Genomic DNA, 72,089 nt, shown 5'->3' with positions numbered 1-72,089 from the left:
GATTGCTATTAATCCTTCAGTACTACACAGCTGCCACACGCCTCTGGGGCTATTCCGTGCATTGTGATTGCTATTAATCCTTCAGTACTACACAGCTGCCACTCGCCTGTGGGGCTATTCCGTGCAGATGTGGGACTATTCTGTGCACATGTGGGACTATTCCGTGCATTGTGATTGCTATTAATCCGTCAGTAATACACAGCTGCCACTGGCCTGTGGGGCTATTCCGTGCACATGTGGGACTATTCTGTGCACATGTGGGACTATTCCGTGCATTGTGATTGCTATTAATCCGTCAGTACTACACAGCTGCCACTGGCCTGTGGGGCTATTCCGTGCACATGTGGGACTACTCCGTGCACATGTGGGGTTATTCCGTGCATTGTGATTGCTATTAATCCTTCAGTACTACACAGCTGCCACTCGCCTGTGGGGCCATTCCGTGCACATGTGGGGCTATTCCGTGCACATGTGGGGCTATTCCGTGCATTGTGATTGCTATTAATCCTTCAGTACTACACAGCTGCCACTCGCCTGTGGGGCCATTCCGTGCACATGTGGGGCTATTCCGTGCACATGTGGGGCTATTCCGTGCATTGTGATTGATATTAATCCTTCAGTACTACACAGCTGCCACTCGCCTGTGGGGCTATTCCGTGCACATGTGGGACTATTCCGTGCATTGTGATTGCTATTAATCCGTCAGTACTACACAGCTGTCCCTCACCTTTGGTGCTATTCCGTGCATTGTGATTACTATTAATCCTTCAGTACCACAGAACTCTCCCCCCCCTGACCTCACCCCAACGCCCATCCACCTCCACACCCACTGACCTCACCCCAACGCCCTTTACTCTCTGCAGCATCCACCTCCACACCCACTGACCTCACCAACACACCCTTCTCTCTCTGTAGCATCCACCTCCACACCCACTGACCTCACCCACACGCCCTTCTCACTCTGAAGCATCCACCTCCACACCCACTGACCTCACCCACACGCCCTTCACTCTCTGTAGCATCCACCTCCACACCCACTGACCTCACCCACACGCCCTTCACTCTCTGTAGCATCCACCTCCACACCAACTGACCTCACCCCAACACCCTTCACTCTCTGTAGCATCCACCTCCACACCCACTGACCTCACCCACACGCCCTTCACTCTCTGTAGCATCCACCTCCACACCCACTGACCTCACCCACACGCCCTTCACTCTCTGTAGCATCCACCTCCACGCCCACTGACCTCACCCACACGCCCTTCACTATGTAGCATCCACCTCCATACCCACTGACCTCACCCCAACACCCTTCACTCTCTGTAGCATCCACCTCCACACCCACTGACCTCACCCCTACGCCCTTCACTCTCTGTAGCATCCACCTCCACACCCACTGACCTCACCCACACGCCCTTCACTCTCTGCAGCAACCACCTCCACAACCACTGACTTCACCCACACGCCCTTCACTCTCTGTAGCATCCACCACCACACCCACTGACCTCACCCCAACACCCTTCACTCTCTGTAGCATCCACCTCCACACCCACTGACCTCACCCCTACGCCCTTCACTCTCTGTAGCATCCACCTCCACACCCACTGACCTCACCCACACGCCCTTCACTCTCTGTAGCATCCACCTCCACACCCACTGACCTCACCCACACGCCCTTCACTCTCTGTAGCATCCACCTCCACACCCACTGACCTCACCCCAGCACCCTTCACTCTCTGTAGCACCCACCTCCACACCCACTGACCTCACCCACATGCCCTTCTCTCTCTGTAGCATCCACCTCCACACCCACTGACCTCACCCACACGCCCTTCACTCTCTGTAGCATCCACCTCCACACCCACTGACCTCACCCACACGCCCTTCACTCTCTGTAGCATCCACCTCCACACCCAATGACCTCACCCACACACCCTTCACTCTCTGTAGCATCCACCTCCACACCCACTGAGCTCACCCACACGCCCTTCACTCTCTGTAGCATCCACCTCCACACCCACTGACTTCACCCACACGCCCTTCACTCTCTGTAGCCTCCACACCCACTGACCTCACCCACACGCCCTTCACTCTCTGTAGCATCCACCTACACACCCACTGACCTCACCCAAACACCCTTCACTCTGTAGCATCCACACACACTGACCTCACCCACACACCCTTTTATCTCTGTAGCATCCACCTCCACACCCACTGACCTCACCCCAACGCCCTTTACTCTCTGCAGCATCCACCTCCACACCCACTGACCTCACCCACACGCCCTTTACTCTCTGTAGCATCCACCTCCACACCCACTGACCTCACCCACACGCCCTTCACTCTGTAGCATCCACCTCCACACCCACTGACCTCACCCCAACACCCTTCACTCTCTGTAGCATCCACCTCCACACCCACTGACCTCACCCACACGCCCTTCACTCTCTGCAGCATCCACCTCCACACCCACTGACCTCACCCCAACGCCCTTCACTCTCTGACGCATCCACCTCCACACCCACTGACCTCACCCACACACCCTTCACTCTCTGTAGCATCCACCTCCACACCCACTGACCTCACCCCAAGCCCTTCACTCTCTGTAGCATCCACCTCGACACCCACTGACCTCACCCCAATGCCCTTCACACTCGGTAGCAACCACCTCCACACCCACAGACCTCACCCCAACACCCTCCACTCTCTGCAGCATCCACCTCCCCACCCACTGACCTCACCCAATGCCCTTCACTCTCTGTAGCATCCACCTCCACACCCACTGTCCTCCCCCACACACCCTTCACTCTCTGTAGCATCCACCTCCACACCCACTGACCTCACCCCAATGCCCTTCACTCTCTGACGCATCCACCTCCACACCCACTGACCTCACCCACACACCCTTCACTCTCTGTAGCATCCACCTCCACACCCACTGACCTCACCCCAAGCCCTTCACTCTCTGTAGCATCCACCTCGACACCCACTGACCTCACCCCAATGCCCTTCACACTCTGTAGCAACCACCTCCACACCCACAGACCTCACCCCAACACCCTCCACTCTCTGCAGCATCCACCTCCCCACCCACTGACCTCACCCACACACCCTTCACTGTCTGTAGCATCCACCTCCACACCCACTGACCTCACCCACACACCCTTCACTGTCTGTAGCATCCACCGCCACACCTACTGACCTCACCCCAACGCCCTTCACTCTCTGTAGCATCCACCTCCAGCCCCACTGACCTCACCCCAACGCCCTTCACTCTCTGCAGCAACCACCTCCACACCCACTGACCTCGCCCACACGCCCTTCTCTCTCTGTAGCATCCACCTCCACACCCACTGACCTCATCCACACACCCTTCTCTCTCTGTAGCATCCACCTCCACACCCACTGACCTCACCCCAACGCCCATCCACCTCCACACCCACTGACCTCACCCCAACGCCCTTTACTCTCTGTAGCATCCACCTCCACACCCACTGACCTCACCGAACACCCTTCACTCTCTGTAGCATCCACCTGCACACCCACTGACCTCACCCGAACACCCTTCACTCTCTGTAGCATCCACCTCCACACCCACTGACCTCACCCAAACACCCTTCACTCTCTGTAGCATCCACATCCAGCCCCACTGACCTCACCTCAATGCCCTTCACTCTCTATAGCATCCACCTCTCCGCACCCACTGACCTCACCCCAACACCCTTCACTCTCTGACGCATCCACCTCCACACCCACTGACCTCACCCAAACACCCTTCACTCTCTGTAGCATCCACCTCCACACCCACTGACCTCACCCCAACACCCTTCACTCTCTGTAGCATCCACCTCCACACCCACTGACCTCACCCACACGCCCTTCACTCTCTGCAGCATCCACCTCCACACCCACTGACCTCACCCCAACACCCTTCACTCTCTGTAGCATCCACCTCCACACCCACTGACCTCATCCGAATACCTTTCACTCTCTGTAGCATCCACCTCCACACCCACTGAGCTCACTCGAATGTCCTTCACTCTCTGTAGCATCCACCTCCACACCCACTGACCTCACCCGAATGTCCTTCACTCTCTGTAGCATCCACCTCCACACCCACTGACCTCACCCGAATGTCCTTCACTCTCTGTAGCATCCACCTCCACACCCACTGACCTCACCCGAATGTCCTTCACTCTCTGTAGCATCCACCTCCACACCCACTGACCTCACCCGAATGTCCTTCACTCTCTGTAGCATCCACCTCCACACCCACTGACCTCACCCGAATGTCCTTCACTCTTGGGAGCATCTACCTCCACACCCACTGACCTCACCCCAACGCCCTTCACTCTCTGTAGCATCCGCCTCCACACCCACTGACCTCACCCCAACGCCCTTCACTCTCTGTAGCATCAGCCTCCACACCCACTGACCTCACCCCAACGCCCTTCACTCTCTGTAGCATCCACCTCCACACCCACTGACCTCACCCGAACACCCTTCATTCTCTGTAGCATCCACCTCCATACCCACTGACCTCATCCCAACGACCTCCACTCTCTGCAGCATCCACCTCCCCACCCACTGACCTCACCCCAACTCCCTTCACTGTCTGTAGCATCCATCTCCACATGCATTGAACTCACCCCAACGCGCTCCACTCTCTGTAGTATCCACCTCCACTGACCTCACCCCAACGCGCTCCACTCTCTGTAGCATCCACCTCCACCGACCTCACCCCAACGCCCTCCACTCTCTGTAGCATCCACCTCCACACCCACTGACCTCACCCCAACGCCCTTCACTCACTGTAGCATCCACCGCCACACCTACTGCCCTCACCCCAACGCCCTTCACTTTCTGTAGCATCCACCTCCAGCCCCACTGACCTCACCCCAACGCCCTTCACTCTCTATAGCATCCACCTCTCCACACCCACTGACCTCACCCCAACGCTCCCTTCACTCTCTGTAGCATCCACCTCCACACCCACTGACCTCACCGAACACCCTTCACTCTCTGTAGCATCCACCTCTCCACACCCACTGACCTCACCCGAACACCCTTCACTCTCTGTAGCATCCACCTGCACAGGCACTGACCTCACCGAACACCCTTCACTCTCTGTAGCATCCACCTCTCCACACCCACTGACCTCACCGAACACCCTTCACTCTCTGTAGCATCCACCTCTCCACACCCACTGACCTCACCCGAACACCCTTCACTCTCTGTAGCATCCACCTCTCCACACCCACTGACCTCACCCGAACACCCTTCACTCTCTGTAGCATCCACCTCCACACCCACTGACCTCACCCCAACGCTCCCTTCACTCTCTGTAGCATCCACCTCCACACCCACTGACCTCACCGAACACCCTTCACTCTCTGTAGCATCCACCTCTCCACACCCACTGACCTCACCCAAACACCCTTCACTCTCTGTAGCATCCACCTCCACACCCACTGACCTCACCCCAACCCTCCCTTCACTCTCTGTAGCATCCACCTCCACACCCACTGACCTCACCGAACACCCTTCACTCTCTGTAGCATCCACCTCTCCACACCCACTGACCTCACCCGAACACCCTTCACTCTCTGTAGCATCCACCTCCACATCCAATGACCTCACCCACACGCCCTTCTCTCTCTGTATCATCATCATGCGAACAGAGTCAGGCTGCAGATGAGAACAGTGGCTGGACTCAGGCAGGGCAGAGCAGTGACTGGGTGGAGGGTGCTGGGCTCGAGGAGGTGGAGTGGACTCTCAAGGCTGGGGCTGAATGTGCTCAAAGGAGGAGGTAAGGATGGGTAAGGAGAAAGGAAAGAAAAAGGAGGTGGAGGAGGGGGCGAAGAGGGGGAGGACGATGATTATAAAATCTACATCTGTGGAAGGAGGGAAGTAGGAGAGTGTGGGACAGGATCGCAGCAGATCCCCGAGGGATGATGAAGGGGGGCTGGCCCGGAACAACACTGGGTCGGTAATCCAGGAAAAGTGCGTTTTGGAAGGGCTGGGGGCTTTAGGGAACGGTGGATCTGGGGAAGAGCAGATGCAGTGTGACAGTGTGTGGAAGGTGGTGTTGAAGCCTGAGAGTCGAGAGAAGACGTTTCTGGGGGTGAATCCGTTGGAAATTGCTAGATGGGTGGAGGCGGCTGTGGGGGATGTTACTCGGGTGTTAGTGGTGGCTGGGGGACCATTGTTGGTGGAGGGGACGGATGCTGGTAGCAAGGCTAAGATTCTGGAGGTGCGTTGTCTGGGTAGGCATGCAGTGCGAGTGATTGATCAAAGTGGTGTGTCATGTAAGGGGGAGCTGTATGGAGTGCCAGTGTCTGTGAATATGTCTGAGGTGGAAAAGGAATTTGCGGATGTGGGGGTGGTGGAAGCATGGAGGTTGGGGAGGAGAGATGCACATGGGGATGTGGTGTCTACGACTGTGGCAGTGAGGTTTGCGAAGACGGTGTGTCCGGAAGTGGTGGAGTTGGGATATCAGAGTTTCCGTGTGAAAGTTTATGTAGCGTTGCCTTTGAGATGTTATAAATGTCAACAGTTTGGACATGTGGCGAGAGTATGCAGGAATGAGAGACACTGTGGGAGGTGTGGTGGAGATCATGATATTAAGGAATGCAAGGTGGAGACCCCGGCGAAGTGTGTGAATTGTGGGGGGGGCATTCTACCGCGTATAGGGGGTGTGAGAGTCACAGGGTGGCGAGAGAGGTAGTGCAGGTGAGGGCGGCGGAAGGTTTGTCTTATGCGGAGGCTGTGGCAAAGGTGAAACCGGCACGGGTAGTGAGTGAGGTGAGTGCGAAAGAGCCGGTGGTGGATGAGGCTGTGGGAAGGAAGAAAGTGGTGGGTGAGGTGAAAGGCGTAGAAATGGTGATTGTCCCGAAAACTGAGTTTATGTGCTTCATAGTGAGGGTGTTGGAGCTGGTCCAGGGGAATGTGTCTATCAGTGTGTCGGATCTTACGAAAGGAGTGGTGGAAGCGGGGAGGAGGTTTTTGAGTGTTGTGGATGTGGTGGAACAGGAAGTGTTTAGGATGGTTGTTAAAGTGCGGAAGCAGAGTGGGGTGCCGGTATGAGGATTTTGCAGTGGAACGCGAGGCGTTTGTTGAGGAATGGACAGGAGTTGAAAGCTGTGTTGTGCGGGGAATTGAATGTTGACGTGGTTTCTATTCAGGAGACGTGGTTAAGGGGTGATTTGAGGTTTGTGATTCTGGGTTTTGAGTTGTTTCGTAAAGATAGGTTGGAGGGAAGAGGAGGGGGTGTGACTCTAGCAGTTCGAAAGGGGTTGGTTGCAAGGGAGATTGTGGTGGATGGAGCAGTAGAGGCGATTGGGGCGGGGATTCGGGTAGTAGGATCGGAAGTATTGGTGCTGAATTATTATAATCCGTGTGAGGTGGTGGAAGTGGATGTGCTGTCTGGAGTGATAAGGGGACATGTGGGACCTTGTGTTTTGTGTGGCAATTTTAACAGTGCCAACACGTTGTGGGGTAGTGATCGAACAGATACGAATGGGGAACTGTTGGAGGACATGGCGGATGAATGGAGTCTGGTATTGCTGAATGATGCTCGGGTACGCGGTTGGATGTGAGGATTGGGAAGATGTCGTGCTTGGATTTGACCTGGGTGACTGCTGCAATTGCGGGTGAATGTGATTGGGAGGTGCGTGAGGATGGGGACATGGGGAGCGATCATTCTGCTATTTTGGTGACTGTGAGGGGTGAGGTAGGGATCAGGTCATGTATGTCTGGGAGTCGGTTGAATTTTAGGAAGGCTGATTGGGAGGTGTATAAGGGAGTGTGTCGGGATTTGATTGTTCCAAGGGGAAGAGAGGGGGGGGGGTGGATGAATGGAATGAGCATCTGGTGCAGGGAATGAGAGCAGCGTCTGTGGCAGCAATTCCGGAGATTGAGAAGGGGAAGGGTGGGAAGATCGAGGTTCCATGGTGGTTGGTGGAATGTTCAAGAGCAGTGGCGGCACGGAAGAAGGCTAGGGCGAGAGCGGTGAGAACGGGAATGTTGGTGGATCTGATGGCAAACAAAGAAAAGGAGGAGACGGGAGGAGGAGGGGTGGCCGCAGGAGGGCCAGGAGAGGAGGAGAGCGCGGACAGGATTTCCTGAATTTTAGTGATGAAATGAAAAGCCAGGGCCGTGCAGAGGGCCTGGGAGGGGACAGGAGCAGTAGAGAATGCAGCAGGACTGGCCAGCTCTGTGCAGATATGAAAGAGTTCGGCCGAGTTGTTAAATGCTGCAGAGACGCAGGCTTGGATGTGCACTCTCTTCTTAGCAAGGACAGAGAGTCTGTATTGCCTTTGTAGAAGGTGGCAGGCCAGTTTGTCAGAGGGTTTACCTGTTGCCCTCCAATTCCTCTCTGCCACCCTACACTTGCGTTTAATGGTGACGAGGTCTGAGTCCTACCAAGGGTTGCACTTGGATTTGGGCTTCAGGCGGATCCTCATGCCAGGGGCAAGTACCTCAAGAGTGTTCGAGATAGATGTGAGAAACGCATGGTGACGCAAGTGATCAGAGTTCAAGGGTGTTTATTGAACAATGAAAATGGTATGCGGGTTGGAAAAATCTAAACCTAAATCTAAGATGGGGACATGCGTCGACCATCAAATGAAAAATAAGGCAGTCCTAGTGGCGTTGTGTCAAAATGAAAAGGCCTATAGTAAAACCTATTGCCAAACCTTACAGCTATTACAAAAAGGGGTGTAGGATAGTTCTCAAGAAAATAAAGAAGTGTTCTCAAATATTAAGTCAGGATGCAGTGGTTTGGGTCTCCCTTCCTCATGTTTTAGCACGGGGTAGGATGGGAGCTGGTGGAGCACAATACAGTCTCTGGCTTCTACAGCACGAGACGTTGGTTCCAAGGACATACAGTCTCGGGCTTCTCCAGCACGAGATGACAGTTCCAATGGCAGTTCTCAGGACCGTTGATGGCCAAGTCTTGTTTCCTCAAAGTCTATTGCCTTCGGGCCTGAGGTATTCAGATGACCAACAAAACAAAAGTTCTTTTAACCAATTAAAGTTTGTTCCTAATATGCGCTGGGTGATGGCTTCATCCCCGGTCTCCCTCTTCTGGGCTGACCCTTCCCAATTGTAATCCAAAGTTCAATTAGGGTGATGGTTTCACCTCCGGGTCCCCCTCTTCTGGGCTGACCCTTGTCAATTGTAATCCTACAGTCTTGAGGAAAACTTCCCCCTTGGATCTCCCTCGGCCAGGCTCGGACCTCACTTGAGCGTCAGTACTCGCGTGACGATTTCACCCCTGGATCTCCCTCTGCCGGGCTCGGATCTCTCTTGACTGCTAGTACTTGGGTGATAGCTTCTTCTCTGGCATCCCTCCTTCGGGTTCACTCTTACTGTCTCTTAACTTCTGCTTTGGGGTGACAACTTTTCACCCTTGGATCCCCCTACGCCAGGCTCCGACCTCTCTCAATTCTTAGCCTTCCTTCACCGGATTTACTATGGCTCTCGAGCAAGGGTGATAATGGCTCGCCCCTGGGTCCCCCTCTTCTTGGCTGACCCCACTTTACTTTAAATAATCTCTCTTATCTTTCATTCACCAGGTGGGATTCACTTCCCTTACTTTTACCCAACTTGTGGATCAAAGTCTTTCGAATGTACAGGGCTTTTACTCCACCCTCTCGTGTGACCACTTTGCTTCCTTTGGGGGCCTTCCTATGGCCTTCTGGAGTTTCTCAATATAAGGCTTGACCGATTCTCTCGAGTTAGCACCCACGTGGTGCCGCTTTCCCCCTGTAGCTGGTTTCCCCCTCACACTTTTAACAGTTCCTTTAAAGTTCTTTAGTTTTGGTTCAAAACTTTCCACTTTGCGATCCTCCCTCAACACAAACCGTTGCTTATCGGCTTTCCCCTTCGACTCACCCGCTGTGATGAACCGCTTGGCTTTTGGCTTCTCTGGAGTCATGGCCGGTACCACGGGCACGGGAGCTTCCCTCGCTCCTGCTTATCAACATAAGCTTGCCCCATGTACCGCTCACATCTGCTGCAGGACACTCATGCTATTGTTCACGGTTTCCTCTACGAAAGTTCTGCGGGCCTGGGACGAAAAAGGGCAAGGTCCCTTTTCTCCTCGCCTCCCTCTCACTTCCCGCCAGCTTTCTCCTTCTCTTGAACTGCCTCTTGGTAGCTGTCTCGCCGTGCAGGCTTTCGTGCTCGCCTTTTCCCCTTTGCTCCTCGTTTGCTCCCCATCTCCACCTTTTATCCCTTTGGGGAATAGGAAGGGCCGTCAGGTGTGTGTGGTTCAAGTTAATTGCCTAACTTTGCCTGACCCTTCTGTCGGGACATGTCAGGTAAACAGCATCATTACAATTCCATAAAACAGAGTTCATACCAAATTGTACTATGGGATAGGAAGCAAAAACAGTGCTATTGTAAAAAGGGGATTGATTGGTAGACTGAAAAGAGCAGAGTGGATAGGGTTTGTGAAATGGACGAAAATGACCGGGGTGTAGAACAGAACATAGGGAATTGTAGAAATTAGAGTATCCCGTCACAGTAGATTGGGATTTTAGAAAATGATAATCTGAGGGACGAGAATAACTGAGATCATAAAATAGACCAGGGGGATTATGGGAACTGTAGTATGTTACCTGAGCAGCTGTGGATTGGGGAAAAGAATGATCAAGGGAATAGGAAGACGAATGCTTGGGAGTATTAGGATAGTGAACCGGATGACGGTGTTTGTGGGAGAGACGTTTTCTGAACCTGACAGGCTTTGAGTTCCTAGGGGATCGGTTTGCCTGGAGGTTTTAGTGGGCTTGGGTAGGAGGGATTTACTGGCTTACTGGCAGGAGGTGAGGCAGATGTAGTGTAGCCTATAAAAACCTTGGGGATCTCATACGCCTCTCCTTCCTTGGCATAATACTGCGTCTCACCTGGGGTATTCCCTTGAAAATAACCCTGGGGCTGCTCACCCAGGTGATACTTGCTCGCTCGTCCACCCCCAGGGTTGGGATCTTCGATCGCCAGCCCTCCCCTGGCCATCTGAATAAGGGTTTCCCAAGGTTTTCCTGGGAAAATACCCTCAGGTTTCTCAAATAGAGCAGTGAAGGCCAGAGGGTGAGGCAAGAATGGCGGTGCGTGTGCGTGAGTTACCGAGGAAGGGTGCGTGGAGCCTGCCTCTGGTGTCTGTGGAGACGGTGAAGCGGAGACTGAGCAGGCTGGAGGGTGAGGCAAGAATGGCGGTGCGCATGCATGAGCCACCCGAGGAAGGGGGCGTGGAGCTTGCCTCTGGTGCCTGTGGAGACGGCGAAGCGGAGACTGAGCAGGCCGGAGGGTGAGGCAAGAATGGTGGTGCGCATGCGCGAGCCACCCTAGGAAGGGGGCGTGGAGCCTGCCTGTGGTGCCTGTGGAGATGGCAGAAGCAGAGACCAAGCAGGCCGGAGGGTGAGGCAAGAATGGCGGTGCGCATGCGTGAGCCACCCGAGGAAGGGTGCGTGGAGCCTGCCTCTGGTGTCTGTGGAGACGGCGGGCCGGAGGCTGAGGCAGGAATGGCGCTGCGCATGTGCTGTGAGAGAGGCAGTCTGGACAGAAAGTTTTTTTCGCGGTGCTTTGAACGCAGTCTCCGCCCCTCTTTCTCCTCGTGAGTGTCAATCATCTGAGAAGGGGGCGTGCGCTGGTGGAGAGCGCCCAGAGTCAGCAGCGCAGTGTCCGCCCCCCATGCGGAGGCGTCTGGAGCGGTGATGGAGCGGGCCGGAGGCTGAGGCAGGAATGGGCGAGGGGGCGTGGCAACCTCTGGTGCCACTCGAAGCGGCGGTGCCTGTGGCTGTATCTAGAGTGCCGCTGCTTCTTCTTCTTATTATTATCGAATGCATGGGCGGACCCACGCAGGCGCTTCTCCATCCGAAAAAGGATGATGTGCACCTAACCCACCAATCAACACACATCCCTCATATTCTCACAACTCCTCCCATCGCCCCGTCTGCCTCACAAAATCCAGCAGCACACTGCTCCTCTCCCTGCCTCTCACCCCGCCACCTCCCAGCAAAGCCTTCCCACTCAGCTCAGCCACACCCAGCGCAGACAACCGAACCCTCATCAACTCTCTCTCCTCAACATGCCTCTCACACGTAAGCAGAAAATGTCCCACAGTCTCAGGCACCCCACACACCGCACAGTCCCTCGACTCACGCCTCCCCACTCGAAACAGACAGTCATTCAGCCCCACATGCCCTATCCTCAACCAATTCAGCATCACCTCCTCCCCCCTCCTCCATTCCAGACTCCCCGCATCCACCTTCACTGACACTTTCCCACGGACACCAAACATCCACCTGCCCTTCACCCCACTCACCCACCTCCCCTGCGACTCATCCATAACCCGCCTCACCACCACAGCCTTCACCTCATCCACACTCAAAGGCAACCGCACATCAACCTCTCCCCTCCTCATACCCGCACCGCCGCGAGATCCACCAACTCATTACCCAAAATGCCACTGTGACTGGGGACCCACGCCAACTCCAAATCCATCCCCCCACGCACACACCGATCAATCTTCCTCCTGATGTCCAAAATCACATCCTTCCTATCACCATCCCCTGCCACAATCGCCTGCAACCCACTCAATGAATCCGAAAACACCACCACCTTCCCAAACCCCAACTCGCACACCCTATCAATCGCCAACGCAATCGCCACCAACTCAGCCGTACAAATCGACACATCATTCGTCAGACGCCCCACCTTATACTCCCCAGTGCCTTCCATAAAAAACGCCATACCCACTCTCCCAGACACAGGATCCTTTGAACCGTCCGTGAACACCTTACATCCCTCCTTCCCTTCCACATATGCCTGACCCAAAGCCTTAATCTCACCCCGCATACCCCGCTTCTTCGACACCACACTCGCCAACTCCAAACATACCTTCGGAGACCTCAACATCCACATCGGCAATCTCACCAAATCCGTACCCGTCACAACCAACAACTCGCTCACACCCCACTGCACCCCCTTTTCCCACATGTGAAACCCTAAAGTGCCCCCCTTCTTCCTCCACCGGTCCCTATAATAATCAAACCTCCAATTATACTGCAAACATTCACGTACCGGACGAGCCACACTCTTCACACTACACTTCACCCACCACCTCATATTCAACACATTCCTCCTCCACCGCAACGGCATCTCCCCCACAAGCACCTAAACCGCATTCACTGGAGAGGACCTCATCACACCCGAGCACACCCTCAATGCCCTCGCCTGCACCTTATCCAACCGCACCAGATGCTCATTCCATACATCCACCCCCCCCCACCCCTACCTCGAGGAACAATCAATTCTCGACACAACTCCTTATATAACTCCCAATTAGCATTCCTAAAATTCAACCGACTGCCAACCATCCGGGGTCTGACCCCTACCTCACCGCTCACAGTCACCAAAATGCCAGAATGATCGCTCCCCATATCTCCATCCACACTCACCTCCCACTCACATTCACCTGCAATCGATGCAGACACCCAGGTCAGATCCAAACACGACAACTTCCCAGTCCTCACATCCAACCGCGTACCCGACCCATCGTTCAGCAGAAACAGACACAACTCATCCGCCATACCCTCCAACAGTTCCCCATTCGCATCCGTCTGTTCACTACCCCACAACGTATTGGCACTGTTGAAATCACTACACAAAACGCAAGGGCCCACATGTCCCCCAATCACTCCAGATAACACGTCCACCTCCACCACCTCACATGGATTATAATAATTCAACACCAACACTTCTGACCCCCCTGTCCGAATCCCTGCCCCGATTGCCTCCACCGCTCCATCCACCACAATCTCCCTCGCTACCAACCCCTTCCGCACTGCCAAAGCTAAACCCCTCCCTCTCCCCACCAGCCTATCCTTACGAAACAACTCAAAACCCGGAATCACAAACCTCAGATCACCCCTCAACCATGTCTCCTGAATACAAACCACATCAACACTCAATTCCCCACACAACACCGCTTTCAGCTCCTGTCCATTCCTCAACAAACTCCTCGCGTTCCACTGAAAAATCCTCAAACCGACAGTCCACTCTGCTTCCGCACTTTAGCAACCATCCTGAACACATCCTCTTCCAACACATCCACAACACTCAAAAACCTCCTCCCCGCTTCCACCACACGTTTCGTTAGATCTGACATACTGACAGACAAATTCCCCTGAACCAGTTCCAGAACACTCACCACAAAGCACATGAACTCAGTTTTCGGGAGAACCACCACATCCACGCCTTTCACCGTCTCCACCATGTTTATCTTTCCCACAGCCTCTCCCACTACCGGCTCACTCCCACACACCTCACTCACCACCTTCACTGGTTTCACCTTTGCCACAGCTTCCGCATAAGTGAAACCTTCCATCGCCCTCACCTGTACCACCTCTCTCGCCACTCTGTGACTCTCACACCCCCTAAATGCAGTAGAATGGCCACCCCCATAATTCACACACTTCACCGGAGTCTCCATCTTGCATTCCTTGATATCGTGATGCCCACCACACCTCCTACAGTGCCTCTCATTCCTGCACACTTCCGCCACATGTCCAAACTGTTGGCACTTATAACACCTCAAAGGCAACGCCACATAAACTTTCACCCGGAACCTCTGAAATCCCAACACAACCTCCTCTGGACACTCCGCCCTCGCAAATCGCACCGCCACAGTCGTGGACACCACCTTCCCATGCTCATCCCTCCTCCCCAACCTGCACGCTTCCACCACCCCCACATCCGCCAGCTGCTCCTCCACCACAGACAGATCAACAGACACCGGTACTCCATACAGCATCCCTTTACAAAACACACCACTCTGTTCAAACATTTGCACCGCAAGCTTACCCAGACTATGCACCTCTAGAATTTTAGCCTTACTACCAGCATCCGTCACTTCCAACAACCGGCCCCCAGCCAGCACTAGCACCCGCGTGACTTCCCCCACAGCTGCCTTCACCCACCCAGCAATCACAAACGGACTCTTCCCCCTGAAACGTCTTCTCATGACAAATCGGCTTCAGCACCACCTTCCACACACTGTCAAACTGCAGCTGCAGCACCCCAGATACATCGTTCCCTGGGGTCCCCTGCCCCTCCAATGTGCTCATTTCATGAGCCCCCGCCCAGCGCTGCCCCGGTACAGCGCCCCCACTATTATCTCTGTGTGCAGATCTGCTTTGGTGTGCACCTTATCCTCCTTCATCCCCTCTTTCTCAGACGCAGACTGCACAGCCGGTGCACTCCCCCCCCCTTCACCTTAGTCTTCCCACTCTCCTTTGTCATCTTCGCTGCCTCCTCCATGCACACACACACACCCTGCACCCGCCCAGAGAGGCCACACTGCCTTCCCGAGCCCACCACTCTCCATCCAGACACCGCTCCGCTCTGCCCTGCCTGAGTCCGCCTCTGCATCGCTCGTCAACCTACGTGATAGCGTCTAGCCATTTGAGAAGGAGGGCCTGTGCGCATTCCCTTCTTCTTCTTCTTAATTATCGGATGCGTGGGCGGACCCACGCAGGCGTTTCCCCATCCTGAAGGATGATGTGCACCAGAACCACCAGTCAATACTTAGCTTACATAAACTCACAACTCCTCCCACCTCCCAGTTTGCCTTACAAAATCCAACATCACACTATTTCTCCTCCCGCCTCTCACCCCTTCACCTCCCAGCAAAGTCTTCCCAGTCAGCTCAGCCGCACCCAGCGCAGACAATCAAACCCTCATCATTTCTCTTTCCTCAATATGTCTTTCACACCTAAGCAGAAAATGTCCCACAGTGTCAGGCACACCACACACCGCACAATCTCTCGACTCACACTTCCCCACTCGAAACAAACACTCATTCAGTCCTGCATGCCCTATCCTGAACCGATTCAGTATCACCTCCTCCCCCCTCCTCCATTCCAGACTCCTCGCATCCACCTTCACCGACACTTTCCCACGAACACCAAACATCCACCTGCCCTTCACCCCACTCACCCACCTCTCCTGCCACTCATCCATGACTCGTCTCAGCCCACCGCCTTCACCTCATCCACACTCAAAGGTAATCTCACATGAAACGCTCCACTTCTCATACCCTCACCCGCTTGCAGATCCACTAACTCATTACCCAAAATGCCACTGTGAATGGGGACCCACGCCAACTCCAAATCCATTCCCCCGTGTATGTATAGATCAATCTTCCTCCTGATGTCCTTAATGATGTCCTTCCTATCACCATCCCCTGTCAAAATCACCTGCAACCCATTGAATTAATCTGAAAATATGACTATTTTATCTAATCGCAACTTGCACTCGCCTTTATGTAACCTGAACTTACACACCCTATCGATCCCAATGCCCGCATGTGGGAGCCGAGTGCCGCTGCTTTCTCCACGCTGGGAGTCAGTCTCCGCCAGTGTTGCCCCCCTAGCGGCTTTTTCTTTAAAAAGCGGCTGGCGAGAAATCTAGCGACTTTTTTCAATTGGTTTGGAGACTTGCTCATTTATGCAAATTTCCAAACCAATTGAAAAAAGTGTGCTCATTCGCCTGTGTAAAACACACTGATAACTTAAGAGGGAGGTCTTAAAAGGGGAGGGGGAGCCGCAGTAAAACACACTGGTAACTTAAGAGGGAGGTCTTAAAAGGGGAGGGGGAGCCGGAGTAAAACACACTGGTAACTTAAGAGGGAGGTCTTAAAAGGGGAGGGGGAGCCGGAGTAAAACACACTGGTAACTTAAGAGGGAGGTCTTAAAAGGGGAGGGGGAGCCCCAGTAAAACACACTGGTAACTTAAGAGGGAGGTGTTAAAAGGGGAGGGGCAGCCGCAGTGAAACACACTGATAACTTAAGAGGGAGGTGTTAAAAGGGGAGGGGGAGCCGCAGTGAAACACACTGGTAACTTAAGAGGGAGGTGTTAAAAGGGGAGGGGGAGCCGCAGTGAAACACACTGGTAACTTAAGAGGGAGGTCTTAAAAGGGGAGGGGGAGCCGCAGTGAAACACACTGGCAACTTAAGAGGGAGGTCTTAAAAGGGGAGGGGGAGCCCCAGTAAAACACACTGGTAACTTAAGAGGGAGGTCTTAAAAGGGGAGGGGGAGCCGCAGTGAAACACACTGGCAACTTAAGAGGGAGGTCTTAAAAGGGGAGGGGGAGCCCCAGTAAAACACACTGGTAACTTAAGAGGGAGGTCTTAAAAGGGGAGGGGGAGCCGCAGTGAAACACACTGGTAACTTAAGAGGGAGGTCTTAAAAGGGGAGGGGGAGCCGCAGTAAAACACACTGGTAACTTAAGAGGGAGGTCTTAAAAGGGGAGGGGGAGCCGCAGTAAAACACACTGATAACTTAAGAGGGAGGTCTTAAAAGGGGAGGGGAGCCGGAGTAAAACACACTGGTAACTTAAGAGGGAGGTCTTAAAAGGGGAGGGGGAGCCCCAGTAAAACACACGGATAACTTAAGAGGGAGGTGTTAAAAGGGGAGGGGGAGCCACATGCACATTAGGCCGTGACGTCATCCGGCGACTTGTAGGGGAGCCAATCACTGAGGAGTTGGCAACACTGGTCTCCGCCTCCCTCCCTCCCTCCCTCACTGGCTGCTGTAGGGAGCTAGTAAGGTTGGGGTGAGAGGCAGGAGGAGGTGCAGTATGATGGTTTTTGTGTGCTAAGTATTGATTGGTGGGTCTGGTGCACATCATCCTATAGGATGGGGAAGCGCCTGCCTGGGCCCGCCCACGCACCCGATAATGAAGAAGTAGGGCAGAGGTCACGGAGCCATTTTTGGAGCAGGATCTCCCTTGCAGCGGCTGGAAGATGGCGAGTAGAGCGCGGCGCCACCGGCCCCCGCACACGCCCCCGCGCTACATGAAAAGGTGAGGGAAATGTAATGCTACACTCGTGTCTTACTTTACAGGGGTGAAGTCTGGATGCTCTGCTGGTGGCACCCCCTTTTTTCCAGTGTCGAACTGGTTTATCGTGCGTTTGTTGCTCGGAGGCGCTTGAAGCCTCGGGGACGTGCAATGTGGGGTTCACCCCCTCCTGTAATAGCACTGCGCGCGCCGCCGTTTCACTTTTGGACGGAGGGGGGCCTGCGGAGGCGGGGCGGGGTGGGGGGGCCTGCGGAGGGGGAGGAGGCGGGGCGCGTGTCCGGGGAAGGAGTCGGGGCGTGTGTCCGGGGAAGGAGTCGGGGCGCGTGTCCGGGGAAGGAGGCGGGGCGCATGTCCGGGGAAGGAGTCGGGGCGCGTGTCCGGGGGAGGAGGTGGGGCGCGTGTCCGGGGAAGGAGTCGGGGCGCGTGTCCGGGGGAGGAGGTGGGGCGCGTGTCCGGGGGAGGAGGTGGGGCGCGTGTCCGGGGGAGGAGGTGGGGCGCGTGTCCGGGGAAGGAGTCGGGGCGCGTGTCCGGGGAAGGAGTCGGGGCGCGTGTCCGGGGAAGGAGTCGGGCGCGTGTCCGGGGAAGGAGGCGGGGCGCGTGTCCGGGGAAGGAGTCGGGGCGCGTGTCCGGGGGAGGAGGCGGGGGGCGTGTCCGGGGAAGGAGGCTCCAAATCACCCCCATTGAACAGGTACACTGCAGCACCTGGCGCCGGGAGCCGCCAGCACCTTCTCCTCGGCATGCTCCGCGCAGCCCCCCTGCTGCTCCTCGTCCTCCTGGCAGGACCCCCCGCCAGTGCAGGTGGGTGGCATCGGAGCAAAGGAGAGCAGGCAGGGGCGAGTGCAGGAGAGTGGGGAGAGGGTGGCCGGAGTTTTGGACATAAGGTGGGAGAGGGGTATGTATGGAATGTGCATCACGCAGGCAGAGGATCGAGAACCCATTTAGGGCCGGACCCTGCACTGTGGGTCAGCATGTATGGCTCGTAGCGGCTGTGCTAGCAGCAAGTCCATAAACTTCATTGGTGGCCACTATGTAGAGGAGCAATTTGGGTAAACCCAATGGTGTCACTCAGGAGCTGAACACAGCGGGGAGAAGACGAGAAGCTGCGCCTGTGGCTACACCGCGGCGGACATAGCCCAGTAGCTGGATGGAAGTGAACATTACCGATGTTTATAGTCCTTTATCATCTCTGCATACATTTATTTTCTCCAAAAGGTGTGCGGGGGGGGGGTTGTGCCCGCGCGCTCATCTATATATTCCAAACAGTTGCACCCTGCACACCTTAGTAGTGATGCGCCTTCTATGAATTTCCAGCAGCTCTAAGTATTAAGTGTTTATGATGAGATAAACTAGTTTGAGGTGCAGAGGAGAAAAAAGTCAGCCCTGGCATATGGGTAGAAAAACTGATACAGAACAGGTAAAAGTTCCCTAATAGGGAACTCCCGTCCTCCGCACACTATCTTTAGGCCCAAATACGAAGCAAAACTTTAGAAAATCCGTTATTGGAGAGCAAATAATCATACAATCTCTGTGTACTTCAATTAGAATTCATCAACAATTTTGTATGTGACGTTAAGGCAATTTTTCATAAAATAAGTTTGTATTTATTCTTTAAGCCCAACGTTTTTCGAGATATTGTTTCTCTTCATTGGGGCCATATTTCACATTTCTGTTATGTTACTTTGCATTTATATAGCACCTTGTATACCATTAATATAGTCTCAAGGCGCTGTTGGGTTCAACACCCTCTGGAACCAAAGATCAAGTCAGTACAGAAAACTGACACCCTCAAAAGGTGTATGTGAGCACCGGATAGGTGTGCAGCTGTTGTGGCAATTGTGTGATAGCTGCTTCTTAGCTGTAAGTTTGAAGACTGAGAGATCAGGAGTATGTGTTCGTTTCTGACAGATTGTTATCCAGACCGATTCTGTGTTGGGCCTGAGGAGAACGCCTAGGCTGGAGGGTATGTAACCAGCACTGTTTATTTCGGGTGATGGGGAGCATGAGGCAGATGATGGTATGAGAACAGCTATACCGAATGGTGTCATAGTATTGCTGTATTCTATTTGACTGGTGGTGTAAAGAAGAGAGTAAGCGTGGAGATGTGGATATGGTGGTTTACCTTGGTTGCTTCAGACCAAGTCTATTCCAATAATTCCATGTACCCCATCCGTTCCATGTATTACAACTGTCCATGCATTACGACCATATCAAGCACTCAAAGCTGTTAGTTTCATTGCTCTTCCAAACCATTCCATGTAAGTCATGCCATTCTGTGCACTCCAATCCGTTTCATGCCCTTGCAACTGTTCCGTGTACTTGCATCGTTCCAAGCACTCCAATCCATTCCAAGGACTTCAACCATTTTATGCACTGCTGCTTTTATTCGTTCTACCTCCACATTATCCTTTCTCCATATATCATCGATCCATATGTCATCTTCACACATTCCGTCCACTTAACTGGTTCTACCCATTTCACATGTTCTATCCACTTCATCTGTTTCACCTACTTTACTGGTTCCATCCACCTACTTCATCCATTCTACTATTCCATCCGTTCCACCCACTTCACCCATTCTACATCAGTTCATTTATTTGGTTCATAGCAAACATTTCAAATAGTATATTTTTAGTAAATCGAAATTTATTTTGTTCGTGTCAATTTCCATGCACATTATTTTTCAACAATGAATCCAGACTTAGAAATATCAAAGGTTACAGTTCATATCGACCCTAGAGGCCCGCCCAGGTTCCTTCCAGCAATAGATTTCCTGTGACTATTGTTAATTATGACTAAAATCCATTAGTTCTGGATCTGTAGGTATACCGCTCAGTAATATTGCTCATAAGACTTGGTGACATATGAGAAAAGGATTGTTCTAAACTCATCAATCTCTCACTTGTAACATAGAAATAAATAATTGCTAACCTTCAAGCAGGTCGACCCAACACCAAAGTCGGTGGTTATTGTGACCGTCTTCATCTTTAGTACCAAGAGAATCCTATTTCCCTTTCCATTGTGTGAGGGACAGGATGTACATTTGTAAATCCATTTCTATGATGAAGGTAAAAAAACTAGTAGAACTTTATGCACTAAAAAGTGCTGAGTCTTGTAGTAAAAAAGAGTGCCGAACGAGGCCCACGTTCTATTCGTATCTGTGCACCGAATATATAATTGGGAGTAGACCTAAAATGTTGTATCAGCCTGAATTGCCCATTTTGGAGAATTCCACTTACCCAGAGGTTCTGTCTTTTCGGGGTAGGTCAGAGTAATCCTCTGTCCCAATACACGACTCTCACTTTGCCGCAAAATGTCTGCTAGAAGTAGCAATGTGGCAACGTCAACATCGTAATGACGTAATCGCGTATGCCGTTTGTGTCCTCACATTTGACAACATAAGACACAGAACAATAGGAGTATCCTTCATTTTCAGCGCTCCACAAATATCTAAACTTAAAATTCAAATTGTCAGTCACTTTTAGAATGTGAGCTCCCTTTGAGACAGCTTGGGTAACTATACCTTTGTGTAGGTTCCTACAATAGGCAGAGGGTATCCAACACAGTTCTATACACGGATGATGGGCATCCCCGTCACTATACTATTGGCAAATCCCAATGTAATGTGTACAAGGCCCTAGGAAGCATCCTTAATTTTCACCATATAGGATCCAGAGCGAATTCTATGCATATTTGAACTAAATGTTTCAATATCCTCATCATGAAAATCTATAACCGTATTAACATGTGGCACTAACTTTATGTGAGCAGTGATACCAACAAATAGGCTGTAAACTGTTACTAGGGCGGTTGTTGGCAAATGTGATGTCACAAATGTCATGCGTCATTAGGACGTTACCACGTTGCTGCTTCTTGCGACCATTTTGCGGCAAAGTTCGAGACACGTATTGGGACAGAGGATTACTCTGACCTACCCCGAAAAGACAGAACCTCTAGGTAAGTGGAATTCTCCAAAAATGGGCAATTCGGTCTGATATATAATTGGGAGTAGACCCTAAAACTATTCGATGCACAGATATGAATAGAACGTGGTCCTCGTTCGGCACTCTTTTACTACAAGAGTCAGCGCTCTTTAGCACATACCTTCCTTAGGTGAGCAAAGCTTTACTCGTTTTTTACCTTCATCATAGAAATTGATCTACAAATGTACATCCTGTCCCTCACACCATGTAAAAGACCAATTGTTTCTAATGGAAGTACACACAGATTGTATGATTAGTTGCTCTCTTAAGAACTGATTTCCTAAAAAGTTGGGCTTCGTATTTGGCCCTAAAGATACTGTGCGGAGGACGGGAGTTCCCCATTAGGGAACTTTTAAATGTTTTGCATCTAAATATTCACAGAATAAATATATAAAATATAGTTAGTGCCTAATGGATAGTAAAGAGATGCTCTGATTTCTTGGAAGAAAGAACTTGTGCCAATGTTAGAAACACATTAATAATGCAGACATCTGCCGAAATGGCGCACAGTCAAATTTCCTTTAGGAATGTTCATGAGGCAGTTTCTTTTCTGGGAAATTCGGCATATTCTCCTCTTAAAATGTCGCTTTTTGGTTGCATGTGCCACAAAATTGCAAAACCTTTAGAGCGAGCGAGGAATGGGGGTTCAGAACTATATCAGGCTGGCATAGCGACCAGCAATGCCACGGCATGAAATGGCCAACTCGCTCTTTCTTTTGCCAAAACTCCTCTGCCGTACTACCCAATGTGGAGCTCCCTAACGAGATTTGCTGCATTCAACAGCTTTGTAAAAAGCAAGCCGGCCCGGCTTTCCACTTCCCAGCTGTGTAGTGATTTGGCTCACTGGGCTATTTTGCATACAATTCGGTTATTTTGTGCTGTTTTGGGAGGCCATGCCCCCCTGCCCGTGGGGGCGGGGGGTGACAAAATACATTAGGTGGCGGGAAATAAAATCCTTTGCGCTCAGTCCCCCACAAATCCTAGGGCAACTGTTTCCATGGGCCAGCGGTGGATGAAAGGATACTCTCGTACAAAGTAGCACAGGATAAAATTGGTCTCAATTGTAACACTTGGAGAACACGGTATCCTGGGTAGATGCAAATCCAGGAGTCCGCTAATTGCCATCTCAGTGCTGTAAAGAGATGAAACCTTTCTTGACTGGGGCAATTATTAATGATTCTCTCCTCACCTGTTGATAATCTGTGAAGCATAAGCATGGCACATCGTTTGAACCTTCTAATTCTTTCCCCCTGAAAAGCTCCAGAAGTGGAATTTCTGAGCCTCCAGACCGGGTCTTCCTTCTACATCCGAGCCATGGGTGTATCCCCTGCAGAGGTCTATAGGAACCCATCCTCCCCACCTGGCTGCACAGGACCAAGCATCATAAGTGTAATGCAGGGAGTGGCCCGATCCTTCACGTCTCAGCTCCGGTACCGAGTTGATGAGCGCCTGTCCAATGGAAGCATTGTGATCCGCAGTCTACGGCCAGAGGATGCAGGGTTTTACGTGGTGTGTGCGGAGTCTTCCAGCACACCTGTACGAATCATCATGCTAACTGTGACCGGTGAGTGACCCTTTCCTAATAGGATGCAGACTGTCCGTCTTGCAGCTTTGTAGGGCTGTAAATTCTAGGTGGTCTTATTACCCAGTGTTCCTTGCTTGACAGGTTTTCCTAGACCCTCAGTTAAGGATTCAGGGAGATGGCTCAAAACCTATGTTAAAGGGGTCTCTGTAATTTCTATAACTCCCCAGGGGGTTAAACACAGCAGAGTAGTCAAGGCTGTAGTCTGAAGAGTGGGGAACAGGGTAGCACACGGCTGCATCCAGCAAAGGATTACCCACACGGCATAGGGTATGGAAATACTCTTCATATAGTTTAGCAAAAACATGTAAGCAGTTTTATTAAACATTTTTGTATTTTGTTTAAGGCTAAAGCCTTACAGCTAAACCTACATGTCACAGTCCTGGACAATGCATCCCAGCCCCAGATGTACGGTATGGCCCACCCTGAACCCCTATGCCTCAATGTTCTTGAAACAAAATGCCTAGCAACAGGCGTGTGTGCAGAGCTTAGGGGGCTTCCAGTCTGCACACATAAACGCAACTACCCCCCTCTGCCATTGTGTTCCCAGAGACCAGGCAAATGGCAGCAGAGCGCTACATATAAACGCAGTAAAATAGCATAGCATGGCGCGGCGTTAGGCAGAGTTTGTATAGAGTACCCTTTGGGACCACTACACACAACTATGACTACAGGTGTAAGCAAAACCAACCGTTTGGTATAAGTCTGTACTACACCGTTTTTGGTAGCGGAGCTGAGCAGCCAGGCTTATCTCAAGAGGGAATGTGAGCTGTAATGTTACACAGGGGTCTGCAATCACAGGTGTTCAAATAAACTCTTGCACTCAAGGTTTCTTGGTTAAACACCTATTAATTTATTCAACAGTCAATTATACAACATTCACTAGAAGGAGGCAGTTAAAGATCATACACAAATACACTTCAGTGCTATACGTTTCTGAGGCATTCAGACTACTTTGAAGGAGGAGCAAAATGGCATTCAGAATACTTTGAAGGAGGAGCAAAAAGGAGTAGGTTCAGAACATGAAAGGATTACAATATTCTTAAACAGTGCAGATACTTTGAGTTCACCAGAAGATTCAATTCAATAGGTTCGGCCAAAGTCAATGGGCTAAAGTCTTGGATAGGTAAAAACGGTTCTGGTAAGTAACGGTAAAGTCTCTGTAGAGGTTCTCAAAAGTAGTTTGTAAAAAGAATTAAATGTTGGGTCACAAGTTGATTAGGCCTGCTAGTTGCGAACGTTTCACGCACTTACCGTGAGAGTTAAGTACTCTGTCTCGTTTCACAGTACCTTACAAATGAAGAAAAAGATGCAGCTGAAGACCTGGCAGTTCCTGCAGATCTCGCTGGTCCTGAGCCTCCGTTGTGGGGACAAGAGGGAGGATGTCGGGGGACTCCTGCACTGGGACTGGTCGAAAAGCTTGCAAATGACAAATCTTCAATTCCGGTAGCTGTAGTCAAGCACACAAACTGGTGTCCCTCTCCCTGGGTATTCGGTTTCCTGCAGCACTCTGAAGAAAATACAACCAGCTCTGAGACTGGTATCCAGGTGGCTTAGTTTCGAGTTGATTGGTCCCACCAACTCAAAGGGAGAAGTCGTCCTTGCAGGGCTTCTCTATCGAGATGAACTTAGGCGATTCTGACCTGCAGCAGGGCTTCACCGGGCAAACCAACGGTCCGGGAGTTGCAGCAGCTGTCCTCTTCAAGCTCGTCTTCGCTTCTTTCGTTCCAGTGGTCGACTGTCTTCCAAGCCAAGAGACTTGCCTTTTATTCAGTTCTCGTCCATTTATTCCAGCCTAGCTGTCAGTCACCCAGCAGGGTGGCTGTCCTTGCCGGACAGCCAGCCAGCCAATTATGGCAGAGTGCATTTGGGTCTCCTAGGCGACTAAGCACAGGGAGTTTCGGGCACCTCCCTCACTTCCTGGCCACCCCAGACACTCGGGCACCAGAGGCGGTCTTTAGTCCTGAAGCTCGCCAAAGGCGATGGAACAAAGGGACCAAACCTGGTTTGGCGCGCAGACACTCTAGAAGGACCTTTCCAAAAAGAAATGGCGAAAAGAAGACTGGGACCTGTTTAAACAAAGGGGGCTCAGACACCATCTTGAAAAACATGGCTCCCACGATTTAACGCTACCGGAGCTACGAATAGTTTGCAGTCGGGAAAAATCATGGTAGTTTGTTGTAAAACCACTGCCACCAGCCATTCTAAGAGGATAGGATAGCATATGACAGCTACATGAGTATCTAGACACAGGTGATACGAAGTAACCCCTCCAGCACTAGATTGCAAGATAGGGTGGGCTGGGTCTAGGAATTTAAAAACGCTAGTAAAGTCAATTTCACTTTACTCACTCTGGGAAACAGTAGTTTATCCCAGAGAAGGTATTTAAACCTTGGGAGAGCCTGAAAAGGCTTCCCTGTGCCACTGCACTGAGGGTGCTGTGTGACACACACGAAAAGATGCCTATGGAGTTGTCTAAAACTCCATACCCAAAGAAAACACAAGAGTAAAACATATTTCAAAACACATGAGAGAGTGGGAAAAAGGGTCACACACTCTCCAGGTAAAGAAATCAAGTCCTCAAAATCCAGCAAAGTTGCTGGGGGTCTCTGAGGTGGAGGGAATTAGCACATTTTTGAGAATTCTCCCTAACACGCGTTCCAGGTAAATGCTTCTATTGGGACTACATGCTCTAGACCGCAGTGTTACTGCAGATTTACATTGCATCTTCTGCCTCTGTTAAGGGAAGCTTCTTGGATTGTATGTGCTTAATCGATAATCGCACAATTAGGCAGTCGTGCATTTCACTTTTATTCACAAATCAGAAGAACCTTAATTTACCTGTTTGGGAAAATCTCATTCCCGTGTTTTCTGTTGATGCGGCCGGCCACTTTAAGCCTGCTTAATGCAGGTAAAAATGGGCTTAATAGGTGGATTTTTGTATTCTCACTTACCTGCGTTTTATGAAATTTTGGTAGTTCTAAATGGCATTCATGTTTTGTGTTTCTGGAGCTTGTGTAGAGCCCATATGACTACGTTTGAGAATGTCAGGATGATATTGGACTTTATTGACCTAGCAGAAGGATGAGGATTAGTCCTAGGAGGGGTTTTGTTGGATGCAACTAAAGCGTCTGACCGGGGTGATTGGCCTTCCCTGCGCAGAAATTATCCTAGCTATCGACTGAAGAACTACCAGCACAATTGCGATTAATAGGGTAGTTTGCTAGATGGACAAGGCAGGACCCTACCCCCCGCCATCTCCCGTTTCCCCTCTCCATGGAACCTATGGCTAGACGGACGAGAGCTAATCTGGGGTTAGGGGGTACAGATGGGGCCGGTAGAATACAAAATCTACTTTGATATTGATATTTTATTTATATCGCGCTCGTACACGAGTGTTTCAGAGGGGGAACAGGGGAGAACAAAACAGCGATCTTAGTAGGCCCAGTGACATTGAGAACGCGCAAGTGCATGGGGGAGGGGGAGGGGAAAAGTGCAGAGCAAAGGAAAAACAGATAAATAATAAAAGGCAACAAACGGTGGTAGTGCAGCCAGCAAGTGGCAAGTGCTGGGTTTAAGGCAGCAGACAGGATAGGTCTTATAAGTGCAGGAAGAAAAGGGGGGACTGTATGGTTACAGATACAGACCCTAGGGCAAGGGGTGGCCCGGAGGCAGTGGGTGGCAAGGTGAGCCGGTACCTGGGCCCGGAAGACCGAGGGTAGGCCAGGTGCATGGTGCCGAGGGAGAGTAGAATCAGCAGGGGGGAGGAGAGGAGGGGAGAAGGCAGAAGCAAAGAGGAAGGTCTTGAGGTGCTTCCGGAACCGGAGATGGTTCTTTTATGGAGAAAGTACACTGGAGTCACTAAGACTGTTGTGGAGGTGGTGGGGATGGGGGTATGCAAACTTTAAACCCCAGAATGCCGGATAATTTGTTTTGATGATTCGTTTGAATGTGCTCCCTCTAAATGGGGGGGGGGGGCTTTGGGAGAAACGCCTAATCTTCCTGTTCAGAAGGATTGCTGTTATTTTTGTGTACATTTGTCCTATATTCTGAATGATATTCGGCACTGCAGTATATTTTGCAATGATACTGATTTTATTTATGTCTGTCAGGTTTGCATTGATTACACGTTACATGTGGTGCATTTATCTCTAGATAGTTACAAATGCTGGAGTTCATGTATGTGCAGGTTCTTATAACACCCTTTTTTACCCTGAGATAAGGCCTTTCATATTTTGTTTATTGGTTATTTGTAATGCGCAGTATAGAGCAGGAATTGTGTTTGTAGGTTCACAAAGACAAGGGGGAGAGAGCAGGGATGAGGAGGTGTAAAATATAGTGCTATAGGAGGAAAGCTGGGGGAGGAGGGGAAGAGGAGGAGGCGATGAAAACAAACAAAAACCATCTTACTAGGCCGTAAGGCGATTGGGGTCGTGCAAGTGCTGAAAACAAAGGGGGTGGGGTGGGGGGGTGGGAGTGCAAGAGGGGATAAGGAGAGAGCTTCAGTACATTTGAACAGGTTAATAAACAGGCCTTTATGGGACACAGCCTATCCAGAACCTGTAATAGGTTGCACTGATGGTTGGGTTAGATGATGGGTAGAAAGTGAGCACCATTGGACTGCCTCCCCACAAGAGCAGGGGCAAAGAGGCAGCATTAGGGAGTGAAGGGGGAGGCAAAAGGTAGACGGATTAACCTCCTCAGAGCTATGCAGATCGGTTTGGAACACGATCGTCGGATCCGTAATCATCCCAGCATTTGACTCCCTCTTTAATTCAATCCACATTTGCAACAGGGAGTTGTTGCCATGGGTGTCGCATGCTTATGCTGGTCGGTTCAGTTGTTCCTAATTCAATAGCCATATTTATCATAGGTTCTGTAGTGCGGGTTGATGCTGATTATCTAGTGAAATAGGAAAGAATTGACTATTCCCCATTCCCTCCCCGCCCCCCTTAATCAAAGTCTTTAAGGCTGTATTACTAGGGATTGTGGGTGCATGGCCCCTTTAAGGGAATGAGTCATGACTCCGTCATGGCTGGGCTTAATAAAAGGGGCTCTGCTGGCACAGGAGGAGCAGTGCAGCAGAGCCCCAGGAAGTGGCAACTCGTGTCCGTGCGGTCCTTGGTGTCTGCTCGCTGTGTGACTGCGGTCTGGTGTCTCCGCCTCCCACTGGGTGTCCTCCAAGCTAAGGCTGCCACGTGCTGGGTGCCCCTAGCAGCTGTCTCCCAGTCCGGTGATCTCCCTGCCACTGGTGTGCTGCGTGGCCGCAGCTACATTCTTACACTGGGTGAACCCGGTGTCTGGTGGGACCCGCTCTAGTGGACCGGGAGGGGACCCCCACATGGATGTCCAAATGTAATAGCTCCATGAACAGATCACCGTTAGTAGGAGGAGCTTTTGTCGAACTAGTACTTGTGCCCCTGCGATTGTAACACATTTTTTGCTTTGGGGGGGGTGGGGGAGTGCTGTTGCACCTCAATTATTATTGATAAATGGCAAGATTACAAGTTCATGGTAAAGGCCTAAGCCCCTGGAGCCCTTTATGGCTTGCGGTCTCTCTAGCTCACCCGTGCATACAGCGACCCACCCCCTGCTCATGCCCCGTGTGTCTCTCCCTCCCCCCACCCCCCCGCTCATGCCCCGTGTGTCTCTCTCCCTCCCCCCACCCCCGCTCATGCCCTGTGTGTCTCTCCCCTCCCACCCACCCCCCCGCTCATGCCCTGTCTGTCTCTATCCCTCCCCCACCCCCTGCTCATGCCCCGTCTGTCTCTATCCCTCCCCCACCTCATGCCCCGTGTGTCTCTCTCCCTCCCCCCACCCCCTGCTCATGCCCCGTGTGTCTCTATCCCTCCCCCACCCCCTGCTCATGCCCTGTCTGTCTCTATCCCTCCCCCACCCCCTGCTCATGCCCCGTCTATCTCTATCCCTCCCCCACCTCATGCCCCGTGTGTCTCTCTCCCTCCCCCCACCCCCCCGCTCATGCCCCGTGTATCTCTCCCCTCCCACCCACCCCCCCGCTCATGCCCTGTCTGTCTCTATCCCTCCCCCACCCCCTGCTCATGCCCCGTCTGTCTCTATCCCTCCCCCACCTCATGCCCCATGTGTCTCTCTCCCTCCCCCCACCCCCTGCTCATGCCCCGTGTGTCTCTCTCCCTCCCCCCACCCCCCCCCGCTCATGCCCCGTGTGTCTCTCTCACTCTCCCCACCCCCGCTCATGCCCTGTGTGTCTCTCCCCTCCCACCCACCCGCCCCGCTCATGCCCTGTCTGTCTCTATCCCTCCCCCACCCCCTGCTCATGCCTCGTCTGTCTCTATCCCTCCCCCACCTCATGCCCCGTGTGTCTCTCTCCCTCCCCCCACCCCCAGCTCATGCCCCGTGTGTCTCTCTCCCTCCCCCCACCCCCCCCCCGCTCATGTCCCGTGTGTCTCTCTCCCTCCCCCCGCCCCCCGCTCATGCCCCGTGTGTCTCTCTCCCTCCCCCCCACTCCCCGCTCATGCCCTGTCTGTCTCTATCCCTCCCCCACCCCCTGCTCATGCCCCGTCTGTCTCTATCCCTCCCCCACCTCATGCCCCGTGTGTCTCTCTCCCTCCCCCCACCCCCTGCTCATGCCCCGTGTGTCTCTCTCCCTCCCCCCACCCCCCCGCTCATGCCCCGTGTGTCTCTATCCCTCCCCCCACCCCCCCCGCTCATGCCCCGTGTGTCTCTATCCCTCCCCCCACCCCCGCTCATGCCGTGTGTCTCTCCCCTCCCACCCACCCCCCCGCTCATGCCCTGTCTGTCTCTATCCCTCCCCCACCTCATGCCCCGTCTGTCTCTATCCCTCCCCCACCTCATGCCCCGTGTGTCTCTCTCCCTCTCCCCACCCCCCCCCGCTCATGCCCCGTGTGTCTCTCCCTCCCCCCACCCCCCGCTCATGCCCCGTGTCTCTCTCCCTCCCCCCACCCCCGCTCATGCCCCGTGTCCCTCCCCTCCCACCCACCCCCCCCCCCGCTCATGCCCTGTCTGTCTCTATCCCCCCACCCCCCGCTCATGCCCTGTCTGTCTCTATCCCTCCCCCACCCCCTGCTCATGCCCCGTCTGTCTCTATCCCTCCCCCACCTCATGCCCCGTGTGTCTCTCTCCCTCCCCCCACCCCCTGCTCATGCCCCGTGTGTCTCTCTCCCTCCCCTCACCCCCCCCGCTCATGCCCCGTGTGTCTCTCTCCCTCCCCCCACCCCCCCGCTCATGCCCCGTGTGTCTCTCTCCCTCCCCCCACCCCCCCCCCGCTCATGCACCGTGTGTCTCTCCCCTCCCCCACCCCCTGCTCATGCCCCGTGTGTCTCTCTCCCTCCCCCCATCCCCCGCTCATGCCCCGTGTGTCTCTATCCCTCCCCCCGCCCATGCCCCGTGTGTGTCTCTCCTTCCCCCCCAACTCCCGCTCATGCCCCGTGTGTCTCTCCCTCCCCCCACCCCCCCCGCTCATGCCCTGTGTGTCTCTCTCCCTCCCCCACCCCCCGCTCATGCCCCGTGTGTCTCTCTCCCTCCCCCCACCCCCCGCTCATGCCCCGTGTGTTTCTCCTTCCCCCCCACCCCCCCGCTCATGCATGCCCCATGTGTCTCTCCTTCCCCCCACCCCCCGCTCATGCATCCCCCGTGTGTCTCTCCCCTCCCCCCACCCCCTGCTCATGCCCCGTGTCTCTCCCCTCCCACCCACCCCCTGCTCATGCCCTGTGTCTCTCCCCTCCCACCCACCGCTCATGCCCCGTCTGTCTCTCCCCTCCCACTCACCCCCTGCTCATGCCCTGTGTCTCTCCCCTCCCACCCACCCCCTGCTCATGCCCTGTGTGTCTCTCCCCTCCCACCCACCCCCTGCTCATGCCCTGTGTGTCTCTCCCCTCCCACCCACCCCCTGCTCATGCCCTGTGTGTCTCTCCCCTAGTCCCACCCCCGCTCATGCCCCGTGTGTCTCTCCCGCCCACCCCCCGCTCACGGCCCGTGTCTCTCCCCTCCCCCCACCCCCCGCTTATGCCCCGTGTGTCTCTCTCCCTCCCCCATCCCCCGCTCATGCCCCGTGTCTCTATCCCTCCCCCTCCCCCCCTGCTCATGCCCCGTGTGTCTCTCCCCTCCCCCCCTGCTCATGCCCCGTGTGTCTCTATCCCTCCCCCTACCCCCTGCTCATGCCCCGTGTCTCTCCCCTCCCCCCACCCCCCCGCTCATGCCCCGTGTCTCTCTCCCTCCCCCCACCCCCTGCTCATGCCCCGTGTGTCTCTCTCCCTCCCCCCACCCCCCCGCTCATGCCCCGTGTATCTCTCCCCTCCCACCCACCCCCCCGCTCATGCCCTGTCTGTCTCTATCCCTCCCCCACCCCCTGCTCATGCCCCGTCTGTCTCTATCCTACCCCACCTCATGCCCCGTGTCTCTCTCCCTCCCCCCACCCCCTGCTCATGCCCCGTCTGTCTCTCTCCCTCCCCCCACCCCCCCGCTTATGCCCCGTGTGTCTCTATCCCTCCCCCCACCCCCGCTCATGCCCTGTGTGTCTCTCCCTCCCCCCATCCCCCGATCATGCCCCGTGTGTCTCTATCCCTCCCCCACCCCCTACTCATGCCCCGTCTGTCTCTATCCCTCCCCCACCTCATGCCCCGTGTCTCTCTCCCTCCCCCCACCCCCTGCTCATGCCCCGTGTGTCTCTCTCCCTCCCCCCACCCCCCCGCTCATGCCCTGTGTGTCTCTCCCCTCCCACCCACCCGCTCATGCCCTGTCTGTCTCTATCCCTCCCCCACCCCCTGCTCATGCCCGTCTGTCTCTATCCCTCCCCCACCTCATGCCCCGTGTGTCTCTCTCCCTCCCCCCACCCCCTGCTCATGCCCCGTGTGTCTCTCACCCTCCCCCCACCCCCCGCTCATGCCCCGTGTGTCTCTCTCCCTCCCCCCCACCCCCCGCTCATGCCCCGTGTGTCTCTCTCCCTCCCCCCCACTCCCCGCTCATGCCCTGTCTGTCTCTATCCCTCCCCCACCCCCTGCTCATGCCCCGTCTGTCTCTATCCCTCCCCCACCTCATGCCCCGTGTGTCTCTCTCCCTCCCCCCACCCCCTGCTCATGCCCCGTGTGTCTCTCTCCCTCCCCCCACCCCCCCGCTCATGCCCCGTGTGTCTCTCTCCCTCCCCCCACCCCCGCTCATGCCCTGTGTGTCTCTCCCCTCCCACCCACCCCCCCCGCTCATGCCCTGTCTGTCTCTATCCCTCCCCCACCTCATGCCCCGTGTGTCTCTCCCTCCCCCCACCCCCTGCTCATGCCCCGTGTGTCTCTCTCCCTCCCCCCACCCCCCCCCGCTCATGCCCCGTGTCTCTCCCTCCCCCCACCCCCTGCTCATGCCCCGTCTGTCTCTATCCCTCCCCCACCTCATGCCCCGTGTGTCTCTCTCCCTCCCCCCACCCCCTGCTCATGCCCCGTGTGTCTCTCTCCCTCCCCCACCACCCCCGCTCATGCCCCGTGTGTCTCACTCCCTCCCCCCACTCCCCGCTCATGCCCCGTGTCCCTCCCCTCCCACCCACCCCCCCCCGCTCATGCCCTGTCTGTCTCTATCCCCCCACCCCCCGCTCATGCCCTGTCTGTCTCTATCCCTCCCCCACCCCCTGCTCATGCCCCGTCTGTCTCTATCCCTCCCCCACCTCATGCCCCGTGTGTCTCTCTCCCTCCCCCCACCCCCTGCTCATGCCCCGTGTGTCTCTCTCCCTCCCCCCACCCCCCCGCTCATGCCCCGTGTGTCTCTCTCCCTCCCCCCACCCCCCCGCTCATGCCCCGTGTGTCTCTCTCCCTCCCCCCACCCCCCCCCGCTCATGCACCGTGTGTCTCTCCCCTCCCCCACCCTCTGCTCATGCCCCGTGTGTCTCTCTCCCTCCCCCCATCCCCCGCTCATGCCCCCTGTGTCTCTATCCCTCCCCCCGCCCATGCCCCGTGTGTGTCTCTCCTTCCCCCAACTCCCGCTCATGCCCCGTGTGTCTCTCCCTCCCCCCACCCCCCCGCTCATGCCCTGTGTCTCTCTCCCTCCCCCACCCCCCGCTCATGCCCCGTGTGTCTCTCTCCCTCCCCCCACCCCCCGCTCATGCCCCGTGTGTTTCTCCTTCCCCCCCACCCCCCGCTCATGCATGCCCCATGTGTCTCTCCTTCCCCCCACCCCCCGCTCATGCATGCCCCGTGTCTCTCCCCTCCCACCCACCCCCTGCTCATGCCCCGTGTCTCTCCCCTCCCACCCACCCCCTGCTCATGCCCTGTGTCTCTCCCCTCCCACCCACCGCTCATGCCCCGTCTGTCTCTCCCCTCCCACTCACCCCCTGCTCATGCGCTGTGTCTCTCCCCTCCCACCCACCCCCTGCTCATGCCCTGTGTGTCTCTCCCCTCCCACCCACCCCCTGCTCATGCCCTGTGTGTCTCTCCCCTCCCACCCACCCCCTGCTCATGCCCTGTGTGTCTCTCCCCTCCCACCCACCCCCTGCTCATGCCCTGTGTGTCTCTCCCCTAGTCCCACCCCCGCTCATGCCCCGTGTATCTCTCCCGCCCACCCCCCGCTCACGCCTCGTGTGTCTCCCCTCCCCCCAACCCCCGCTCACGCCCCGTGTCTCTCCCCTCCCCCCACACCCCCCGCTCATGCCCCGTGTGTCTCCCCTCCCCCCCAACCCCGCTCATGCCCCGTGTCTCTCTCCCTCCCCCCACCCCCTGCTCATGCCCCGTGTATCTCTCTCCCTCCCCCCACCCCCCCCCGCTCATGCCCTGTGTGTCTCTCCCCTCCCCCCACCCCCGCTCATGCCCTGTGTGTCTCTCCCCTCCCACCCACCCCCCCGCTCATGCCCTGTCTGTCTCTATCCCTCCCCCACCCCCTGCTCATGCCCCGTCTGTCTATATCCCTCCCCCACCTCATGCCCCGTGTGTCTCTCTCCCTCCCCCCACCCCTTGCTCATGCCCCGTGTGTCTCTCTCCCTCCCCCCACCCCCCCCCCGCTCACGCCCCGTGTAACTCTCCCCTCCCACCCACCCCCCGCTCATGCCCTGTCTGTCTCTATCCCTCCCCCACCCCTGCTCATGCCCCGTCTGTCTCTATCCCTCCCCCACCTCATGCCCCGTGTGTCTCTCTCCCTCCCCCCACCCCCCGCTCATGCCCCGTGTGTCTCCCTCCCCCCACCCCCGCTCATGCCCTGTGTGTCTCTCCCCTCCCACCCACCCCCCCGCTCATGCCCTGTCTGTCTCTATCCCTCCCCCACCCCCTGCTCATGCCCCGTCTGTCTCTATCCCTCCCCCACCTCATGCCCCGTGTGTCTCTCTCCCTCCCCCCACCCCCTGCTCATGCCCCGTGTGTCTCTCTCCCTCCCCCCACCCCCCCCGCTCATGCCCCGTGTATCTCTCCCTCCCACCCACCCCCCCCGCTCATGCCCTGTCTGTCTCTATCCCTCCCCCACCCCCTGCTCATGCCCCGTCTGTCTCTATCCTACCCCACCTCATGCCCCGTGTCTCTCTCCCTCCCCCCACCCCCTGCTCATGCCCCGTGTGTCTCTCTCCCTCCCCCCACCCCCCGCTTATGCCCCGTGTGTCTCTATCCCTCCCCCCACCCCCGCTCATGCCCTGTGTGTCTCTCCCTCCCCCCATCCCCCGATCATGCCCCGTGTGTCTCTATCCCTCCCCCACCCCCTACTCATGCCCCGTCTGTCTCTATCCCTCCCCCACCTCATGCCCCGTGTCTCTCTCCCTCCCCCCACCCCCTGCTCATGCCCCGTGTGTCTCTCTCCCTCCCCCCACCCCCCCGCTCATGCCCCGTGTGTCTCTCTCCCTCCCCCCACCCCCGCTCATGCCCTGTGTGTCTCTCCCCTCCCACCCACCCGCTCATGCCCTGTCTGTCTCTATCCCTCCCCCACCCCCTGCTCATGCCCCGTCTGTCTCTATCCCTCCCCCACCTCATGCCCCGTGTGTCTCTCTCCCTCCCCCCACCCCCTGCTCATGCCCCGTGTGTCTCTCACCCTCCCCCCACCCCCCGCTCATGCCCCGTGTGTCTCTCTCCCTCCCCCCCACCCCCCGCTCATGCCCCGTGTGTCTCTCTCCCTCCCCCCCACTCCCCGCTCATGCCCTGTCTGTCTCTATCCCTCCCCCACCCCCTGCTCATGCCCCGTCTGTCTCTATCCCTCCCCCACCTCATGCCCCGTGTGTCTCTCTCCCTCCCCCCACCCCCTGCTCATGCCCCGTGTGTCTCTCTCCCTCCCCCCACCCCCCCGCTCATGCCCCGTGTGTCTCTCTCCCTCCCCCCACCCCCGCTCATGCCCTGTGTGTCTCTCCCCTCCCACCCACCCCCCCCCGCTCATGCCCTGTCTGTCTCTATCCCTCCCCGACCTCATGCCCCGTGTGTCTCTCCCTCCCCCCACCCCCTGCTCATGCCCCGTGTGTCTCTCTCCCTCCCCCCACCCCCCCCCGCTCATGCCCCGTGTCTCTCCCTCCCCCCACCCCCTGCTCATGCCCCGTCTGTCTCTATCCCTCCCCCACCTCATGCCCCGTGTGTCTCTCTCCCTCCCCCCACCCCCTGCTCATGCCCCGTGTGTCTCTCTCCCTCCCCCACCACCCCCGCTCATGCCCCGTGTGTCTCACTCCCTCCCCCCACCCCCCGCTCATGCCCCGTGTCCCTCCCCTCCCACCCACCCCCCCCCCGCTCATGCCCTGTCTGTCTCTATCCCCCCACCCCCCGCTCATGCCCTGTCTGTCTCTATCCCTCCCCCACCCCCTGCTCATGCCCCGTCTGTCTCTATCCCTCCCCCACCTCATGCCCCGTGTGTCTCTCTCCCTCCCACCACCCCCTGCTCATGCCCCGTGTGTCTCTCTCCCTCCCCCCACCCCCCCGCTCATGCCCCGTGTGTCTCTCTCCCTCCCCCCACCCCCCCGCTCATGCCCCGTGTGTCTCTCTCCCTCCCCCCACCCCCCCCCCGCTCATGCACCGTGTGTCTCTCCCCTCCCCCACCCTCTGCTCATGCCCCGTGTGTCTCTCTCCCTCCCCCCATCCCCCGCTCATGCCCCCTGTGTCTCTATCCCTCCCCCCGCCCATGCCCCGTGTGTGTCTCTCCTTCCCCCAACTCCCGCTCATGCCCCGTGTGTCTCTCCCTCCCCCCACCCCCCCCGCTCATGCCCTGTGTCTCTCTCCCTCCCCCACCCCCCGCTCATGCCACGTGTCTCTCTCCCTCCCCCCACCCCCCGCTCATGCCCCGTGTGTTTCTCCTTCCCCCCCACCCCCCGCTCATGCATGCCCCATGTGTCTCTCCTTCCCCCCACCCCCCGCTCATGCATGCCCCGTGTCTCTCCCCTCCCACCCACCCCCTGCTCATGCCCCGTGTCTCTCCCCTCCCACCCACCCCCTGCTCATGCCCTGTGTCTCTCCCCTCCCACCCACCGCTCATGCCCCGTCTGTCTCTCCCCTCCCACTCACCCCCTGCTCATGCCCTGTGTGTCTCTCCCCTCCCACCCACCCCCTGCTCATGCCCTGTGTGTCTCTCCCCTCCCACCCACCCCCTGCTCATGCCCTGTGTGTCTCTCCCCTCCCACCCACCCCCTGCTCATGCCCTGTGTGTCTCTCCCCTCCCACCCACCCCCTGCTCATGCCCTGTGTGTCTCTCCCCTAGTCCCACCCCCGCTCATGCCCCGTGTATCTCTCCCGCCCACCCCCCGCTCACGCCCCGTGTGTCTCCCCTCCCCCCCAACCCCCGCTCACGCCCCGTGTCTCTCCCCTCCCCCCACACCCCCCCGCTCATGCCCCGTGTGTCTCCCCTCCCCCCCAACCCCGCTCATGCCCCGTGTCTCTCTCCCTCCCCCCACCCCCCGCTCATGCCCCGTGTGTCTTTCCCCTCCCACCCACCCCCCGCTCACGCCCCGTGTGTCTCTCCCCTCCCTCCCACGCCCCGCTCACGCCCCCACACACCCCCCGCTCACGCCCCGTGTGTCTTTCCCCTCCCACCCCCCGCTCACGCCCCGTGTGTCTCTCCCCTCCCTCCCACCCCCCGCTCACGCCCCGTGTGTCTCTCTCCCTCCCTCCCACCCCCTGCTCACGCCCCGTGTGTCTTTCCCCTCCCAGCCACCCCCCGCTCACGCCCCGTGTGTCTCTCCCCTCGCTCACGCCCCGTGTGTCTCTCCCCTCCCACCCACCCACCCGCTCATGCCCTGTCTGTCTCTCTCCCTCCCCCCCACCCCCACCTCATGCCCTGTGTGTCTCTCTCCCTCCCCCCACCCCCTGCTCATGCCCCGTGTGTCTCTCTCCCTCCCCCACCTCCCCGCTCATGCCCCGTGTGTCTCTCCCCTCCCCCCACCCCCGCTCATGCCCCGTGTGTCTCTCCCCTCCCCCCACCCCCCGCTCATGCCCCGTGAATCTCACCTCCCCCCACCCCCCCGCTCATGCCCCGTGTCTCACCTCCCCCACCCCCCGCTCATGCCCCGTGTGTCTCTCCCCTCCCACACCCCCCCGCTCATGCCCCGTGTGTATCTATCCCACCCCCACCTCTGCTCACCCCCGTGTGTCTCTATCCCTCCCCCCACCCCCTGCTCATGCCCCGTGTGTCTCTATCCCTCCCCCTACCCCCTGCTCATGCCCCGTGTGTCTCTCCCCTCCCCCCACCCCCCCGCTCATGCCCCGTGTCTCTCCCCTCCCCCCCACCCCCCGCTTATGCCCCATGTGTCTCTCTCCCTCCCCCTCCCCCCCTGCTCATGCCCCGTGTCTCTCCCCTCCCCCCACCCCCCCCCGCTAATTCCCCGTATCTCTCCCCTCCCCCCACCCCCCGCTTATGCCCCGTGTGTCTCTCTCCCTCCCCCATCCCCCGCTCATGCCCCGTGTCTCTATCCCTCCCCCTCCCCCCTGCTCACGCCCCGTGTGTCTCTCCCCTCCCCCCTGCTCATGCCCCGTGTGTCTCTATCCCTCCCGGCCACCCCCGCCCCGTGTGTCTCTATCCCTCCCCCCACCCCCGCTAAATCCCCGCCCCACCCCCGCTCATGCCCCGTGTGTCTCTCCCTCTCCCCCGCTCATGCCCCGTGTGTCTCTATCCCTCCCGGCCACCCCCGCTCATGCCCCGTGTGTCTCTATCCCTCCCCCAACCCCTGCTCATGCCCCGTGTCTCTATCCCTCCCCCCACCCCCTGCTCATGCCCCCTGTGTCTCTCTCCCTCCCACCCCCTGCTCACACCCCGTGTGTGTCTATCCCTCCCCCCCACCCCCCGCTCATGCCCCGTGTCTCTCCCCTCCCACCCACCCCCCCGCTCATGCCCTGTCACTCTATCCCCCCACCCCCTGCTCATGCCCCGTGTGTCTCTATCCCTCCCCCACCTCTGCTCATGCCCCGTGTGTCTATATCCCTCCCCCCACCCCCTGCTCATGCCCCGTGTGTCTCTCTCCCTCCCCCACCCCCCCCTGCTCATGCACCGTGTGTCTCTATCCCTCCCACCCACCGCTCATGCCCCGTGTGTCTCTATCCCTCCCCCCACGCTCATGCCCGTGTGTATCTATCCCAACCCCCCACCTCTGCTCATGCCCCGTGTGTCTCTCCCCTCCCCCCACCCCCCGCTCATGCCCCGTGTGTCTCTCCCCTCCCCCCACGCCCCGCTCATGCCCCGTGTGTCTCTCTCCCTCCCCCCCACCCCCTCTCCCATGCCCCGTGTGTCTCTCCCCCCACATCCGCTCATGCCCCGTGTGTCTCTCCCCCCACATCCGCTCATGCCCCGTGTGTCTCTCCCCTCCCCCCCACCCCCCGCTCATGCCCCGTGTGTCTCTCCCCTCCCCCCCACCCCCCGCTCATGTCCCGTGTGTCTCTCCCCTCCCCCCACCCCCCGCTCATGTCCCGTGTGCCTCTCCCCTCCCCACCCCCTCTCTCATGCCCCGTGTGTCTCTCCCCCCACATCCGCTCATGCCCCGTGTGTCTCTCCCCTCCCCCCCACCCCCCGCTCATGCCCCGTGTGTCTCTCCCCTCCCCCCACCCCCCGCTCATGCCCCGTGTGTCTCTCCCCTCCCCCCACCCCCCGCTCATGCCCCGTGTGTCTCTCCCCTCCCCCCCACCCCCCGCTCATGTCCCGTGTGTCTCTCCCCTCCCCCCCACCCCCCGCTCATGTCCCGTGTGTCTCTTCCCTCCCCCCACCCCCCGCTCATGTCCCGTGTGTCTCTTCCCTCCCCCACCCCCCGCTCATGTCCCGTGTGTCTCTCCCCTCCCCCCACCCCCCGCTCATGTCCCGTGTGTCTCTCCCCTCCCCCCACCCCCCGCTCATGTCCCGTGTGTCTCTCCCCTCCCCCCACCCCCCGCTCATGCCCCGTGTGTGTCTATCCCTCCCCCCACCCCCCGCTCATGCCCCGTGTGTCTATCCCTCCCCCCACCCCCTGCTCATGCCCCGTGTCTCTCCCCCCCACCCACCCCCTGCTCATGCCCCGTGTCTCTCCCCCCCACCCACCCCCTGCTCATGCCCCGTGTCTCTCCCCCTCACCCCCCGCTCATGCCCCGTGTCTCTCCCCCTCACCCCCCGCTCATGCCCCGTGTGTCTCTATCCCCCCCACCTCCCGCTCATGCTCCGTGTCTCTATCCCTCCCCCCACCCCCTGCTCATGCCCTGTGTCTCTATCCCTCCCCCCCACCCCCCGCTCATGCCCTGTGTCTCTATCCCTCCCCCCACCCCCCGCTCATGCCCCGTGTGTCTCTATCCCTCTCCCCCACCCCCCGCTCATGCCCCGTGTCTCTCTATCCCTCTCCCCCACCCCCCGCTCATGCCCCGTGTGTCTCTCACCCCTACCCACCCCCGCTCATGCCCCGTGTGTCTCTCACCCCCTACCCACCGCCCGCTCACGCCCTGTGTGTCTCTCCCCCCTACCCAACCCCCACTCATGCCCCATGTCTCACCCACCCCTGCTCATGCCCCGTGTCTCTCTCTCCCTCCCCCCCCCACCCGCCCCCCGCTCATGCCCCGGGTGTCTCCCCCCCACCCACCCCCCCGCTCATGCACCGGGTGTCTCAGACCCCCACCCACCCCCCGCTCATGCCCCGGGTGTCTCTCCCCCCGCTCATGCCCCGGGTGTCTCTCCCCCCCACCCAACCCCTGCTCATGCCCCGGGTGTCTCTCCCCCCCACCCACCCCCTGCTCATGCCCCGGTGTCTCAAACCCCCACCCACCCCCTGCTCATGCCCCGGGTGTCTCTCCCCCCCACCCACCGCTCATGCCCCGTGTGTCTCTATCCCTCCCGCCCACCCCCGCTCATGCCCCGTGTGTCTCTCTCCCTCCCCCACCCCTGCTCATGCCCCGTTTGTTTCTCTCCCCCCACCCCTGCTCATGCCCCGTGTCTCTCCCCTCCACCCCCTGCTCATGCCCCGTGTCTCTATCGCTCCCCCCACCCCCGCTCATGCCCCGTCTCTCTCCCTCCCACCCACCCCCCGCTGATGCCTTGTTTCTCTCCTCCCACCCACCCCCCGCTCATGCCTTGTTTCTCCCCTCCCACCCACGCCCGCTCATGCCTTGTTTCTCTCCCCCCACCCCCGCTCATGCCCCGTGTGTCTCTATCCCCCACCACCCCCGCTAAATCCCTCCCACCCACCACCCGCTCATGCCCTGTGTCTCTATCCCTCCCCCCACCACCCGCTCATGCCCTGTGTCTCTATCCCTCCCCCCACCACCCGCTCATGCCCCGTGTCTCTATCCCCCCCCCTGCTCATGCCCCGTGTGACTCTCCCCTCCCCCCACCCCCTGCTCATGCCCCGTGTGTCTCCCCTCCACCCCACCCCCTGCTCATGCCCCGTGTGTCTCTATCCTCCCTCCCAGCTCATCCCCCGCTCATGCCCCGTGTATCTCCCCTCCGACCCACCCCCTGCTCATGCCCCGTGTGTCTCTCCCCTCCCCCCATCCTCAGCTCATGCCCTGTGTGTCTCTCCCCTCCCCCCACCCTCCGCTCATGCCCCGTGTGTCTCTCCCCTCCCCCACCCCCCGCTCACGCCCTGTGTGTATCTCCCCTCCCCCACCCCCTGCTCATGCCCCGTGTGTATCTCCCCTCCCCCACCCCCTGCTCATGCCCCGTGTGTCTCTATCCCTCCCACCCATCCCCCGCTCATGCCCCATGTGTCTCGCCCCTCCCACCCACCCCCTGCTCATGCCCCGTGTGTCTCTCCCCTCCGACCCACCCCCTGCTCATGCCCCGTGTGTCTCTCCCCTCCGACCCACCCCCTGCTCATGCCCCGTGTGTCTCTCCCCTCCCACCCACCCCCTGCTCATGCCCCGTGTCTCTCCCCTCCCACCCACCCCCTGCTCATGCCCCGTGTGTCTCTCCCCTCCCACCCACCCCCTGCTCATGCCCCGTGTGTCTCTCCCCTCCCACCCACCCCCTGCTCATGCCCCGTGTGTCTCTCCCCTCCCCCCACCCCCTGCTCATGCCTCGTGTCTCTCTATCCCTCCCACCCACCCCCTGCTCATGCCCCATGTGTCTCTCGCCTCCTGCCAACCCCCTGCTCATGCCCCGTGTGTCTCTCGCCTCCTCCCACCCCCTGCTCATGCCCCGTGTGTCTCTCGCCTCCTCCCACCCCCTGCTCATGCCCCGTGTCTCCCCTCCCACCCACCCCCTGCTCATGCCCCGTGTCTCCCCTCCCACCCACCCCCTGCTCATGCCCCGTGTCTCTTGCCTCCCACAACCCCCTGCTCATGCCCCGTGTGTTGCTATCCCTCCTGCCCACCCCCGCTCATGCCCCGTGTGTCTCTATCCCTCCCCCCACCCCGCTAAATCCCTCCCACCCACCCCCCGCGCATGCCCCATGTGTCTCTACCCCTCCCCCCCACCTCCTGCTCATGCCCCGTGTGTCTCTACCCCTCCCCCCACCCCCTGCTCATGCCCCGTGTGTCTCTATCACTCCCACCCACCCCCCCTACCAAAAAAATCTGGATTGAAAGTGGATTGCTACTGGATTTTCCCAAACATTTAAATCCTCTTTAAATCCTTTTTAACTGCAGAAACTCCCATTGTCCTCAAAGGATTGCTTTTGGCTTCTTTTTGGCTTCATGCACCCTGAAATATGTTAATTGGCAATCCTCAGTGGAATGCAATCCCTAAACAATCCACTAAAAATCCAAAAGCAATGCAATCCCCAAACAATCCACTAAAAATCCAAAGCAATCCAATCCCCAAACAATCCACTAAAAATCCACAAGCATTCCAATCTCCAAACAATCTACTAAAAATCCACAAGCAATGCAATCCCAAAACAATCCACTAAAAATCCAAAAGCAATCCAATCCCAAAACAATCCTGTAGAAATCCCAAAGCGATGTTAACTAGAACCCTGAGAAGAAACCCTACAAAACAATTGGGAGCAAATAGAAACGGATGGCCACAGACACGCATTGAGCAGACTATTGGTGGGAATGCTTCTCTTTATAGTCTTTATAGTAATTTGGGTAAAATGACATTAAAGTAGAGCAAGGTTAATGGGCTAAAAATAAATAAATAAAACACACCACCTGCTTTTTATTCAATTGTATTTATTAAAAGAGGCACAATGTGGTTGAAACGGTGTACATAGGACACAAGCATGACTGTAACAATCCCAGAACTGAGTGCTTTACAATTTGTGGATATGTATAGATGTAGTCACCAAATAATACTTTACAAATCAAAAAAACAAAGCAATCCCCAAAATATCCTTAACTAAATAGGCATTGGTTTGGTTTATGAGCTGGAAATAAATTTAGGAGTTTAACAAAAATAATGTTTACTATAATCCTGAAAAGAAATGCTTAAAAAACACATTTGGTGCCCCTTGTTGAATTGGCCTTTAAAAGTGTCACGGTGGCCTAATTGCTGCCCATTTCAGAAAGTTGCATTTTGAATTGCTTTTATAACAATGGTGATAACTTATTAGGTCACAGTCATTTAGGTAAAATGGCCATGAAAGTCAAGGCCATGTAATGGCATATTAACTATATTTAAAAAGAAGCGACATTTTTCCCCCACTATATTTATTAAAAAGAGGCAGAGGTTCAAGGTTCAATCAGACACTGTACATAGCACAAAATCATGACTGTAGCAATCCCAAACACGGGTGCTTTACAATTTAAAAATAAAGGATGAGAGGGGACCCAGAACCAGTCCAGAAAGTCACACGAGTATCCACGCCCAGCCCAGGGAGCAAGCGAGTCCGGTGGGGTCCAGCCCAGAGAGCAAGGGTGAGAGGGGACCCAGAACCAGTCCAAGGAGTCACAACAGTATCCAGGCCCAGCCCAGTGAGTGAGTCCGGTGGGGTCGAGCAAGGGTGCAGGGAGTCGCATGAATATCCAGGCCCAGCCGAAGGAGCAAGCGAGTCCGGTGGGGTCGAGCAAGGGTGAGAGGGGAGCCAGAACCAGTCCAGGTAGTCACACAAGTATCGGTGCCCAGCCCAGGGAGCAAGGTTGAGAGGAGACACAGAACCAGTCCAGGGAGTCACACGAGTATCTAGGCCCAGACCAGGGAGCAAGCGAGTCCAATGGGGTCCAGCCCAGAAAGCAAAGGTTGAGAGGGGATCCAGAATCAATCTAGGGAGTCGCACCAGTAACCAGGCCCAGCCCAGGGAGCAAGCGAGTCCGGTGGGGTCGAGCAAGGGTGAGAGGGGACCCAGTCCAGGGAGTCACACGAGTATCAGTGCCCAGCCCACGGAGCAAGCAGGTCTGGTGGGGTCCAGCCGAGGGAGCATGGGTGAGGAGGGAACTGGAACCAGTCCAGGGAGTCACATGAGTATCCAGGTCCAGCCCAGGGGGCAAGCAAGTCTGGTGGGGTCCAGCCCAGGGAGCAAGGGTGAGAGGGGACCCAGAACCAGTCCAAGGAGTCACAACAATATCCAGGCCCAGCCCAGTGAGCGAGTCCGGTGGGGACGAGCAAGGGTGCAGGGAGTCACATGAATATCCAGGCCCAGCCGAAGGAGCAAGCGAGTCCGGTGGGGTCGAGCAAGGGTGAGAGGGGAGCCAGAACCAGTCCAGGTAGTCACACAAGTATCGGTGCCCAGCCCAGGGAGCAAGGTTGAAAGGAGACACAGAACCAGTCCAGGGAGTCACACGAGTATCTAGGCCCAGACCAGGGAGCAAGCGAGTCCGATGGGGTCCAGTCCAGAGAGCAAGGGTGAGAGGGGACCCAGAATCAGTCCAGGGAGTCGCACCAGTAACCAGGCCTAGCCCAGGGAGCAAGCGAGTCCGGTGGGGTTGAGCAAGGGTGAGAGGGGACCCAGAACCAGTCCAGGGAGTCACACGAGTATCAGTGCCCAGCCCAGGGAGCAAGCAGGTCTGGTGGGGTCCAGCCGAGGGAGCATGGGTGAGGAGGGAACTGGAACCAGTCCAGAGATCACATGAGTATCCAGGTCCAGCCCAGGGGGCAAGCAAGTCTGGTGGGGTCCAGCCCAGGGAGCAAGGGGGAGAGGGGACACAGAACCAGTCCAGGGAGTCATAAAAGTATCCAGGTCGAGACCAAACAGTAAGGGAGCACATCGGACTCCCTTGATGCGCAACTACACTTGTGTAGAAAAGACCAGATTTGGCTCCTTCTTCATCCGGTAGTTGCCAATTTTATTTTGGAGGGCTTTTCTGTACTCAGATGCAGAGAGTCCTGAAAGCCCATTTCCTTGGTTTGAACATGGATACGTTCTGAAATGCAAAAAAGATTGTGTAAAAAGTTTGAAAAGAGCAAGCAAAGTACTTCTAATTAAGACATTTTTTATTACACCAGTGGCCCGTTTACAGCTTCAATTAAGGGGATACATGGGCGCTTTGTGTTGCCCACTTTAACTAGCACAGATTTGCAAGGTAACTGGTGTTTTGTGAGCTCTTTGAGTTGGAAATGTTCCATCATGCACATGAAAGGCACTGCCACTGATGAAAGATATGTGTTTGCAACCTGAGCACCTTAATGACATGCAGAGCATGCGTGCGTGTGCCTAGGGAAACTGGCAGTGGGCGCTATACAACCTGATGAAAAATAACAACCAACTAAAGGTGAAATGTCGCATTTCAGTACTGCAAGTCCCAAGGAAAATATTTGTATTGGTTATTGGAGTTTAATTGCAGCCCATTTTGAGGTTTTAGAACGTCTGCAGAGTTACCGCTATTCTCCTGACACACGAAGCGTCTGGATTTAGCACTGGTGAAAAGCGTTTGAAGGGGTACAGTCGAGACTTGGCAGGTGTGGAAACGTGAACCTGAATAATAACGAATACGATCAGTGTCCAAAGTTACCCCAGGGGGACCTTGGAAAACCAGTTCTGATGGTACACCGGTCTATATAGCAAACTACATACTGCACTCCGTGTCCAAAGTTACCGCAGGGGGACCTGGGAAACCCGGTTCTGATGGTACACCGGTCTCTGTAGCAAACTACACACTGCACTCCGTGTCCAAAGTTACCGCAGGGGGACCTGGGAAACCCGGTTCTGATGGTACACCGGTCTCTGTAGCAAACTACACACTGCACTCCGTGTCCAAAGTTACCGCAGGGGGACCTGGGAAACCCGGTTCTGATGGTACACCGGTCTCTGTAGCAAACTACACACTGCACTCCGTGTCCAAAGTTACCGCAGGGGGACCTGGGAAACCCGGTTCTGATGGTACACCGGTCTCTGTAGCAAACTACACACTGCACTCCGTGTCCAAAGTTACCGCAGGGGGACCTGGGAAACCCGGTTCTGATGGTACACCGGTCTCTGTAGCAAACTACACACTGCACTCCGTGTCCAAAGTTACCGCAGGGGGACCTGGGAAACCCGGTTCTGATGGTACACCGGTCTCTGTAGCAAACTACACACTGCACTCCGTGTCCAAAGTTACCGCAGGGGGACCTGGGAAACCCGGTTCTGATGGTACACCGGTCTCTGTAGCAAACTACACACTGCACTCCGTGTCCAAAGTTACCGCAGGGGGACCTGGGAAACCCGGTTCTGATGGTACACCGGTCTCTGTAGCAAACTACACACTGCACTCCGTGTCCAAAGTTACCGCAGGGGGACCTGGGAAACCCGGTTCTGATGGTACACCGGTCTCTGTAGCAAACTACACACTGCACTCCGTGTCCAAAGTTACCGCAGGGGGACCTGGGAAACCCGGTTCTGATGGTACACCGGTCTCTGTAGCAAACTACACACTGCACTCCGTGTCCAAAGTTACCGCAGGGGGACCTGGGAAACCCGGTTCTGATGGTACACCGGTCTCTGTAGCAAACTACACACTGCACTCCGTGTCCAAAGTTACCGCAGGGGGACCTGGGAAACCCGGTTCTGATGGTACACCGGTCTCTGTAGCAAACTACACACTGCACTCCGTGTCCAAAGTTACCGCAGGGGGACCTGGGAAACCCGGTTCTGATGGTACACCGGTCTCTGTAGCAAACTACACACTGCACTCCGTGTCCAAAGTTACCGCAGGGGGACCTGGGAAACCCGGTTCTGATGGTACACCGGTCTCTGTAGCAAACTACACACTGCACTCCGTGTCCAAAGTTACCGCAGGGGGACCTGGGAAACCCGGTTCTGATGGTACACCGGTCTCTGTAGCAAACTACACACTGCACTCAGTGTCTGCTCTTCAGTGGTTTGATGTAACATAGCAGTGTGCATATTCTCGTCGTCCCTCGCAACATCTGTTACACTTTTTGTGATATTTGCAATATACAAAGGGCATCATGTTGTTTGTAATGGCGCTGTGCACTGTGTCTGTTCCAATCTCCCCACAAGCAGGCAGCGCTTCCTCAGCATTCCCTAGGATGCTGCTCCCCTCCCCCTCCTTTACAACAGCCAAGACATGCTCCTAGTATGAACCTCAGCCTCACAGATGTCTGCACCCATGCCAAGTCTCCTAATCCAGGAATGTGTGTTGAGTCCAAAGTGATACAAAACAGCGCTGTCCAGTTGTGAGTTTGAAAATGGCATTCTCTATGCACCCTTGCCGAGCCCCGTTACCCCAGTGTAAATGTACCTTGACCCTGGTGGATGTCCCTAACCGTCGGCATCCCTAGATCAGGTGTCTGCGACCTTTGGCTCTCCAGATGTTTTGGACTACAGCTCCCATCAGCCTTAGCCAGCAAAGGCATTGGTTAAGGGTCATCGGAGTTGGAGTCCAAAACATCTGATGAGCCGCAGGCTGCAGACACCCCACCCTAGATGATGCCCCTCTAGTTCCTTCTAACACGATCATTCTTTCGCAAGAGCTCAGCAGGGGGTGGGGGGCGGTGCCATGATTAGCTGCTGTGTTGCCTGGAGTTATTTTGCACATGAGCTGGAGTTCATGTAGCCCACACCTAGCTGTGAGGCAACAGAGCACTTTACACAAGGGGATACTGTGATGAGGCACTATAATATGGACAGGCAATTAAGGGTGTGCTTGGAAGGTTATAGAGAGGGGGTGCAGAGTTACAGGTTGGGGAGGGAACCAGTTCAACGGTACACCATTTGCTAGACTGTTTACCCATCAAGCAATCTGTTGCTTTCTCTATGTACTACGGGTACACTACAAGCATATTGACATGCATTGCAAACAAAAACAGATCTCCAAACCGTCCCTGCTTTATCAACAGGATAACTTCATCATTAAAAAATACACTAAGAGAAAGCGCCGACACTACACATAACAAATACCATTTTTAGATTCAGAACAAAAAAAAAGTGTCGTGATTTCAGTAAAAAAATCTCAATATGTACATTGGTAATTGCACTCCTAGAAGGGCCACCCTGAGTGTGCGAGTATTTTAAAGCATCATGTACCAAATAAAGTCAAACGTTCATTTCTTTGATTGCATAGCAGCGGATTTAATTGTAGGTGAAAGTCTCGTAATTGTGTCGCTTAATGTTATTTAACAGCTGCGCGGTCGGCAAACTTCCCAGTAAACCTCGATGTTAAGGGAGATTGAGCAACCTCCCACCGTCTCCCTTCCAGCTCTCTCGGAGATGTGTGTTTTTTTGCCCCAGAGCTGCGGGACTCGGGGAGGGACGGACGGGTGTCCACTGTAATGGGACAATCCCCACAATCTCCATCTCCTAGACCGGGTCGGACTGGGACAAGAAATAGGCCCGGACACCCAAAAAAAAGTGGCCCACCCTTCGCATCAAAAAAGTGGCCCTCCCCTTGCATCAAAAAAAGTGGCCCTCAAACCATCATCCGTGATTCGCGTCAATTCACGACTTTACAGAAAATGCTACTTATGCAGGGTTCATGTGTCTGTTACATTACAACACAACTCATCAAATAACATAACTGTGTATACAAGAATGAATCACCATATGTACCATAATATCTGTGTGTATAGATCCATATTATCAAATTACTGTGAATCCAAACAGACTTCCAAGGCCAAATGATAATAGGTTATTGTAGAGCACTTACGCTCAAGCTTTTTTTTTAATATAACTAATCTGCATACAATATCACCCAACCTGTGTTGGTACTCATGTATCGACCTCAGAAGGATGAAAGGTTGAGATGGCCTTGCTGGGATTCGAACCTGCAACCTGTGGTCTGCTTTCCAGAGCTGTTTGGGTTGATACACGCCACTGGCATTGGGCTTCTGATGGTGCATGGCACCAGGGGTCTCGGGGCTCCTTTCAGGTCTCTTATTTTCTGGCCTTCCTTTTGTGCCAGCTCACAGCACGTGCAAATACTTTTTGAGAGCCCACAGTAAAGAGTTAGAGGGGCGACATATTTTCCAGCAAAGCAGAATTTGGAGATGTCGCCTGCCATTCCCCAGAGGTGCCTTCTTTCTATTAATGTGTGCAGGAGTGGGCGGAGGGGGACACCTTAGAGCTACACCTGCAAGCTCTCTGGGAGGCTAGTCCCCATGGAGAGCCTGGGGCTGGAGCAGAGTCAGCCCGCCTTCGGGACACAGCGACAGGGGACTGAGAGTGCCCCCTCCCTCGCCAGCCTCGCAGTGGCACCAGCTAACCTTAAAAGCTCACAGGCCTCCGATAGGCCAGTCCTAGCTCCTGGTCATGCATATTATGCTGCGCCCACTCGTGCATTAACCCTCCCAGCGCAGGGTTTGCAGGCGGCGCAGAAGAGATGCATTCCTGGGTGCTATTACAGAAAACTTGCACTGGTGATGGGGAAGTGGCACTTGTTTGCCCTTGTGAAAAACAAATATAATTTCAAGGAATGTTTGCACCAGGGCAAAGGAATAAGTGTAGGATAAACAATGCTCTGGTGCAAGGTTGCATTGCAAGAGTATGTTTCTGTACTAAGACAATGTGTGCCCTCGTGATAACAGCACTTGTGCCTGTGTACAATTTCTATGATTTCCCACCAGCTGCTCATTCCAAGTACACGGCTGCATTTCAGGACATCGCCCGGACATCACACCTCCGACACAGTTCATTGACTGCAGCCCCGGCACACAGTGGAGTAACTTTGCTGAAAATGTTGGGGGGACACAACATCCGAAAAAAAGGTGTCCCAACCAAATGAATGGGGACAAAATGGTGTTCCATGAAAGTTGGGGGGGGACAAACACCCCTGTCCCACCCCTAAAATTACACCCATGCCGGCACACTACCACCCAGATCCGCAACACATCAAAGCTTTTCGACCTTTCGAATTATACTAAGGAGGACATCCTGGAATTGGCCACCATAAGGCACGCCCTGAGGGGTATCCCCTGCAGGGCACCCCCTCCCTCTCAGGCCCCACTGCATTTACCAAGCAAGAAACTAGTCCAGGGCGTTGTATGCATGTCCCAAATCCCTCGGGGACTTTTAATTTGGGCAGTGCACAGGCAAACAAGTCATCGGGCATACACCAATATACAAAGTGCACTTCACATACAAGACCTCTGGTGACAGCAACACTGCTGGCGCTTAATAATATGAAGAACTGTGACATTGCTGTCAGAAATCAAGGGTATTAAAATCTATTTAACACTCGTTAACTGCTTAAGTGGTCACGGAATGGGGAGGATAGCATGAATTGGTGTTTTTATAGCATATTCACAAGGCCCAGAACGAAATCCAGCCCTGAGATGCCAGAAGCTCTGAGATGCTCACGTACAAATGTGATTCACACAGATTTGATCATGCGCGTTTCAGAGATGCTCCGGGCATTTCCGGATTTGCAGCAGTTTTAGGTTTTGTGAATCAGGCATGAGGTTGCGTGCGCTATTCTGAGATGCTGAAGGGCTCCAGTGTCCATTCTTTGCTAATTTTGCAAAACATGCACATCACAATGAGATGGGAAATCCCACAAAGATGCACATGCAGGCTCACACATCTCACTGCAATGTCGCCATTCAGAAAAGGGCTCCACGTCAAATGTATGACATCTGACCCAGTGCTGCATGACAAAACAGGCCATGATGGATGCACACTTTTTTATGCACATTTTGTCCCAGTCAACATGTTGTTTGAAAACGTGGGAATCTGTTAAATAAATTAAACAAGTGTGCATTTAACTTCAAAACCTAGACACAGCCGCAATCCATGCCTGGTTGGCCCCAGAGACTATAGATGGCTGTGAAGAAAGACCAGGGGAGCAAGGGTGGTGGGAAGGGGTGCATTGGAGCATTTGTGCAGGAAACAAAGGACACTTTTCAACCTCGATGGGAATAGAGACGGCATTGCTGCGTGCCGTGTCCTGTGGCTTGAAACAACAAACAACATCAATGGCATTGATGTGCACCAGAGCACCCCATGTGAAGTGAAGAAGCACTGGGGGACATACAAGTGCAGGGCCACGGCCCAGAGCAGGGCCCATGGAAGTGGGGCGGGTGGCAGACTTGCCTCAGCCACAAAACGTACACCCGTAGAAGAAGCAGTGGCTGAGAGGAGGCCAACACTGGGGGACTAGACGCTACACAGCAAAAACCAGGAATGCATGCGCAGCACTCCTGGGTTACTGCATGGTGGTTTGTGCGTGTGTCTCGTGTGCTGCAGGAAGCACCAAAAGTTTGGCAGCGGGAGTTTGTACTTGGAAAAAAAAAGTCTGTCAAAATGCAAGTCTCGGGCGGATCGCTCAGGGGCAGTAGTGGCGACTATGAGCAGAATAAATAATGAAATAATTATCTAATTTCAGTGGCACTCAACGTCGATACTGGACGCTGCGACTGCGATGTGTGGTGTGTGGCAGGCTGCAGCAGGTCTCGAGTCGATGCCTCAATGCACACACAGACAGCAAAGTCGCCCCAGCCGAGGCTCAGTCTGCTGCTGCTGCTGGGGGCCAGGCTCAGGGGGGGCAGGCTGCTGGCTGTGAGCGCCGTAGCCACTACTAGTGCTGCTGGCTGCCTGCAGTCTGCAGACAGTGTCTTCTTCGTCAGTCTTGGCAATGGGCACTGGGCTGGCTCAGCTGGCTGACTCTCTGTGGGCTGCCGCCTGCCTCGTCGACTCGTGTCCAAAAAATAATGCCAGGGTCAGGAGGAGGCCCACTATACCACCAGAGAGAGAGTCACCCACGTGTCCACACTCTCTCCGGCTCCAAGATTGTGGCGGCACGGAGTCTGTCTGTCGTCGCAGCCCCAGGCACAAGTTGCTTTCAACTTTCAGGAAGTATCAACAACTTGTTGATACTTCCTGAAAGTTGAAAGCAACTTGTGTGAGAACTTGGGCAGCCCCGCCCCCGGCAGCCAGGGCCCAGCCCTGCAGGCAGAGGAGCCAGAGGGAGTGAGCAGCCCAGCCAACCTCCTGCTGTGTGCTACAGTCTGACTGCAGACCACCCCCGCCGTAGTTTGTATTCGTTCATTTGTTATTGTTAACACGACTACACTATAAATTCTCACAGGGGGTGGGGGACCCGATGCGCCGCCGCCGGCCTGGCATGGCCTGCCCTCTCATATGCATGAAGCATGCATGATGCATCATGATTATTTATGCATGCATCATGCATTGCAAAAATCAAAGCAAGGTAACAACGTGTGTGTTGTTGTTACCTTGCTTTGATGAATATGCTAATGCTCCTCAGGTCAGGACAAGAGCACCGGCAGCTCCAGGCTTAGCCGCAGAGGCTCCCCCGGGCTGGGTGGGCCGGCCTGGCCCCCCCAGCCCCCAGAGAGTAAGAGCGCTGCGTGCGGCAGCGTGACTGACAATGTGTCAGTTTCCTTTCCTTTGTGTTTCCTTTTCGGGCCCGGCACCCGAGGCGAGCTGGCTGCTCAGGCCGCGCCCAGCGGCCCAGGCCGCCACGGGCACAGCACATGCACCGTGCGCACTGCGCACAGCGCACACACATAAAAAAAGGCCTAGCTAAGCTTGGGCCGCCCGAGCCGCGCCCGCGCCGCGCCCGTGCCGACCTAATAAACAATTTTAAAAAAAACGGCCCAGGGGTGGCCTCAGGAAAAAACTGGCCCCCAGGTCCCAAAGGTCATCGGCCAGTGGCCGATGGGCCGATGGGGCCAGTCCAACCCTGCAGAACAAACCCACTTATGAAAACATTGTTCCTGAACTTCTGGCGTGTTGCTACCCATCCCACTCAGCCATCCCACGGTGCCTGCAGCGAGATCAAGTGACGAGCAGAACAAAGGCAGCTCCCTCGTGTGCTGAGAGACACGTGCACTATAAAATAAATCAGCCTAAAAACGTGCGCATCACCTTGATCCTTACCTTAAGGCTTTTGTTTTTCAGCCGCCGGACCACGCTCGATTCCTCATCATTCGCCATTGCTGCAATTGTTGCCAGGCCAGGCTGCCGAGGTCAGAGCTCGGAATTGAAAAACAAGCTGCATGTCCTTCCGAAAATAGCCCAAAACAAAGAAACTCCCATCCAAATAAACAGAAAAAGAAACCACCAGCAAGGCTGTGGATAGGTTTCAAAAGTAAGAAACAGCACAATATCATAAACATACAGAAAACACATACATACTATATATTAAATAAAGTCAAATTACAATAAAAATGATTTATTAAAAATATATTTTAATTTTCTAACACATGGTATGTTCACATCATTTCACCATTCACCAAAATATCTTGCGCTTTTGCGGCCCATTGACGTCTTGCTTTGTGTTGAATGAATGAATGAATGATTGTTTATTTGTATAACGCCTATAGCGGAGAGCTGCGAGGAGGTGCAGTCTGGCAGGAAACTCTGATTTTTTTTTTCCTGTTTGCTGTGGAAGTCTGTCTGCAGTGTTTACTGCTACAAGGGCTTAAAAACCCATTTTGGCCGCGGAGCGGCCGCGGAGAGCTGCGAGGAGGTGCAGTCTGGCAGGAAACTCTGATTTTTTTTTTTTTTCCTGTTTGCTGTGGAAGTCTGTCTGCAGTGTTTACTGCTACAAGGGCTTAAAAACCCATTTTGGCCGCCGAGCGGCCGCGGAGAGCTGCGAGGAGGTGCAATCTGGCAGTCTGGCCGCTGGCCACTGGAGCACTAAATAAAGTCAACGTACAGCAACTTTGAAAAGGATTAAAACAAAGTGTTGGTACCCTTATTTAGGAATGGACCAAAAAACGGACCAAAAAACGGGTACCCACCCTACCGCGCCTCCCCCACTACAACACATCTCAATCGACTCACTGTTGAAGAAACAAACAAAAAAATCATCTAGGGGAGAGTTTTGCGGCAGCATGGAGGACACCACTGGGGGTAACAACCCACTGCCAAAAGAATATAAAGAAACGGGCCGCGTGTTAAGGAGCAGCGCACAAAATACAAAAGAAACAGTGTTGAGTGAAACACGAAAAAAACCGTTAAATATAACAACTGAAACCGCAATCTCGAAAACCAGCACAGCCTCTCCTCCAATCCCCCCCCTCAGATTCCCCCACCAACACGACTCACCTTGGAGAGAGGAGATGAATTTGGAGTCTGGCTGCGAGGGACGTGAGCGGCCGCGGAGTTGGGAGAGACATGTACCCCAGTCTCGGTCTCTGCGAGGCGAAGCCGGCGATGATGAAGGGGAGGTTTTCGCAGAGAGACCGGGGCGGGTTCCGCCGTCTCCCGCACAGGAAGAACGGGGAAATGGTGAGGCGGGCAGCGGTAGTGATGTGAGAGACCGTTGTGGGGAAAGGGAGAGGGAGAGAGGAATCGAGACAAACCCGAAACGAGCGGCTCCAGGGCCCAGTGCGGAGCCCGCGGGGAGCGGAGCCAGCGAGTCCACCACTGTGCGGGGAGAGATGGTGCCTGCCGAGGGCGGGGCGAAGGAGTGCAAAGTCACAGATAGGAGCAAGGTGTCTGCACGAGTGGTTTTAGGGCTGAGCGCGGAACTCTTGGGGAACGGAGCCCGCGGGCCCGCCACTGTGCAGAAGAAGGTAGAGACACCACCAGAGGACTTGCTGAGAGGGCACAGAGAAACTGTTAGGGGAGAAGAGCCCGCACGAGCGGTTTTAGGGCTGAGCGTGGAGCTCTTGGGGAGCGGAGCCCACGGGCCTACCGCCGTGTGGATTGAGGAGACGCTACCTGATGGTACACCGAAGAAGTGCAAAGCTACAAATGTAATGAGTACAAATGAAAACATACAAAAGAATATAAAGGGCTCGGCAGAGCCCACAGAGATCGAGGTGATAAAGATAAATAAGAGACCAGATCCACAAGATCTTCAAACATGCGAAAGCAACCTTCATCCAGTGACAGTGAGATCTGACCTGCCCAGCCCGGAATGGAATCAATCAGAGCTTAGAGATGCTAGCTGTCAGAACATTACCCTATCATACTCAGATGAATTGGAAGGAGATGACATGGACGAAGTAAACATCCTGAGAGAACATAACTGGGCAAAAACACATACTTATCTACAACTAGAGAAGCAAGAAGAAGAGTCTCATCAATCAGCAACAAAACAGTTACTTGAGGACAATCTAAGAAGAAAAGAAACACAAATACTTTCTAGTCATAAAGAAAATGAGCTTTTAATGGAACAACAAACAAAAAGCTTAGGAGGGGAAAAATACAATCCCACTGAGGCATCGACTCCGAAAAATAGATTCCCACCAAAGCCGCAAACGAAAAAAATGGGAAAACCGCTAACACCGTCTAACAACCCGATTGGAAGATTCTTTGAAAAACTGGGGAAGCCTCCGATTGTAAATCGTTTTGAGCTTTCCGATTTAGAAATTTTGGCAGGAATTCCACCATCCCCCCAAAAAAATAAAATAAACCCACTGAAGACAGAAAAATCGACAGAGGGAGGAGTCTTACTATCACACATACGTTGGCACCCAAGCCAACCTCCTGTATGCCAAAGGACAGAAACAACTAAAACAGGCATAGACAAGACAACTACAGAGAACAGACCTCAGGAGCACGAGGAAGATAAAAACAAATCAACACTGAAACTAATAACGTCAGAAAAGGACATCGAAAAAAAACAGGAAGTCATATCAAACTCTATTCAGACAGAAGGAAACAATAAAGCCAGGGAATCACCAGAGGTAACAAATAACAAAAACCAAAAATTGGGATACATACAGCCAGACAAACCAGTGGAAAAAACCATTGAGATTATACACAACGAAAACAAAAACAAGAAAGAGGACAAGAAAGTGGATGACTTGGTCAAACCAAAATCAAGCCATATGTGGAATCCAGAAGAAATAAAATTGGCAGAGGCAATATTGAACTATAAAAAAATGCTAAAACAAAGAGAGAATACTATAGGTGAGAAGTGCTCGCCGCAACATAAAAAATTAGACATCTCGACAGATGCCTTACGAGTTCTATTATCCACACCACATAAAGCGAAAAACGAAACTGGAACTCCATTGAAAAAAAAAGAAGAAAAAAAATCACCAGTCAAAAACTTGGACATTTTACCTGTAATGTCAGCTATGACCATTGCTCTGGCACCCTTTGGGAAACTGTACGAAACAATAAATGAAACACTTAAAGAGCACACTTCAGTACTAGCAGCATGCAACATGAAGCTAATTCATTTGGAAGGATACATAACAACGTTAGAGACCTGGAAGGCCTCCACAAAGGAACAAGGCACCATGACGGATAAAATTGAGGTGTTCCAGTTCAAAAAACAAGCAGTATCCTCTTACTCTCAAACTAACCAGAGGGAGACCAGACAAAACAGCTACGAAGAGGAACTAATAGAAACCACAGCAGATACCAATTATGAACTGACACCAACTAAAGAAAACGACATGAAATTAAAGAAAACGGAAAAAAAACTAAAAGAGGGACACAAAGAAATTCAGCAAATGAGGGACCAAAATGAAATTACCCCGCAACCCCAGAGACAGAAGATCTCAAAAACCAGTTCAAGTCATAAAGATAAACTAAGCACTATAGGGTCAACAGTACAAGAGAAACAAACTACAGAAAAAAACGCAAATTTGAGCATTTCCAAATGGATAGCTGGCATAGCCCAAAAAACCAAAAATGTAGAAAGCGAACTACAAGAGACAAACATGAAAGCAAATCGCAAACGGGTGGAGGAGAGCTCGCCAAACTTGTTGGACCTGAGTACATATTCGATTGAAAACTCAGAACCAGAAATCCCTCGTCCAATTAATAAAAAAAGAAAGGTGTCATTTGCGGAAGACAGCATGCCAATAGTAGAACAAAGGGTCAAACACAAGCAGCTACAAGCAAAAGTATCTGGAAAAGAAATAAATAAAACGGACGACTTAAGCTATAGAAGAAGTCGGATAACCCCAGAAAGGAAAACGTTGTTCCGAGTGGCCAACACAAAGATAAACAAAATTGAACACGAAAAAGTCAGGGATTGCCCTGCACAGAACACAAAGGAAAAGCATGTGAGAGAATGGGCCGGAAACACGTCCAATAGCGGAACACGTCACAAACAACACTCTCAATACTACAAAAATGCACGACAACACAAACCAGAAACCTCTCCTTATGGAAAAAGGATAAAAACACCAGAGAATCGAAATAAAAGAAGAGAAAAAACGGGCTCAAGTGAGAGACACTCAGAAAGAATTAAGAGATCAAACAGAAGGCCTTCGGCTTACCATACACAATCTAATCCCACCCGGACATCAACAATTTTTACTCATAAGAGTAACTCATCACGTACCTTGAAATTAGAAAAAAGTGACAAAAAGGGAGAAAAGCTTTTATTAAACAGGAGAGAAACCATGAGATTAATACAAAAAGTACCAAATGGAGACCAAATCAAAAGTGTCGACCTAAATATAGTGGAGTTCGCACATAAAGCTCGAACGGATAGTATCTTCCTCCACATCACATCTCATACAGTGAAGAAACTGCTGTTGTCCGTGGCAGGAGATTTAGCCAAAAGAGGGTATACCCTAAGAGAAACAACTGCAGAAGAAAGAGGGCACAGAAGAGAGGATGACCACGACACAAAAGAAAAACGTAAACATACGACAAACGCTAAAGAACCAGGGAAGACAACGCCTGTAACTGAAAGACGAACTAGAACAAAGAGAAAACACAACTACACACCGGAAAGAGAAGAGCAAAAGGAAGAAGATGAACGTCGAAAATCACGAGAAACATTAGATCAAAGTGGTTCAAGAAAGAAAAAGGATAAAGAAAGAGACAAGAGCAAAGAAAATTCTTCCTCTCAAGACAACTGGACACAAAACGATAAGAAACCACAAAGACTATCCCCAAGATACCCGAAAGGGCCGTTTCTGACACAGTCCCGCAGAGAAAAAGATAAACGTATCACATGTAGAAACATATCAACACAGATCCAGACGCAAGAAACAGAAAAAAACACCAATAAATGGGCATGGATTTCTACAGCACTAACAAAATATGTGAGGAAATAGCAATCAAATTGTCAATCTGACAATTGCGTTGGAGAGACGTTAAAGGAGTTACACGTGGCCCAAGAACCGGATCAAAACATTATTCTTGGCTCCTGGAATACAAGAGGCCACATTCACCTGACTCATCCAGGAGATGTCAACCTTGGTCATTTCGACCTCATAACTTTGCAGGAGACCTGGTTGTTATCTCAAACGAGCCTGGATGGTTTTGAAGTATCACTCTCGCCGGCACAAAAAGGAACACGAGGACGTCCTACCTCAGGCTTGCTGACAGCTGTAAAAACTGGCGGAGTTCTTAGAATAGTTCATAACCTGATATCATCTCTGACAATTCAGGCGACATTGCTGGAATGGAATAAAGAGGACCCCCGGCAAAAAAAAAAACTAAAGCGAGATCTTATCCTGGTGCTAAACATCTACTGGAACCCGTCGATAACGAAGACAAAAAACTTTCTAAATAAGGTGGAGAAAATCCTTACAGATACAACAGAGATGTATGATATGGACCACATCTTGATATGTGGCGATTTAAACGCCTCTTGCCCGGTATCGGAGAAGGAAAGATCAACGTACAATATGAGCAACACTCAATCAACAACGAGAGGTGCGGCATGGGCCAAACTGATGGATTCCAGGGACTTGTACAATCTAAACTCCCTAGACTTAGCCAAATCCAGAATTCCAACATGGGAAAGCGCGGGTAAAAGAAGTACAATTGACCACATCTTTGCCTCTAAAGAGTTGTATCGCCTAATCACAAGCTTCAAGGTAGTGAAGACTACGGCCAGTGACCATAATTTACTAACCGTAATATGGCCAGCAAAAAAAAAGATGTTGGTGACAATGTCGAAAAATCTGGAACTAAACCATCAAGGAAATCGATTAAAAATTACAACAGAAGGCATAACTTCGATCACGGAAGCATATAATGGACAAGCGACCTTAAATACAGAGAAAGCAAACTTGGATTACACGCCTCTCTTGATCCCTAATCTCCATCCACGACATAAAAGAGTAGATGATAAAACTCATTTACATACTCACAATGAGGAATTGAGAGCAAAGAAATCAAATCTAAGAAAGGCGATTCGGCTTGCACGAACAAATCCAACACAAACAAATGTAGACCTGGCATCTAAAACTAAAAAGTTGTATAAATCCTGGCTACAAGCGACACGATGGAAACTATACCAGATGGACGCAGAGAATATGCTGAGAGCAGTTTGTAAAAAGAACTCAAGAGATTTTTGGACTATCATAAAACACAAAATCTCGCCCACGGACACAAGAATTACAAACAGTGTCGCAGAAGAAAAATGGAGTGACCACTTCACCGAGTTATACAATGACCCCACTCCAGGGGAAGTAACACCGATTATCCAAGAAGAGGTTAACTGGATAGTATGCTCAGAGAAGGACATTTTGTCTAAGATCAAGAAACTAAACAACTCCAGGGCCCCCGGACCTGACGGCATTTCCAACGCCATTCTGAAGCAGGATGCTGAAAATTGGGCCCCATTAATAGCAGAAATCTTTAGAAGATCTAGGATTTCGAGAACCATTCCGGAGACATGGAAGACTGCAAACATCGTCCCAATTTATAAGAAGGGCCCAAGGGACGATCCGAGAAACTATAGGCCAATTGCACTACTAGATGTGCTTGGCAAACTTTACGGATCAATGTTGTTGGATGAACTGCAGACGTGGCAAAAAGAGGCAAAAACAACTGACCCCTTTCAATCAGGATTCGAGAAGAACCTCGGTACGTCGGTAAATATTATGCTGATTAGCATACTAAAATCAAAGGTCTTCGAGGGGCAACCATCAACATTCATAGCGTCAATTGACCTGGTGCAAGCCTTTGATCGCGTGAACAGAAAAAAACTATGGAAAAAACTGGAGAAACAAAAATGTCCATCAGCCATTCTCGCGCAAGTGAAAGCGCTATATAGCGGAACATCGATTAAAATTCGACTCAATGAAGCTGGCTTATTGTCGGAAAACATAAAAACAGACAGAGGCGTGAAACAAGGCTGCCCCCTGGCACCGGCACTATATAAGGCCTACATGGCCGACATCGCAGATCCCGAAAATGACACCAGATCATTTCCTCCTCAAATAGGCGACTCAAAAGTGACAAGATTGCTGTATGCAGACGACATCTTATTGCTAGATCAAACAGCAATCGGTCTACAGAGACAAATAGACAGCCTCACAGCCTATCTGACGAAAAATGACTTGGAACTTAATATATCTAAAACAAAAATCCTGATCTTAGAAAAACCAGCGAGAACAAAAAAAAGAAAAAAATGGTTCGCGAACTCGGAGCCATTAGAAATAGTGAAAAGCTGCACCTACCTAGGGGTAAAACTATCGTCGAGCAAAATTGAAATAACGATGCAAGAGCATCTTATCTCCAAAACAAAAACGCTAGCAGCCCAGGCAAGATCTCTGGACAGAAAATTTGGGAAATTTTCAATCCTCCCATTAATAAACTTTTACAGAGCAAAGGTCTGTCCAACTTTGACTTATGGAGCCGAGGCCATGCTATACCTGCCAAAGTCACTGTGGGCTAAATTAGAAGGTATATTTTGGCGGAGAGTACTACAACTTCCAAATTCCACTTCTGCGACAATCATTCGATGTGAATTGAGTCTCCAATCTTTAGAATCGTTGGTAATAAGAAACAGTCTCTTATTCCTGGGTAAAATCATAAGGCAGCCGCGGCCTAAAATACTGGAGATAATATATCAAGAGATGAAGAGTGGATCAAACCCAATGCTATCAATTTGGTACAGCAGATTATTGGAACAAGCAGAAAAAATTGGATGTTCTGAATGGGAAATAGAAAGGATCCCGGGAAAAGTAAAGAAAAAACTGAAAACACAAGACTGGATTGAGACTTTAGATAAAACAGAAGAGCTCACAATCAATACACATCATACTATGAACACCCAAAAAGTAGACGAAGTCAGAAATTACCTAAAAAAGTTTCCAGACAAGCGACTGAGAACAACTTTCTTGAGAGCAAGGTTAAACTTATTGAAAACCAATGAGATCCCCTTTCGAAGAAAACAGTCGACAACTAAAAACTGTAGATATTGTGACCAGAGGGAAAGTGAAACACTACGCCATCTTCTTATCCACTGCGCAGGAACGGCATCCATGCGAACTATTCATCTTAAACCACACAAAGTTCGGTACCAAACGGCAAGTGAAGAAACTTGGTGGAATATGCTAATGTGTGGCAATTCCACATCTTTGACGGTGGCCACAGCGACCTTCTTGGAAAAATTGAAACTGGACGAAAAAGAAATAACAACAGAAAGCTCTCAAACATCCCATTGACCAGAAAATCCCAGGATAGTCACAAAGGAAAACAGGAAGCAAGGACACAAAAATTTGGACAGAATTTGTAAAAATTGTAATACAATTATATACAAAAAAAAAAAAAAAAAAAATAACGCCTATACACAATGTGTTTCAAAGTGCTTCAAGGAGTGAGGGTAACAAGGGAGAAAAACAGTTACATTCTTACACGTCCTTGAAACAAATCAGAATGTGAAGAAAACTATCCTATCATAGCAGATAGTACAAGTGCATGGAACAATGAGGGAGAGGCGTGGAAGGAAAAAAGGAGACAAAACTAGCAGTAGCATTACTATGCCTGACGGCAATTGGTGCAGTGCAAAAGTGACCAGAGTAGGGGGAGGAGGGAAAGGGAGAGGTAACAAAACAATGACTATCTTAAGGGTCAGCGACTAATCATGGTAGTGCTGGGGAGGGTGAGGGAGGAGAAGACAAAGGGAAAACAGGGGGGGGACAGACAAACTATTATCAGAGGTGAGGGACAATGATATGAGTAAGTGGTAAAATAAGAGGGGGCTATTCACAGGCGGGCGGGGGGTAAGAGGGGGCATTCACAGGCACACGGGGGCAGGGGTGGTGAGAGGGGGCATTCACAGGCACACGGGGTGTGGGGGTGGTGAGAGGGGGCATTTACAGGCATGCAGGGTGCGGGGGCGGTGAGAGGGGGCATTCACAGGCACGCGGGGTGCAGAGGTAGTGAGAGGGGGCATTCACAGGCACGCGGGGTGCAGAGGTAGTGAGAGGGGGCATTCACAGGCATGCAGGTGGTGCGAGGGGGCATTAACAGGCACACAGGGGAGGGGGTGGTGAGAGGGGGCTTTCACAGGCACACAGGGCTGGGGGTGTTGAGAGGGGGCATTCACAGGCACGAGGGGGGTGGTGAAAGGGGGCATTCACAGACATAAGGGTAGTGAGTGTGGGCTTTTACAGGCACGCAGGGTGCAGGGGTGCTGAGAGGGGGCATTCACAGGCACGCGGGGTGCAGGGGTGGCGAGAGGGGGCAGGCACTCACAGGCACGCGGGGTGCAGGGGTGGCGAGAGGGGGCACTCACAGGCTGGTGCCTTGGCTTTGTCTAACTTTAATAGGGTGTGTGGACTTCCCTTGAGAAAGCGGGGGGGGGATAAGAAAATGTACTACGAGATTAGAAGACCAGACGGGACTGTATGTACTACGGCAGTTGCACAGTTGCAGAGTCATGCCACAAAGGCCCGTGCTCAGGGAATTTCTCTTTTAAGACAAAGTCAGACAAGAACTAATCCCAGGAACGTCAAGGACAGCCGAGCAACAGGAGGTGATCCGGCCAATGCTGTCGTGCGTGCTGGTGCGTGCAAATACCGCACTCGCTCCATCGTTCATAGCCACTGCCCCCAGTTTTTTCGTGAACACTGAATAGTCATATATACCCGGCCATTGTTGATTTCAAATATGCCCGTGGTTTTCTTGTGCGAATGCTAGTACTTTCTAAACATATGTTTAATAATAATATTGGCGCACCCCTCTGTTAGCTGAGTCTCAGAGCGAGGGGATGTCGGAGGAAGTTTTGGCTCATACCACTGTAGTCGCAGGGATGAACGTTTTTTTTTAAGATGAATGAAATTGATAGTGCAATCCAATGGAAGTCTATCCGATGAATTTGGCTTGTTTAAATGATGGACTATCCAAGGAGGGCGACACTTTCCACACGAGATATCTCAAAGCCACCATTGATCATTTAAAGCTCACGTAGAAATGTCTTCTTTTGGTTGTCAAACATTTCGCACTGATCACCATCTCCCAGCGGCGGGTCATGCAGAGGTTTCCCTTGAAGCATTGCTGCAGTCATTAATGGCCATTACTGCTTTTACTCGACTCTCAGAAAAATACAGTTCTTGTCCTTTTCTCTGTGTCTTTGGTGGCAATTTGTATTGCAACTGTAACACTCTAGAAAGTGTAAAAAAAAAAATGTGCGTAAAGTTTATTTTAACTCTATCACGCGTTCATTTAAAAAAGTAAGTAATACGTGAGCACACGAGCGAGAGGGAGCTTCTGCTTTTGCTGAAAGTTGTGCTATCTGAGAGGTGGCGCAGCAGTGGGTGGGTTCCATCATTCATGTATTGTAGAAAATGAAACAAATAAGAAGTCTCGGGCATGCATTGGCTTTACTTGTACATGTAAATAAAGAACTGCAGGGCAGGACGATTCAGCCAGAAACACTCCCTTGTGTGGCAGTGTCTACACGACATATACATATGGCAATGCTGCCCTCCGGTGGCTCGAATGCAATACTGCACCCTGCTAGCACCGAATAAAAATGGCAAGCAGATGTGTTCCGAGTAAATATTACATTAGCTATTCGGCCAAAAGCCTGTACCAACTGATCAAGCAAAAGTAGCTTTTGTACTTTCGTACCTTAGTGGCAATGCGGCAGACTGGTCGATCCCTATAGTTAATCAAGATGATCCGGTTCTCCATGATTTTCAAGCCTTTCAGCTTAGTATGGAAAAACTGTTCGCAAGACATTCACAAGGGCAGGCCTTGGACAATTAGCTTCTTTCGTTGCGACAGGGTAATCAAGACCTTTTGGCTTATATTGCATCTTTCAATAGACTAATAGTGGAAACTCAATGGCCTGAGGACAAAAGGATTACGCTGTTTTATAGAGGTCTACGTGGAGAGCTCAAAGACATTTTAGCCCAAGTAGTGTTTCCCGAACAAGACTGTTCGGATTATATAGACTTGGTCGTTCAAATAGATCACAGGCTGCAGAACAGGAAGGCCGATCGTTCCAAGTTTGATGCTCGAGTATTTTCCAAACCGCCAACTCCTTCCAACGGAGTAGACTCCGGGGAACCCATGCAAATAGGGGGTCTGAAAGGTCCTCTAACACAAAGGGAGCGGGAAAGGAGGAAACAGTTGCAATTATGCCTATATTGCGGAAACTCAGGGCACTTTCTTCGAGACTGTCCGGTGAAACCGGCCAAGAAGGCAGTAGGAGCTGCAGTTACCAAAGTTACAAACTCTGAGCAGGGAAACGACCTCGCCCGACAAGAATAGAGGTCCTCTTGCCGAGCGTGAAAACCAGTTCTGTGACCTCGCATTTCGTGATACCTATGGTCCTCATTAGCCCTGATAATCCGGATCGATTACATGCAATTGAAGCTTACGTCGACAGCGGTGCCATCGGCAATTATGTGGATCATGAAATGGTTTTGAGGATGAATCTAACTCTTTGTCCCAAGGCTGTAAAGGACGTCATTACTACGGTGGATGGTACGGAGATAGCCTCCGGGCCAGTAACGCATACCACTCAAGAGGTGACGCTAGTAAGTCAAGATGGACACCATGAGAAGATCGTGTTCGATGTGATCAAGGCCCCTCAGTTTCAGATTATTCTAGGAATACCTTGGTTAGAGAAACACAATCCTCTGATCGATTGGCGAGCAAGAACGGTCCAGTTTCCAGAATGTGTCTCTACTTGTCACCCTCCACCTGGTGTTGCACTGGCCGCAATTTCTTCAGAGACTCCCCAGTTACCTCCCGAATACCTAGAATACCAAGATGTTTTCCGGAAGGATCAGGCTAACTCTCTACCTCCTCATAGGTCTTATGACTGCCAGATAGACCTGATACCTGGATCTACTCCTCCTTGTAGTAGAATTTATGCCCTCACCGAGCCTGAGAACCTTCACCTTCGACAATACCTGGATCAATACCTGGCAAATGGGTTTATTCGTCCTTCCAAGTCCCCTGCTTCTTCAGCTTTGTTCTTCGTTCCAAAAAAGGAAGGAGACCTTAGAACTTGTATCGATTATCGCTCCCTGAACCAGATCACCGTTAAGAATAGATATCCGTTACCTTTGATCCCTGAACTCCTGGACCAAGTCAGAAAAGCATGCATATATACAAAGCTGGATCTTAGAGGAGCTTACCACTTGGTACGAGTAAAAGAGGGCGATGAATGGAAGACGGCCTTCCGCACCAAGTATGGGCTATTTGAATATCAGGTCATGCCCTTCGGACTTTGCAATGCCCCGGCCGCCTTTCAATATTTTATGAACGATGTCCTAAGAGAGCTCATAGATGTGTGTGTTGTTGTTTACATTGACGACATCCTCGTTTATTCTTCATCGGAATCTGAACATCGGAAACACGTGAAAATGGTCCTCGAAAGATTGCGTCAACACAAACTTTTCGCTAAGTTGGAAAAATGTGTTTTCAACGTGACTGAAGTTGAATTCTTGGTATTCATATTATCACCTGGCGGAGTGCGTATGGATTCAAAGAAGGTCGATGCAGTTCTCAAATGGCCATCACCATCCTCCGTAAAACGTGCGCAAAGCATGTTAGGCTTCGCTAACTTTTACCGCAGGTTTATCCCCGAATTCTCTCGAATAGTCCAGCCCATCACTGCCTTGTTAAAGAAAAACGAACGTTTTGAATGGTCTACCGAGGCGGAACAAGCTTTCCAGGATTTGAAGACTAAATTTATCTCTGCACCAATCTTAAAACACCCTCGCCCCGAACTCCCCTACATCGTGGAAACTGATGCTTCAAGCCTTGCCATGGGGGCAGTTCTATCACAAAAGGACCCGGTAACCAATCAGTTGCATCCCGTGGCATTTTGGTCCCGCAAATTCTCGCCTCCTGAAATCAATTACACGATTACTGACAAGGAACTTCTGGCTATCAAGTCTGCCTTTAAGGCTTGGCGGCATTATCTGTTGGGGGCCCGACACACCGTTACTGTGATTACGGATCACCGAAACCTGCAATATTTGAAGACCGCAAAAGCCCAATCCTCTAGACAACTCCGTTGGGCATTATTCTTTGCCGAGTTTGACTTCATAATTACCTATCGACCTGGTACAAAGAACGGTAAAGCCGATGCCCTTTCTCGGATGGGAGTGGAAGAACACTTGGTCAACCCTAAACCTGTACCAATCATTCCCGAACAAAGAATTCTGGGTGTAATCGCCACAGAATCCATAGAGGAAGTTAAGGATAAAGCCAGGCAACTTGTAACTCCAGCAGACATACAGAATTGGCATCTGCAGGGAAAGGACTTTGCAGTAAAGGACAACTTATTGTATTTCCAAGAACGATTATACCTACACAGCACAGATTTACAGAAAAAAGTAATCTCTTGTTATCACGACTCTTTAATGGAAGGTCATCCCGGTATAGCCAAGACCTCAGAAAAGATCAAGCGCTACTTCTGGTGGCCGTCTTGGAAAAAAGATATCAGAGACTTTATAATGTCCTGTGGAGTATGCGCCCAAAACAAGAGTCAAAAGGAAAGACCAGCAGGCCTCTTACGCCCTATTGACATCCCACCTCGCCCTTGGCATACGCTTTCTATGGACTTTATCACCGATCTACCTCCATGCTCCGGATACAATACGATTCTAGTAATCGTGGACTTATTCTCCAAGATGGCGCATTTCATTCCGCTCAAAGGCTTGCCAACAGCAGCAACTCTGGCCCGAGAATTTCTCGAAAACATCGTCCGACTGCACGGTTTTCCTTCGGTTCTAATTTCGGATCGAGGTAGTCAATTTATTTCTCATTTTTGGCGAAGTTGCTGTCGGTCGGCTCAAATTGATGTGAGACTATCGACCAGTCACCACCCTCAGACCGACGGACAGAGAGGACCAATCAAACTCTGGAACAGTATTTACGCTGCATGCTGCAACAAACTGAAAAAACTTGGAAAGATATCCTTTGGATAGCCGAGTATGCCTACAATAACTCTGTCCATTCGGGAACTGGGAAAACCCCGTTTTTTCTTTTGTACGGCAGTCACCCTCGAACCTCGGAGTTGGATCCCCTCCAAGATCTTGAAACACCAGCAGTAGACTACCTGCATTCTACAATCACCCAAGCCTTTAAGAAAGCTGTTTCTCACCTTCAAAGGGCTAAAGAACAATACAAGAAAGGAGCAGATCAACATCGGAAGGAAGCCCCTCACTATCAAGTAGGGGATCAAGTCTGGTTATCCACCAAATATCTATCTCTAAAAGGGCCACGCACATTCAACCCAAGATACCTTGGTCCCTATTCCATCACTACCATAGTAAACCCAGTAGCGGTCAAGTTGGACTTGCCCCCGCACATGAAGATACATCCGGTCTTCCACGTCTCTCTATTAAAACCCGTGCAACCTCAAACCCGACTAACCAAATCTCCAAAACCTATCCTAGTGGATGGAGAACTCGAGTTTGAAGTCAAAAGCATTCTGGACTCCAAGATCTCCAAATCTAAACTATTCTACCTAATTGACTGGAAAGGCTACGGCCCCCAAGAGAGATCCTGGGAACCTGCTGAATATGTCCACGCTCCTCGCCTAATCAAAAGATTTCACCGAACATTTCCTGACAAGCCAAAACCTCCGGAGAAGCCCGGTTTGGGAGGGGCCTTGAGGGGGGGTACTGTCATGATCTCTGCTTCCAAAAGGTCAGGGTTTTCCCAACTCCCTTGGAAGCAGATCCATAACCCAGGTTCCGAGTGCCAACCAGTCCCAATTGGGACCTTTTGGACCCAGTCCTGGCGCCAGTGGCACCAGGCTCATAAATATGCCCAGTCCCAGCGCTGGAAGCGCCGGGCTCATAATGCTTGGGTGGACTTACCTTCAGCAGACCATGCTGCTTACTTGCCTGCCAGTTGAGCCTCTGATCCTCTTCTGTTTGGAACTACTTTTCCTGTTGGGTGGGGCTGGAGCCACTCCCTAGATTCAGAACACTGGAACTCTTCTGGAAGGCAGGAACTCTTTTCTTACCAGGAACTCTTTTCTTACTTAGGCGTGGCTGTGGAAGGAGACACCTAAGCACTACAGGAGGCTATTTAAACCACACCAGGTGGATGAATCTTGCTTTGCGTTATTCTGCAACCTCTGCAGCAGAACGCTCATGGTGTCTTCTGCATCCGGTCCTGGGCCTAAGGAAAAAGGCTTACCATCCTGAATCCAGTCTTCAGCAACACCTATAAAGACAAGAAAGAACAGGTTAGCATTCCGGCATCTGAAAGGCAAAGGCTTACCATCCTGAATCCAGTCTTCAGCAACACCTATAAAGACAAGAAAGAACAGGTTAGCATTCCGGCATCTGAAAGGCAAAGGCTTACCTACTCTTCGTGCGCTCCGGAGGTCTTCACACTGCATTCCGGCATCTGAAAGACAAAAGTTTACCAACTCTTCGCACGCTCCGGAGGCCTTCGGCGCTGCATCCCGCATCTGAAAGACAAAACAAGGTGCGTTTAAAGACATTGGGGAACTTTAATACTCACGTGCCATTACTCCTTTCCACATCTAATCCAGTGGGTATTCCGGCACCCTGCAGCCGCTCCGAACTCGTACCTGCAAAATAAAAAGACAGTTAGAGCGCATAGTGAAGCAGGCAACAAGTGCTTACTTACGTGCTTCCAGGCGCTTCTATTCATCACACGGGCTCCATCTTCAACTCACTTCAGCCCGTCATCCGCCATCGCCGGAACCCTGCAAAACAAGAGACATCATTACTAAAGACTTTAAAGACATTTGAATGACTCGAAACTTACCGTTCGTGCAGTAAACGATGGACAGCAGTCCTCTGAAGTCAAGAGGCCTGCGCTACCTATCCAGTGAAGAAACTGGTTACAGCATCCTGCCCCGAGGCAGATGGAGAGCTCGGCATTCACTTACCTAAGACATCTTACTCTACACGTCAGGCATACAGTGCACAGAGTCCAGCCCAAAGAGCCAACCGGGTGCTACACATCACCTTTGAAGATACGGTAGTCGCCCAGTCAAGACCGGCGCCTCTGCGAGAATCAGGTGAGCGTTACATCTGTCCAGGGTTCTACATAAAGTGTGGGTAGGGTCAGATTTGGCGTTCCTGAACCCTAGAGTCTTAAGGGCTGATTTGAGTGATTTGGCTGCTGGGTCCTTGGTGCCATAAAGACCTAGGTTGACGTCGCCAAGGAGGATGACTTTGGAGGATTTTTTGAGGTTGTCAAAGTGGAGGTGGATGAGAGAGACCTGGAAGTCACCTGGGGGGCCTGGTGGACGATAGACAAGGTGAATGGCAATAGTGCAGTGGGGAGTGAGGCTGAGTTTGATTTGGAGGTAGTCACTGTTATTGTTCATGGATTTCTCTATCTTTCTAATGGAGAGGTAGTCTTTGGCAATTAACGCTACACCTACGCCTTTAGATGGGCGATCTTGTCTAGTGATAGAGTAGCCAGGGGGTAGTGCGAGGGAGAGTGTGGGGCCTGAGTCTTCATGCAACCAGGTGGTCATGAGCAGATCAAGGTTGTGGGTGGCTATGAGGTCATGTATGTCTAGGGGGTGAGCGTTGATGGACCTGGTGTTGATCATGGCGCATTTGAGATGAGGTTCTGTGGTGACTGGAGGGGGGGCAATGGGAGGTGTGAGCGTGGTAGCAGACACAGGTAAGGTGGCATTCGGTGTATTCACAGTACGAATGGGGGTAGAGGATTGTGGCATTTCAATATTTGCATTGGTGGTCCCATTTTCAGGGGTGGCAGACACAGGTTATGAGTTGTCTGGAGTAGTGGCTATTGTGCGCTCCAAGTTAATCTACATTGTGTGTTTGTCTGTTGTCTGCCTGGCAGATTACAGAGAGTTGTGTCTGTGTGGAGTTTAAGGAAACTTCTTGTAGAACAGCGGACTGGAGCAGGAGACATACAGCAGTGTGGCCATATGCTCCTGCTCTGCACCCTCCATGCACAATGCGGGGCATAGCAGGAGCACGCTCTGCGTCCCACTCTCGGCTGTTGACTGCACTGCAGGCCCAATAAGAGGCAGAGCCAGTTTCAGAGCAGGAGCACACAGCTCCTTGTCCCACTCCAGGCCACTGACTCACTGCAAGCTCAATAAGTGGCAGAGCCAGATGCAGAGCAGGAGCACACAGCTCCATACCCCACTCCAGGCCACTGACTGCAATGCAGGCCTCATAAGGGGCAGAGCCAGATGCAGAGCAGGAGCAAGCAGCTCCATGTCCCACTCCAGGCCGCTGACTGCACTGCATGCCCATTAAGGGGCAGAGCCAGATGCAGAGCAGGAGCACACAGCTCCATGTCCCACTCCAGGCTGCTGACTCACTGCAGGCTCAATAAGGGGCAGAGCCAGATGCAGAGCAGGAGCACGCAGCTCCATGTCCCACTCCAGGCCACTGACTGCACTGCTAGCCCAATAAGGGGCAGAGCCAGATTCAGAGCAGGAGCACACAGCTCCATGCCCCACTCCAGGCCGCTGACTCACTGCAGGCCCAATAAGATCCAGAGCCAGATGCAGAGCAGGAGCGCACAGATCCACGTTGCACTCCAGGCCGCTGACTGCAATGCAGGCCTCATAAGAGGCAGAGCCAGATGCAGAGCAGGAGCACACAGCTCCATGTCGCACTCCAGGCCGCTGACTCACTTCAGGCCCAATAAGAGGCAGAGCCAGATGCAGAGCAGGAGCACACAGCTCCATGTCACACTCCAGGCCGCTGACTGCAATGCAGGCCTCATAAGGGGCAGAGCCTGATGCAGAGCAGGAGCGCACAGCTCCATGTCGCACTCCAGGCCGCTGATTGCAATGCAGGCCTCATAAGGGGCAGAGCCAGATGCAGAGCAGGAGCACACAGCTCCATGTCCCACTCCAGGATGCTGACTGCACTGCAGGCCCAATAAGAGGCAGAGCCAGATTAAGAGCAGGAGCACACAGCTCCATGTCGCACTCTTGTCCGAATGTCAAATCATCATATGGGGGGCAGGAACAATTGTGTGTCACTATAGCATTTATTTTCCAAGGTGCATTTGGGGGGAAAGTAGCAGGGCTTGTTTTGTGGCTCACCCCGACTCTTGTATTCATTTATTTTATTTATTTATTCTGCTTTTGTATGGTGCTTTTACGTCAAGTAAATTGTGTTTCAAAGCACCCACAGGGCAACAGGGAGGGAACATGGGAATGAAAATCAAATATAGCTTTGAAAGATAAAGGCAGACCTACTAGGCCTTGTGAGCATTCAGAATGTGCAAGTGCAGAGAGAGAGAGAGAGAGAGAGAGAAGGGATGAGGGAATGGGGGGGGCGGGGTAAGTGCTAGGTGTACCAAGAGGGAAGTGCTATGGAGTGAGCAGCTGCCAAAAGATAAGTAAGTGCAGGAATGTGGTGGCATAGGCCAGTGGGTGCCAAGGCAAGTGTTGGAAGTGGGCAGAGGCTGAAGACGATTGGGTGTAGGCGGCCAGGGCCCAGGAGGACACATAAGGCCCTGGTCACCAATCTCAGCAACTATGGAGTTTAGCAGAGGAGGGAGGAGGATAAGGAGGAGGTGAAAAGGAAAGTCTTGAGGAGCTTCTGGAATTTGAGGCGATCCGTCTCAAGACAAAGAGGAAGGGGGAGGCTGCTGCATAGGAGGGAGCCTGCTGAGGAAAAAAATCGGCCAACAGCTTGCTGTTTAGCGAAGCACTTGACACACAGAGTTGGTAACAGAGGAGCGTAGAGGTCTAGATGGAGAGTATTTAGAAAGAGCAAGTTGCAGATATCGTGGTCCCTGGTCCCAGACAGCCTTATGGATGATGTAGAGGGATTTGAATTTGATCAGTGCAGCAACCGGGAGCCAGTGGAGCGATTTTAGTGCTCGAGTGATGCGGTCCCTCGGCTTGAGGCCAAGGATAAGTCTTGCTACTCTATTCTGGATTAGCTGGAG

At 53.3% G+C, this 72,089-nt stretch overlaps 1 protein-coding gene across 1 annotated transcript; it reads right to left on the bottom strand.

Moving 5' to 3' along the window:
* Positions 1-43,941: 43,941 nt before the first annotated feature.
* Positions 43,942-53,039, bottom strand: LOC138520602 (uncharacterized). The gene is made up of 2 exons (XM_069632927.1): positions 52,953-53,039; positions 43,942-45,039 (listed from the first exon to the last, which is right to left on the bottom strand). The coding sequence occupies exon 2, from the start codon at positions 44,881-44,883 to the stop codon at positions 43,942-43,944; it is 942 nt and encodes a 313-aa protein (XP_069489028.1). The 5' UTR covers positions 44,884-45,039; positions 52,953-53,039.
* Positions 53,040-72,089: the final 19,050 nt, after the last annotated feature.

This window comes from Ambystoma mexicanum, chromosome 13, assembly GCF_040938575.1.
Source record: "Ambystoma mexicanum isolate Mex_15411 chromosome 13, UKY_AmexF1_1, whole genome shotgun sequence".
NCBI classification, from domain to species: Eukaryota; Metazoa; Chordata; class Amphibia; order Caudata; family Ambystomatidae; genus Ambystoma; species Ambystoma mexicanum.
Note: the sequence above shows the minus strand (reverse complement) of the source record. Positions and strands in the feature narration are given on the sequence as shown.

Excerpts from the sequence above, each read along its gene's own strand:
- LOC138520602 (XM_069632927.1), bottom strand. The coding sequence starts at position 44,883 with ATGTGCTCCCTTACTGTTTGGTCTCGACCTGGATACTTTTATGACTCC.